Below are 60,948 nucleotides of genomic sequence, written 5' to 3' on the forward strand. Positions count from 1 at the left end.
AGTATTAAATATTTTTTCCTTGCAGAAACTGAGAATGTATACCCTTCATTCAACATCCAAACAAAGACATGTATTCATTCAGAACAAGAACAGCCACATTAGGAAAGTTTGTGAAGATCTGTTAAATCCCTCTTAACCAGTGGTGTAATAGTAGCTGATGAGTTGGGTGTACTGCTTTGTAGATGGGTCGGTTACCAAGGAGGAGTGGGTATACTCTCCCACATGTCACAATGCTTTAAGTCACTAATAATGAGGAAAAAAATAGGGAGTGCTGCACTGGGTTAAGACACTGTAGTTAGTTATTAAAAAAATCAGCTGCTCTTCAAGGATGGGGCAAATAGTCATATAAAGATAAAAAAAAAAAAAAGGATGCAATGACTGGCCAGTTCACTTGGTGTACTGTAGAAGTCCATGGTACAGGCAGGCAGTCCAAAACTGCATCCAAGGCACTCTGACTGTGTTAAAAATCCTTTATTAATAAATGGATGAACAACATGTTTTGACTAGAGAGTGTGATTTTACACCCTGATGAAAACTCTCAAGTCTAGAGAGTCAAAAAGCGTTGGTACCCTGAACTTTTCACTGAGTGAGCTGGCTATCTTTATATCCCAATGCTTTTTGGCTGATGGGTGGATTATATACTGTAAACAGACCAAAAAAGAGGTGTGTATACCCCTATATACCCACATATACACTCCACTACACCACATCCCTTAACATGATCAGAGATTTATGCTGAATCCACATGATTTATTCCAGCACTTTACCTTCAGATGTTGCCTACAAGTTCAATTACATTCACAACTTGTTCTCGTGAATCCACAGTCCCAGTGACCTTGTCCACATTTGTTGACCGTGTTAATTAATGGGCGCAGAGAAACAGCAACTTGGACAGATGGCATTTATCTGCACTCTACTTACTATGCAAGTGCTACATTTGAGAATACAAGTGATTTAAAGTGGACGCCAAACATTGCAAATCCAGGCGTGCAATGTCCCAGTAAAGCCACTAGATGGCAACATTGCACCAAATTCAGGGACTGGAATTTCTTCTGGACAGGTCTTCCAGTCACCTGAAGTGAAATGGGAGAAGTCATCATTGTGAGGTGCCACAGATGTGTTGCACAGATAGGGAAAATTAAACACAGTATTACAATTTGTTTTTTATTACAAGTATAAACTAGTGCTTATTGTTAACCCCTGATTCTTCATTTTATCTGCCTTTTTCTTTCAGTGTAGTAGCGATCAAATATTCTCTTGCATGTTTCAGAAACTATTTAACACTAATTTCATGTATGTATCAAGCAAATTGCACTCTGCTGGTGTCTGGTCTACATATCGAAATGGTTAACATCTATATTTGTCTTCTTTTATGTCGACTAGAGAGCATATTGTTAGACATAAGGCCCATTCTCATAAGCATATGCCTGATTTTTACAACTAGTCATTTTTATGAGTCTTCAATTCAATCAGGCCATTATTATCATCAGCCCAACCTTTTGATTTACGAGAACATCTGGTGGTTGTATGGAGGCGGATGGTAGTGCCTACAACTCCTTTCTGATCACTTACTTCAAAATGTCTATTAGAGTTATAACGCATGGATTTTTTAATAGCCCTCCCATATGTGGACACTTGAATTTGAGTCGCATGCACACACATACACACACACACACACACACACACACACACACCACACGCCTTTACATCGTTTACATGGCGTGCGCATTCCCGCCTGTGCGTAATGGCCGGAGATATTTTGCAAACCTTTTTGTCTGGGTGCCACGGAGTTAGTAAATCACAGTATTAACATGGCTGGATCATCGGGCCCCCATCTGACATCTCTGTTTTTGGATACTGAGACGTTGATATTTGGGCTAACAGTGTGTGTTGGTGCTCGGGGATATAAATATATGCCACCCCAGGGGCCTCGAGAGTGTTCGCGCTGGCCCGCATGCCGACCAAGGCAGACAGGATCATGGCGAGTGAGCCGGCCACAATCAAACAAATGTGCTGAAGGATTGCTCTGAACGCGTGTGTGTTTGTGTGTGCGTGTGTGTGTGTGTGTGTGTGTGTGTGTGTGTGTGTGTGTGTGTGTGTGTGTGTGTGTGTGTGTGTGTGTGTGTGTAAAAGTGAGTCAGTGTGAGAGACATTTTATCTCACGTTGCTTTTATTTATCACTATTTATTATATCGTGTACTCACGTGGTGTGGCGCTCATATTTCTCCACCCACAGCAGGAGACATAAATAAACATCTATAGACAATGATGAGATGATTGCGGGGATGTGGTGTCCAACCTTGACCGTTTATGGCATTTATCAGACTCTGCTGAGACTCTTATGTCTGAGTCTGCTGGCTGCACAGGGGATGCGGATATATGCAACTCAAAAAAATGTGCATTGCCAAAAATTTAAGTAGACTCGTTTTAGATTATTGGAATTACAAAATTCTAATTCTGTTATACAAAAGTGTACACATTTTGCTATTATAGGCCCATTATATGACTTTTTTCCGAGGCTCTTAATTGTGCAGTTTAACTAAACTGTAACACCCTAAACGTGTCAAACTGATTCAACAATTCCTGATAAAATCTTAATTTTCAAAGATGCCCCCTCCGATAAAACAGAAAAAAACCGACTCTCTCATTCTTTCCATTTCATTATAATGAACCAAACAGTACTTATTGAACAGATGGCCCCCAGACAATTCAATTTGATAATTTAGAAATGACTCTCTAATGATGAGGGGAAACCAGAACTGATGGGGCGCATGAAAAGAGCTGCAACATCCTCACCCTCTGCAAGCTGGACATGGCTGCACAGTTCTTCATGCATGTGAGCCCTCCGTGCAGTTTCACGGTTCTGTGAGCAAGCATGCAAATATTTTTATTTCATACAGTTTTGTTTTTGAGCGGTTGTTTTTTGAGTGATTGCAATTTTTTGGACAGCGGGACACAGCGCAGTTTAGCTGTAATCCTCATATTTATGTTGGATTCAGCACTTAGTCCCGCAAGATTTATGTAATGCATCTAATCAAAGCTAATTTCAAACCATCGGGCTGTAACAGAAAAATGTGGGCAGCGGCTGCCAGGCTGTTTGTGAGCTGAAACTTTCTTAAGCTCATAATCTGCCAGAGTTGATACTCTGAATGAGCGCTTGGACTGCTCAACACGGTTGATTCAGTTCTTGTGAGGAAAATACAACATTTAAATTACATTTTAAATGTTCACATAAAGTGATTTTGGTATTTTTTCCTCAGAGAAACACTCATGCGCAATGTGGAAAATTCAAATACTGTCGTTCATTAGTTGATGTTGAATTAATTTGACACAAGTAAGCACAATTAAATCTGCACACAAGTGAGTGGTGCAACTGTCCTCAGATTGTTTCCTCTCATTGTGCTGTTGATGTTTTTATCGCATAATAATGAGACAAAAATCTGCTTTTATCTGATGCTGGTGTAAACATTTGATCGGATTCTGTTTCGTCTTGTTTTGCAGACACGCGGGCACATTTTCATAGCTGCAGCTCAAGTGACAACGCAGCAAATAGACGATGGATGTTACAGCCTCACTCTGCCCTTTAGTCTCAGTGGGCAAACAGCATGGATTAAACTAATGTCCTCCCCTGAGTTGATGTTTGATAGTCGTGAATACGTTAATTGTCAACTCTAAACGCAGCACACACACACAGTGGCACACACACGTACACACACATCGTGCACAGCTTCTGGCTAAGTGGCTGGGGCGGGACGCTGCGTGGGACGAGGCGGGGACAGCAGGCAGGCGGGCGGGCAGCGTGCTGGTCGGGTTGGTGGACAGCTGATTGTCCGTGTTATTAACTGTGTTTGGGGGCGTTCCTGCTCGCTTTGTAGACCACGCCTCCCTCACCTACTAGTTCTCTCCTGTTTGGCATCCCAGAGATGGTCCAAAGTGATTCCTCAGGGAAGAATAGAGCGCAAATCACCCGAGCAGGAGCTGACGAGGAGCGGAGCCGCCGTTGCCCAGGACTGCCTCTTAATTGCGCGTAATCTTCCGTTTCATTCATCTAAACAGAGGAGAAGACTTTGTAAATAAAGAGACGGAGCGAAGGAGGGTGAAACGCTGTTTCATCTCCTTGGTTTGCTTTCTCACTGTGGACTGTTTGTTGCAAAAAAAGTGACATTTTGCTTGTGTTTTTGTCAGCTGCACCTTGATCCGGGGGACTGTCGCCAACTCAGTGCAGCCTCTCATCCTGCGCTTCCCCTTTCATCGCTCTCAACGTTGTTCATCTTCACAGCTGCTGCTTCCCCCTCTTTTTCTTGTGGAGTCGCTGACATGAGGTGCAGCTAACCCTGGATGCTGACAGCTCCCCTTTTCCTTCCACATGTCGCATCTTTTGTTTACTTTGAGAAACACGCGCGCAACTAAACGCCAAGTGAAATAGACCACGCCACTTTGCTCCTCTGACAGCGCGATCAAACAGACGCAAGAGGAGGAGAGGCAGAGGGAAAAAAAGGAGGGAGCCAAGGAGAGGAGGATAGAGAGAGAGAGGAGAGAGAGTGAGAGAGAGATAGCGACAGTGTGAAGGTGCGTTTTGATGTTTGGCATCCACGAGAGCATCCAGAGGAGTGGGAGTAGTATGAAAGAAGAGCCCATGGTGGCCGGGATGAACGCGGTTCGGACATGGATGCAGGGCGCCGGAGTGCTGGACTCCAACACAGCCGCCCAGAGGTGAGCCTGAGGCGGCCTTGGCGCTGCGCTGACACCGGGGCGTGGAGACCGGGGGGAGAGCACGTTATGATCTGCGGTGTTAAAGAGACGGAGCGGCTGTATCACTTGGGGCAGCACGCGTTCCCAGAGGACGTATAGTTGGATAACCACTGTTCCTGCTGGCTTTATAAGTTTTTAGCTCCAAGTCCAACATGATATAATACTGTATGGCTCAGAGTGCTTTAGCATATCTCTGGATGGAAAGCACAGTTAGCTCCAAGCACTTTCAGGCTTGCAGGGTTTTAATGTAGCCTTAGATTAACTTTGCTGTGTGGAAAGTGTGCTGTGAAAGTGTGTTTAAGATTTTCTGCTCACTTTGGCGGTTGGTTGTCTTTTTTTGGCTGTGATAAAGTAGAGTAGGTTACTTTTTGCATATATTTTCCAGCTTGAATTCAGTAGCTGTTTTTAATAAAATAAAATAATTTATTATGAATCAAGTTGATCAAGTTTAAAATAAAAAGCAGCCGTGTTATAATTAGAGCAATTAATCTGTCCAAATTCTGCTTGTAATATAAATGAGTATAATTAACCCTTTAGGCCTGCAGCTTAATATTTTAACTTATTTGTTTCATTTTCGTTGATTAGGCTGAATCGGAAAGGGTGTTTGTGCGCATTAGGGAGAGATTTTGATTCAATTATATGTACTCAGGGATTTTAGAGTGGACAGTGACTGAAACATAAGCGTCTGTAGACTGGATTTTTAAAGCAGATCTCTCTTCTGTTGCATTTTTTATTGACTGAATTTATTTTAATTGCCTTCGTGGTGGATGGTGCTGGTTTGTGCTTGTGTCCGCAGCGGAGTGGGTCTTGCTCGGGCACACTTCGAGAAGCAGCCGCCCTCCAACCTTCGCAAGTCCAACTTCTTCCACTTCGTCCTGGCTTTATACGACAGACAGGGTCAGCCGGTGGAAATAGAGAGAACCACCTTCGTTGACTTTGTAGAGAAGGAAAAGGTGAGTTGGCTCAATTCACAAAATATGTATACATTTCCAGCACATGACAGTTTGTAATAAAATCTTAAAACGTGCTTATAATGCGCACATTTTATTCGACTGATGCCTGACACAGTGCACCGGCCTGTTAAGTCAAAGTGATAAATTACCAGACGTGTGTTAACAAAGTGACCAGACGCACACAGCAGGGATCATGCTCCTGAAGGCTTCCCTCGTGATTTTTAGATGTGGTTTCCTGAAAGATTTACAGACTTCTGGTTATTTTAGCTTTTCTTTATAATTGCAAAACCCTCGGAATCAATTTTAAACCAATTTACTCGAAGGTGTAAATCAAGCGCATGAACACTTTTGCACCAATTTACCACTAATAATATTGAATGATATTTTTCTGACAGCACAGCACAGCGTGTTGCCTTATTCCTGTAGGTGTTGGGAGAGGCGAAATTTAATTTTCTTAAAAAAAAACGTCGATATTAACGTTTAATACATCGATCAGGTGTTTTATTGATCTGTTTGCAAGTGGCGTTAAAAGTGAGTGTTTTACTTTAAATGCTTGTTTTATTCAGCAGCATTTAGTATCGACTTGTTTATTATTTATTAGATCCGAATGTCTTCTGCTGTTGGTCGGTATTATTTACATAATTTAATATTACATTACATACACAATGTTAATTGTTGAATATATAATTAATATATGTCAAATTATTCTTTTTATTAAATTGGTTAAAAGCCTGGAGTAACACTGTAAACAATTTCCGTTTCCAGTATAGGCAAATAAAGCTGTAAACAGGCCTATTTGTAAATACATTGTTTGTTAAATAACGTAAAGAAAAGTTGTACAAGTTACACACACAGCCTTGTTTGCTTTCTTTTGTCTGTGTGGATGACATAACGAAGTGCTTTAAATGTGATCACAGTTAGAGAGAAGTAACATGTTAATACTCTAAAAATACCAAGTTGTGGACGCGCAGTAAAAGTCCCAGGAGGAGATGGTTTGCCTGCTCTGACCGGCTCTGTTTGGTTTAATTTTCATAGGAAACGACGGGGGAAAAGACCAACAATGGGATCCATTATAGACTTCAGCTGCTCTACAGTAACGGTGAGTTTAGCTCCCATAATTTTTATGGAGCAATAACAAACGCAGTGAGTGAATGATACGCCAAACCAGCGCGAGGAAACTCAGGAAACAAATGTTTTAGGAGGTCACATCGTGTTTTGTTTTATGTATTCATTTTTTATGCACTGTGAGAGATTAGTGCTTTATTTATTAGTGCAAGTCAAATGCATTAAATGTTGTTATTTACACATTACTTTTATTATTACTAAATAATTATATTTTTTACATCATTCTTCTTCTTATTATTATTATTATCATTATTATTATTATTATTGTTATTATGTGCTTGCTGCTTCCAACAGTAAATATATCTTCTCTGGTCAGCAGTAAACAACCCAAGGCAGCTTAATAAAATGTTTCCCATCTTCCCTTTTAACGTTTGTTTCTTCAGCCTGAATAATTAAATTATATTAATTATAACTCAGAAAAAAATGTGTGTGGTTCTCCCTGCTGTGCCCATTTCACAATTCAGTTGTAAATAAATGTTTTAAGAGATAAAATCAACAGGATTAAAGAAAGTAAATTATTTTTTATGTCCCAAGCAAACTGACAGCATGCAACAAATACTGAAAGTCATTAGTAACAGTTTGGACTCATTCAGTTTCCATAAAGTGCCTCAGAGGGGAAGTCACAATGAATAAAACTTGTGATCTGAAATATTCCCCAGAATGGGGAAAGCTTCGCCTCAGATGTGATATGAAGCCTGCTGGTTACATTTTAACAATTTCTCTGTCTCTCACTTTCCTTCTCTGTGTGTCTCTGCAGGGATCAGGACAGAGCAGGACTTGTATGTTCGTCTCATCGACTCTATGACTAAACAGGTAAGAGGTTTGCATCAGGCTCAGAGAATTAAACTGTGCATCAGTTTGGTGGTTGTGTTGGTCTGAATGTTGCCCCTACCTCCAATCACCCCCCCCCCCTCGCCCCCACTGCATGCCTGTGTCTGAGACCCTCAACTTCAGCACAGCACAGTCGGCTTGATAAACGACCTGTCTTACCTGTGGAATACATTTACAGAGGCCCAGAAAAGTAGAGGACATGTGTCCTCATACTCTACCTCTGCACAGCAGCCAGTAAGTGGGGATGGTGTGTGTGTGTGTGTGTGACTGTGTGTGTGTGACTGTGTGATTGTGCGCATATAGTGTGTGAATATCTCGGTGAGGTGCAGGAGCGGTTGTGTGTTAGTGTTTGAGAGAGACAGTGATGCATGCCAGCTCACTCTTTGAGGACCTTGACCCTCATTTCCTCAATGTGAAACAGAACAAACTATCCCAGAGTGTGTTATGGCCAATTCAATCACACAAAGAAATACAGAGCAGCACATGTGGGCTGGCGCACACTGAGGGAATTCTCCGGTAGGACGACTTAGATACGAAGAAAATAAGCCTCTTCAACGCTGTTTTGATATCAGGTCTTTTGTTTTGCCAATTCTGCCTCTAGTGCCATTAGGCTTGAAGAGAGTTTGCCTTAGAATGAAAGGAGTAGGAGGGGATGTTGTTTGTGTGAGTGCGTGTGTGTTTGTGTGCGTGTGTTGGCATGTTTATCGGTGTGTGTGTGTGTGTGTGTGTGTGTGTGTGTGTGTGTGTGTGTGTGCGCAGGGTGATCACAGCCCTGGAGAGCATGTTGAGTGGGGTTGGAGGGGTAACCAGACTAGATTTTTGGACGCTGTGCTGTATGGACCAGATGGTGCACTATACTCCAGTCTGGCAGTCCAACTGCTCACTGTACACAGCGTATAAACATACGTGCACGCACAAACACATATGCACACACAGGAGTACACACACGCACAGGCGCACACATACACACACACACAAATGCTTTCTCTCTTACTGTCTCTGTCAGAACAGAGCGTTCCTGTTCAGGAGGACTGGATTCCAACGTTACACACATTTGCCAGATAGACAACACTACTCCCAGATGAAACACACACACTTTTCTGTTTTTTATTTGCCCCTGTATCACGGCTCGCTTTTTTTTATTTCTTTCAGAATGCCACATAAAAAAATATAAATCAAGGTTATGTGATTTTTCTGTGATTTCTTTTTTTTCTCCATCCTTCAGGCGATTGTCTATGAGGGCCAGGATAAAAACCCAGAGATGTGTCGGGTCCTGTTGACCCACGAGATCATGTGCAGGTAAGACAAAACACACCCCAGCTACAGCTGTCATTTGTTGGTCCAGCCGATGCTTTGTAGTTTGGATCAAGATGAATGTTTTTCTCACATTGGAGGTGTCTGTGTTGGTGTAAAGAGGGGGCAAAGACACGAGGAGCACTGCTAAATTACAATAGAAATCTTATCATTTTCCTCAAAGTGGGTTGGGGAGATGGGCCCTGGCCTATTTCCGTTGGTAGGGATGTGTGTGTGTATGTGTCTGTGTATATGTGTGTGTGTGCATCCCTCTCATGTTCAGCTAATTAGGACAAGGAAAAGCTCATTACTCAAACCCATCCTCCTTAGTCGGTGTAATACATGCAGTTTGCTGTGTCCTGACAGTGAGCTATGTGCAGAGGGGGACAGACTCGGATTACACATAAAATACAGACACTCACACATTCACACACACACAGTCAAATATACTAAGGCAAGCACACATCTCACAGGGCGTCATTTACAATCAATAAGAGCATCACGCAGCATGTGATTGTCCCTCACAAACCAGCCATTTAGAAATACACGTAGAGCTACATGTGGAGAAATGGCCAGTGGCAAAGTGTAGCCACTTCCTGGTTATCACACAAGGCAATTTAGACCACTTGTTTTCATATGCTGCAGGAAACAGTCGAGATCAGAAATCTGATCTGGCTTTCCAAGCCTCCTGTCCTGGGGGACTCAAGAAAGTAGGGGGGAGGGTCAATCTGTCTCCCCCCTTTCTCTCGCTCTCTTTTGTGTCTTTCTCCATCTCCTCCCACACACACACATACAGTAGACATGCACATGCAGTCAGACGCAGGTACACACAGACGTGCATACTGTACGCACAGACAGAGAAGAAAAGCTAGACGGGATGATACTTTTTGGGGGAAACAGGGGGGCTGACGGCAGACAACAACACTGTTACATTGTGCTGCAGTCAAATGATTCAGAAAGGACTCGTCACATCAGTATGCAACCCCCTTCTACCCAGCATGCACTACTCCCCAGGTCCAGTGGGACCACTCTGTGACCCACTTCTGAGAGAGAGGGAGAGAGAGGCGGGATAGAGGGAGGGGACGAGCACTGAGGAAAAATAGAGAACATAAGATGTCTGGTTGTGTGATGTCTGACAGAAATGGAGCTAACCTGAGCCCTGGAGGCTAATTCAAGTTTGTATCCAGCCCCATTCAAGCTCAGTGCTTTTGCTCTCCTCCTCCAAACTTCTCCTAAAATCGCCCCGCTGATCTCACCTACTGTAGCGCAAGAGCCCCGGTCTTACCTTGGGAAGCCCGGCAGAAATCCAATTCATGTTGTTTCTTCAACTCTGCCAAAGTCTCACGCCCTTTTACTCCTCTTTCTCTTTCCTGCATGCTCATCTGACTTCCTCTCCCTCTCTGTGATGTACCTTATCTTTATTTCTCTGTTGTTCACATCTCTGTGACTAACTCTGCTTTGTCTCTGCCCCCCCTCTTCTCTCACCTCCCTGCAGTCGATGCTGTGATAAGAAGAGTTGTGGCAACAGGAACGAGACCCCATCAGACCCTGTCATCATCGACAGGTAAGCAAACTTTGCCCTTTGACCTCGGCCGACGTGATGCCGCGCTGTCATCGCAAACACAAACACAGCACGTATGGCTGCCTATGAGTGTGAACAGGAACCGTGTGCAGAATACACAGGCAGCAAATGTTGCAAAAACATACTGTAGATATAAAAATCATGACAAAATTTTCAGATAAATTTGCAGTGAAGTAAGAAGCGATTTTTTTCAACACGAGATTTGGCTGAGAAAACATAACCTGCAGGCCTAATAAAGCAGGCCGCAGCTTGTTTAAAATTTCAGCAAGTATAATCGACTGTGTGCACAAAATGTGTGAAACAGCAGTAAATAATATTCCAGTGGTATGTGTGTGAAGTGGAGGAGCAATCACAGAGCAGCTGAGCTCTGCTTCAAGTGTGGTCAAACAGTGTTTGTGTGGTTGGGCTGATGACTTAGCTGATGAGCAGTTAGGGTTACAGCTACAGCCTGGCGTGTGTGTTTCTGTTTATAAATCTCACTCTGGCCCGAGTGTGGTATACTGAAGCTTGTCTGCCGCTTTTAACACTGGCAGACACACTCCTGCTCACACACACTTTTCTTTGAGTGCACACCTTTCTCCTGCCTGTCATAAACTACCTCTGACCGATGCAGCAGCTCGCCTGATTTACAGTCAGTCAGGGAAAAAAAGAAAAGCCCTGTAGATTTACAGTCCGGCCTGGGCTGTGTGCATGCGTGTGGCACACGTGTGGACGCACAGCGTAAGGGAAATTATTTGTTTATACTTGAGCAATTGTTGGAGCGTGCAGATTTAAGGCTGCTGCAGGACAGAATGAGAGTAAAAAGGTACACTTTTCGTAAAGTATCACCTTTTCAGACTGAGTTTAACCTGTCCCAACAAATGCATTATCATGTAGTGCATCGTAGGTTATTTAGGTTTTATATCTGATTTGAATTTGTCACATTTGAGTGTGTTTGTGTGAGTGTTAATGAGGCAGTGACCTGTGCTATCTGATGAACACAGCTGTCCTGTGCTCGCTGCTGCTCTGTCAAAAGCTACTCTTTACCTGTGTGTGTGTGTGTGTGTGTGTGTGTGTGTGTGTGTGTGTGTGTGTGTGTGTGTTTGTGTTTGTGTGTGTATTTATGTGNATGTGTGTGAGTTTGTGTGTGTGTGCGCCACCCTCGTTCCGCTCCGGTGAAGCGGAAGGCCTCACCTCAGCGCTCCCTGAGACAGCTGCACCCCACCACGTGGCCTCAGACAACACGCCTGCCCATCACTCTGTGCCACATTTCGGATTTTTGTTTTCATGTGTGCATACTTGTTGAATTTCTCATCTGTGCACTCTGTCGCTCTGTTTCTGCGGGCCGCCGTCCTGGCTCGCTTACGGTTCAACTTTTCCCTCCAGTTTGCCGCAGTAATAGTTTGAGCAGAGCCACCTTGGTGAAACAGGCTGATATCGGCTGTGAACAGCTTTCCCACACTGAGCATGTGTTGTGGTCGCTCACTGGCGGTATTCCCCCGGCGCCCAATGGCTCAGGTGTGAGGGCAGCATTAACGAACAACAAATTAGAACAGGGGGAGGGAAAACAACAGCAATATCTCTGTTTTCCTCTCCAGCGAGCACTCTTTCTGGACAGGAAAATAGGTCAGGTGAGAGGAGAGCGATTGGGGGGGTTGGCTTGCTTTAAAGGGGGGACTGAAGGGGAATAAGGAGAGGAGGGTTTATACGTTTGCTCATTTAGTACCAATATATTCTTGGCAGTTGTAATAATCAGGGATTCATAAACAAACAAACAACTGTGAGGGTGAAACTGACTCAATTACCACGAGTTCCCCTCCTTCAAATTCATAAAGAAATACCATCAGCAGCCCCTCTCCACCCTTGAAGTTATTTAGTTCGTTAAATAAGGGCTCGTTAGCCCTCTGCTGTTTCGCAGAGATGATTAGATTTTACAGCCCTAATTAGCTGGGCTAGCTCTAACTCTTCTGGAAGAGTAATGGGTCTGATTGCCTAATTAGCTCTCTCTCGTTAAGATGGGAGAAACAGGCCACTGCAGCAAAACCGCAGGAATGAGGAAAAATAAAGTCAGCTAATGAGAAACTTATTTGATTGTTAGGAGAACAAATCTGGTACAGTGTGGATCGGCAGCGCTCTGGGTACTGTACTCGCTCACCGGGAGAATCTCTCTTACCCATCTCTTTATCTCACCTCCTGTTGAAAAGAGAATTTGTTTGGGCTTTAAAGCGTCTACAAGGAGCAATACGATGCAGATTTTAATTATGAAGCATATTTGTTAAGGCTATGATAGCAAAAAGCACTTTAACATTCTTAGATTTTAACTGAAGTTGAAAGAAACATCCCCCACAATCTGTCCTGTTTTCATGCTGTTTTGGTTTAGGGCTATTATGGTTGCAGCGACATCCAGTTTCATAAGTAGCGTTGTCGTCTCTGACTGTCTCAGATTTTCATAGTCCATCTGATCTGAATCAGTCAGTCTTGCAGATGAGGACAACTCATGCCATATTTTATGCATTTAACCTCTGAGGTGGAGAGTTCTTGGAAATTCAGAGAGACCTTGGCATGACATGTCATGTCTCTATGCTTGACACTGGGCAGGGGAAGCAGCTGAAAGGGGAGAAGCCCGTGTGCGCCTCTCTATATCTTCCCCGGGGAAACATGTGTGGTCCACTTTAGGCTCTTACAGAGGCAGGATAATATGAGGGGAGCCCTTAACCCCCCACCTCCACTTCCACCTCTCTCTATCACTCCTGGTTAGCGTGGGGTTAATCATATGCAGCCACTGCTAGTCAGTCTATCATGTGCCTGGATGGGCCTCAAATCACAAACACATTTCCCTCTCACCCGTGTACACCTTTGCCATTTCTCTGCATAGATTTTCTTAAAAGTGTCTCCCCACAGAAATGTTTTTGTTAATTTACTTGCTGCACATCCATATAATTGTGGACTAATCTCTCAACCTGACTCGCTTTGGGGGTATTACTGTCCCTCCGGCCCCATGTGTCCTCTGTTGCCTCCTACCACCTGTGTCCCGTGGCCCTTTCCTGCACAGCCAGCTCCCCCAGGCCTGCCGCAGGGTGTCTCCCAGGCAGGGAGAGCCTCTCTGGAGGGGGGAGAGAAACTCTCTGTGACCAGAGATAAGGATCCACTGGATAGCCTTGCATTTCCCATGATCCCCCTTTCCAGTGAAGGGTGGAGGGGTGTCAAGTTTACATGCGCCGATGATGTTGTTTCAGGTTTATAGCTGTTTTTGAGTGTGTGCTTGTGTGTGTTTGTGTTTGCACACACTCCTGCAGCCCGCCGTTGATGTGGCCCATTTCCTTGCATGCGTGTCTGTGCTTGTGTATCCGCATCAATGTTGGTTGTTTCCCCAGGAGTGTGTGTGTGTGTTGATAGAGGCCATTTCCTGGCGAGTGTGTGTGTGTGTGTGTGTGTGTGTGTCTTGAGTGAAGAATGTCGGGCAGGAAGTGCTCCTCCCGGGGAGGATGATGTCATCATGGCCGACAGTTTCCTGTTCTGTGGGCCAGTGGAACAGGCTGATTCTCAGCTTCACGGTGGGTAGTTAGCACTTGTGGACTAGGTTTTGGTTCATCTCCGCCGTGCCGTAGGTCCACACCTGCTTTGGTTTTACACCACATCGCTTGACACATCTGGAAGGAACAAGTAAACTTTGCAATGTCTTGAGGACTGCATTTTCCAAGCTAATGCATTTTTGCTGCAAAGCTTGTTTGTCACTCTCCCCCTCTTTGTCTTGCTCTGTAGTGGGGAACCCCCTCATTGTTTTGGTTGTTATGTTTGGATGCACTTCCTGGGGTGAGAGGTCATGTGTTGCCTTGGCTGGGCTAACGTGCGCTAGTGAATAATGTATGTCATTGACTTTATGTCAGCCCTGCCAGCCCCCCAAGCCGAGCCCACCCATGTTTAATTCATCCATCTCATTTGTGTGTGTGTGTGTGTGTGTGTGTGTGTGTGTGTGTGTGCCTGCGAATGTGCCTGCGAATATGTGTGTGTGTGTGTGTGTGTGTGTGTGTGCGTGTGTGTCATTTAGAGGCCCAGTCTGCACCTGTCCAGCCATTAGCCCCCTTCTCATTTGCATTTGATGCTAATGTGGTTTACTGGCAGCGCCTTCCGTCCCCTCAGCTTAGTTTCACTTTCATATCCATGACTGTGTTAGTGAGAAGGCGAAAACACACTTACAGTGCAGCTATCCTACATTCTTCTGACTGTATCTGCTGATGTGTCTGACGCCTGAATGTTGAGGTCTTCATTAATTCTTTTTTCTTTCCCACGTCCTGGGTCTGTTTTATCATCTGCATTATTGTCACTCTTTTCTCCCCTGTACGCCACTTGTTTCTCACAGCTGGTTTTCTATTGTGTCTCTGACCACCTATCAGTAGCTCTACATTTTCCTCCAAGACAAAGAGAAGCTAGAAACAGAGTCATGAGACCCCGAGGCCGACAGCATCTCTCTTTTGGTGATTTCTCCTTGGGGGAGGAGAGATCTTTTCGACACGGCCCTTCTCTCTTTAGGAGATTTTTGTTTTTTTTCCTCGATGATGTGCTGTTTCTTTTGTGCAGTCTTGTGGTGGGGGGTGGGGTGGGGGGGTGGCAGGGGGTTTTGCAGCTGCATTAGATGTTACAGGAGGCTTTGAAAAGGACTGGCCCTGAGCTGGTTGTGGTGTTTGTGCAGGGCTCAGGGGCAAAGAGGCAGAGTTGCTGGCTCATCGATATGCAGGCAGAACTCCCCTCCCTCAGGTGTTGGCCGCCTCACAAATCTGCCTCACACACACATAGACACAGACACAGCTCTCACCCTCAGATAAACTCATAGTACACAAATTCATATGCAGACGCACGCATGCGCACTTATAAGAATCCACAGGCGGGCAAAAAATATAACACACATACATACACACACATTGACCTGCAGCTCTCTGCATCTGTTTGGTTGTGTTCTTTTTTTCCCTGCGGTGGTTCCCCCCCCCCAAGGGTTGGAGGAAAGCGCAGCCCCGAGGGACAGACGGCTGCGCTGATTGACAGCAGGGAGTTTGGAGGTCGAGGTGCCTCTAAAACAGCACTGCCTCTTTCTCTCTCATCCAGACCTTCAACACTCTCACCCCCCAACAACTGGCCCGCTTTCATTTGCCAACACCCCATGAAGAAATTAACACATCATTCTCAGAGTAAACACGGGTTCGTTTCCATGATATGAAATATCAAATTAACAGCTGTTTTCGTTTTGTGGTGAGGAAACAATGAGGGAACACTGGAATTAAGTATGTTTAATGCTGAAGTTTGTGTGTGTTTTAATTCTTTCCCCAATAAACTAAACAGAGCTGCTATCACACTTTATAGGTAGTTAAGCTAATGCTCCCCAGCTGAATGCAGGTAACAAACAGTTTATTAGGGCATATAAAATGTAATTTACAAATGTCAAAACAGTGAAAAGTTCTGGGTTTCATGACATGGGGAGGCTTTTTTTGGCGAGAGCTACTGTAAATAGCGCTGTTGTAACTCTATTTTCTCTGCAAACTGCTTTGTCATTACTGCTTGACATTCCCTGCTTGACCTGGCCGCTCTCCTTGGCCGTTCCCACTGCCTTTGTGTCAGTGTTTGTTCTGTCCCAGAATGAAGGGGTTTAGCCGGCCAGAGCTGACCCAAATGAGTAGCGTCCTACTTCTCTGAGAGCTATTTAAGACATTTTTTGGTGTTGGAAATTGCAGGACGGAGAGATAGAGATAGAAGGGGAGGTTAAATAGAATGAAGATATATTTACCATATGAAAGGTCTCATGTATGACGTGTGAACGCGCGCAGTGCTGCGAGTGAGGAAAGAGTAACGTTTTCCAGGATTTAGTCCGTGACTCGCCCTGGAAGATGCGCTCAATTTGCTTTTCAAATGAGGCGTGAAGAGCGCAAGTGTGTGCCTCTCGGTGTGATGCTATACATTTAGACGTGCATGGTTATGTGTGTGTGGCAGGGGCAATGCTTTGTTTTCTCAATGCTCTGATGTGTGTGGACAGTCAAGCACACGGGCACACTAAGTGCTCTCTCACAGCCAATGTGTTACATGGCTGCCTGTGTTGCTGCTCGTAATTGAATAGACACAGCAGCTCCTCTCGGTGAAGGATACTCAGGCCTCCTCTCCCAGCAGGCTGAGCCAGAGTGCCATCGAGCAGTATAGCTTCCAGCCGCCCTGATTTCAGCCCTTCCTGACGATTCATTGTTTACTGATTATTTCTGCTAAGTGAGAATGCAGACTTTACTCCTCATGCCAGCTCTGTATACCCCCCAACCTGGCGTCTCACTTCCTATCAGCCAGTTTCCAGTCCAGACCCCCTTTTGGCGCTTCACCTCAGCTCTGTAGCCCAGGATGTGAGTCCAGGTGTCCAGGATGAGTGCTGGTGACCCGCTGTGCCCGAGCAAGATGTATAGTCTGTTGATTGTTTTCCATCAATCTGTCCAGGAAGAATGGATCGCTGGCCAGGCGCTGTGAGCGGCGCTCTCAGTTTCACACGCCACAATGGAAGGAAAACCTGCACGGCATGGGGGAGACAGGGAGGGAGAGATATGGAGTGTGATAGTGGTGGTGGGACTCTGCAACACCGGAATGATCCCTTTAATATAGTCTTATTGTTTTATGTGATATTTCTGCAGGATGATTTTTAACTTTCTTTTAAAACGCACTGGCAGCTATATAGGCTATTTAGCAACCATATCATTATTTCCAAGTTCAACCATTTCATATTTGCTTATGAGTTTTGTGACATTGAGCTTGACTAATTTGAGCTGTAATGTTAAGAGACGAAAGGAAATCTTCAAGGGAGTATCTCTGCCGTAATTAAACGTAAAGCAGCGACGTCAACATGCAGACAATTATGGTCAACAGCATGGTTCGATCAAAGGGATGATATATTCTTACATTTCTAATATATTCTTTTTACTTTGCATTAATCATCAACAAATGAGACCCAAGCACATGTCACTGTTCCACTTCAAAAAGCTGAGCTGAATTTAAAGGCCTTTGTTTGTGTTTATGTAACTGATGAGGGGAGACAAAGTAAGGCGTAGGCAATCGACTGAGACACTTTGTTGTTTTACACCGACTCACCCCCTTTGTGTGTGCGCTGCTAACGTTGTTTCTTTGTTTACCGAGTGGCTTGACCTCGCTGGGAGGAATGTTCACTCGTTTCCTTTTCTTCTGCATCTCCTAATGTGTTTGTCTCTCTGATTTTTCTCCATCCACGTGTCTCTCTTCTTCATCTCCCTTTCTCTCCCTATCTGCCCCTCTGTCTATGTGTCTTTTTTTTCTTTGGTCCTCCCACTCGAAACTCCAGATTTAACTCTGAAGGTTTTTTGGTTAATCACACTTGGAATCTTCCCCCTGCGTTTGAACGCTCTTCCTCAGCAGCGCGCTCTTCCTCGATCTCTGCGTGCGGCGCAGGAGAGAGTCACGCTAATTATCCCAGTTATTGGCTTCTCCAACGCCGAGGCTGTGATTTACATGAGGTGACATTCAGTTCAAACGTGCAGACCTTCGCAACCTTTTTCTGGAAAACAATTAACAGCGCCGCTTTCTCGTCTGCCTCCCTCCCGTACCCTCTTTTCTCTCGCTACACCACTCCCTCTCTCTCTTCCTCTGGCTATTGTCTTCACACAAACAGAGAAGATTTACTGCCAAAAGAGTGAGGGCTGTGCAAGGAGGTGAAACTGTTAGTGTATTTTCTGTAACAAGTGATCACTTGCTTGTTAATTGACAGCTATTCTTTGCTGTAGATATTCAGAGAGGAGTAAAGCCGCCATGGCGAAGGTATTAACTTCACTTTTGCAGGGTTGTAGCTGATGGAAGTCCTTAAATTGTGTCACATTTGCACAATAAAAGAACCCAGCTTATACGCCTCCTCTACATTTCTGCTGCTGACCCTAGGAAATTCAAAAAACACCATTACACACTTGTACGGACAGACATGTAGCCCACACAACCACGTTCAAACACAAAGACAAACTTACAAGCATGCCGTTAATGAAGCGCGTCTCTCTTCTGTCATGACGCCCGTGTTAGCATGACAAGATGTTTACACACACAATCACGGCCGCGCCTCTGATGTGGGCCAGGATGAAAGAGAGATGAGAGGAAAGGGAAAAAGAGGAGGCAGAGACGTGACGGCGAGCGTCGTGGTATGGACTGCTTTTCTCTGTTTGACAGGAGGACAGTTGTAACAGTACCCCACTGAGAGCCGAGAGAGAAGGTAGAGAGAGACACAGAGAGAGAGATAGACAGCAGAGAGGGAGGAAGATGTACCTGGAGGGAAATGTTCTGAAAAGGAAAGATGTTTTTGTTTTTTTGGGGGGTTTTTTCACAACCACATTCTCAAATCAGGAGTAAAACAATTAGATCCACCCGCTTCCCCTTGTCCCGCAGTGTAGATTACAAATGAGCAAACCTGGCATTTATCACATCACTACAAACATTTATTAAAGCCGGTTCCCCTCTAAAGCTGCAGAGATAACAGTGGGTAATTGCAGAGACTGGCTCTATTAGTTAAGTATGCCTAATGTCACTGCCTCAGAGCATTAATGGACGCCGTAGTATTATGTTCCTGCGCTCATTACCACCCCACTCCCCTTCAAACAGATACACACACACACATATCCACACACCCTCTCCCCCTCCATTGACCCTGCAGCAGGAGTCTGTGCCACTCTAATGAGAAATGGAAAACACTACTCCGCAAGCTCCAAGACACACACACACACATACGGACACACACACACACACTCGGCGGGAGCCATTACAAGGGGACAGAGGGGTACAACAGTATAATCACACACGCCCAGGGAAACAATTGTGCCGTTATCAGAGTGATCACATTATAAAAGTTTAATAAACACCAAACGGCCTAATGGTGAATTAGCCTGCATCTGCCCTGTGTTGTGCCAGGCTATAATTAGTGATTTAACAGAGACAAACAAATGTTTTTAGCCAGAGCTTTTCACAGTCAACAGATTTTTAGTTGGACGTAAATTATTCGGCTTGTCCAGAATTAAAAGAAAATGCGCGGCTGGTGGTGATTTGTGAGAGGTTTTTTTGTTGTTGTTGTTTTTTTTTTTGTTTTTTTTTGTTTTTTGTTTTAATCCCACAATCTTGACTCCAAGACACCAAAAGTCACACAAACACAGAACCACTGAGAGCAGAGTTTGGCTCAAGCCCCAGTCTGGTTTTCTAAGTGGCACTTGAGATGTGTATGGAGAGAGGCGGATGGGTGCTTGAGATTGTTGAGGAGGAGGAGAGAGTGAAGGAGGGAGGGTGAAGGGGGATGGAAAGAAGAAAAGAAACAGGAAGAGATGGCGTTGAATGACGTGGAATAAGTTAGTCAAGAGGAGGGAGAAAAGAAATGCCACTCCTCGTTCTCTTTTGGGCAAAATGAGCAGCTGTGTGTCTATTTTGATATGTGTGTGTGTGGGTGTGTGTGTGCGCATTTGTATGCATACGTATGTGGGAATTGACGTCAAATCGATGACAATCTATAATTTACAATCACAAGGACCTATCACTTTTTATAGGGCCTCCATCCGTGCTCATCAATATTACATCAGGACCCAGACTTTCAGTGTGAGGGAGCAGGAGGGTGAGAAAACGGCTGAGGAGAGAGAATATGGCTTTGGTCCAGTGTGTGTGTGTGTGTGTGTGTGTGGTTGTGTGTGTGTGTGTGTGTGTCTGTGTGTAAGAGGAGGTGAGNTGTCATTAGACCCAGTATGGACCAGCAGGCACACGTGGAGGTCAGGGCACGGAGTTTGTGCATGTGTCTGATTGAGAGTGTGTGTGTGTGTGTGTGTGTGTGTGTGTGTGTGTGTGTGTGTGTGTGTGTGTAGGCGTGGGGGGACCAAGTGTTCAGTAGTGACAGGCTCAAGCCTCTGAAAGAAAATCAATCATGTCATAAGAGGAAGGTTTCCTCCAGCCTCCTTCTCCCTCTCTCTCCCCTCCTCCTCTCATCCTTTCTCCTCTTTTCTCCCCTTTTCTCCTTTTTTCCTTTTCATTCTTTTCAGCTGGGAGATCATCTACAGACCCTCCATTTATACTTCCCCTTCTTCTCTGTCTTTCTCTGTGTTTTTGAGTGTCTCTGCCTCTCTGCCAAAAACACACGCTTGCACAGGAGATGGCTCTCCTGGGTCAGGATGGGGGTTGCATGTGTGATGTGTGGATCAATCCGAGGGGTTATCCTGGCAAAAAGGAGCCATTAGTGACAGAACTGATCCTGGATCAGCCCTCATTAACTAAAAGGGCACAGGTGCTGTTTGTCCAGATAAAAGAAATGACCCCAAAGCAGGGCCAATTAACTCAGAGGGCAGAAACTAGTTGAATTGATGGCATGCGTTGTTTTGTTTAATAGAAGTTTGATGCGAAAGGAAGCTGATTAGACTTTGTTTTATTGTGAATTTAAGCTTGTCCCTCAGTTATTTATTATTAAGGATGAGCGCACACACACACTCACACATACACACAGGGCAAGCCTCCACCTGTTCTCCTCTCTCCTCTCTCGCCTGAGGGGACTAGTATGGTAGATAACAGTTTGAGTGGGCCTGCTGCAAAACACTAATCAGACCTAACACTGCCTAATTAGCACAGAGTCCGCTGATTGGCTTACAGCAATAATTAACACAGGTGAGAATAATTAGCTCCCCATAGACCTGTTTGTGCGTGTGTGTGTATGTGTGTGTGTGTGGAGGATGTTATTATGCAGCCTTGGTCCCCAGTGAGACTGAGGAGGCAGAGAGAAGAATCAAACTCATTACTGAAACCAGGCCAACCTGTGTTAGGTGCTCTGCTTTCCCACACCCAGAGAATTAGCCACAGAGAGATCCACCTCCCATCTCTCCCTCTTTCCCTCTGTGTGTGTGTGTGTGTGTGTCTCCATCCCTTTCCCTTCAGCCCCCCCTCTGCTGATGACTGAAGGTGCGTTTGAGGAATCTCACCGCTAGGTGAACCTGCTAAGATAAGATGAAACACAGACACGGGGCATCTTTGTATCATATTCTGTCACTCTGGTGGTCTGCTTCTCTCTTTTATCCTCCGCCCAGCCCTCTTTCAATCTCTCTTCAGAATAGTAAGAACAAAATAGGGGGGGATGTTGGCGAGCCCTGTCTTCCTCTCCATATAAAAAGCTTGAGCTTATAGCCTCTCCCTCTCCATAAAATTGTATACTGTACACTTCATGAACTACTACTTACCGCCTGGCTGTATATAGAAGATACTGAATCATGCTCAGCCAACGCCTCATGTTGCCTCTCCAAGAGAGAGAAGGAAGGAGATAATGAGAGAGACTGGGAAGGAAAGACAAAGAAAGGAAAAAGGGGGACTGTTTTTGCGAAGAGACTGGCCGTCGTTCATCAGTCTGCAAGCAGCATGGTGTCCTCCATCTCACTCTCCCTGGTTATTTTTGCCAAAGTGCTGCTTCTTTGATCAAGCCAACATCACAGAGAAGAAGACGGGCACGCAGACATTGAGAGGGGGTTAATATTGGAACACAATTGACGGCTTGTCACTTTTAGCTCCCAGGCACCAACATTGCCGAGTAGTTAGTTAGGTGCTGGAGAGGGAGATAGAGGGGGGTAACACACACACACACACACACACACACACACACACAGGTTTTTTTGCTAAATAAATAACAAGTGACGATGTAAATTGGTGTTTTCCTGGAGCGTGTGGCTGCTTCTGGGATGTATTTTTCATGTCAAGACATTTTAGAGTGGTTTAGGAGTGCAGGATGTACGGGTAATGAATTTAACCTGTGCACAAACACAGCTTTGCTCTCATACACACACACGGGGAGGGGAGTCGAATATTCACCTGACCACAGGTGCATCACAGCGTCAATGTGAGGCACACTCATGCTGACTCCTGCCCCCACCTCCCTCTTTAGACTATTGTTCTCCACTCACCAGGGCCCGGGGAGGTGCCAGGGGTGACATCAGCCTATAACCATACACTAGTAGAGACACTGTGGGAGAGGAAGGCTCATTGTTGGCTGACTGATCTCCAGTCTCGCGCTGACAAGCCCCCCCATGTTTACTAGATTTGTTTTTTGTTGTGTTCGCTCCCGGTAAACACTTGCCTCTCAAAACAGGCAGCAACTACCTCTGTCACACCGAGGCTGTCAACACAACGCTCACCCGCACTGTACTCCACATCACAGTGAGCTGTACACATACTGTAGAGATGTATGTACGAGCTAAATGGATGTACTCAAAGGCAGCTTAAATGCATATAAGAGCTGTTAAAGCGGTGTTTATGGGAGGCATTTGCATAGTGTTCACAGCACTTTCTGCCTCCTGTCTCCTTTCCCCATACACACACATGCATAAGCTACACTTTTCCCTCTCGAATACTCTCGACATGCCTTCCTGACTAAAGAAACAAAATGAAAGAAGGTTGATTGAGGCAAAACAAGGAAGGTTGTTTTTTTTTCATATTTCCTGTTTCAATAATTAATATGCATGAGTTTTATGGCCGCTTAAGATGCGATCAATTATTCATTAACAGCATGTTAATTGCATCCACAGTCGTGAATATTTAACCAAACACTAAATCAATGGGGTCGAATGAGCAGCAATATGGACATTTTATAAGCTTTGCCAAAATTAGGTTAGGCTTTAATGAAAACAGCACAGAGCAGATTGGAAAGGGACAAATGTGAAGAAGGAACCAACTTCATGGAAAAGGATGGAAGCTGATGTTTGGAAAGCAGACCATATGAATAAATGCAAGGTTGTTGACTCGTAATAGTATAGTCAGTGACTCTTAGCCTTTTCTTCTGCTTTGTCTCTTTATTCTCATCTCCTCCTTTTTTAAATGGAGAGGATGTAATCTCTTCATCTCTGCCCACTGTAGCCAGCCTTTTTCGCTCTCAAAGACTCCAGACTCCTTTGTCCTGGATCTTTGTGTGCTTGTGTGTCTGTGCAGCTCTTGTTTGTGGGTGTGTGTGTGTGTGTGTGTGTGTGTCACAGCGGTGTCTGGACGTTGACATTTCTCTGCTTGGATAACCATCGCGCCCTCTGTCCCTCTGTCCCTCCAGCCATGACGCAGGGTAATGTCACCTGTCAGTCTCAAACTCCTACTTACAACCGCTGTCCCCCTTTACTCCCCCCACCCCACCCACATGGAACACCACCACCGCCACCACGAGTCCGCCACCCTCTCACCCCGACCCTAACCGCTCCTCCTCTGGACCTCACCTGGGAGACAAAGCCCTCACCATCTCCCCCTTCCCACTGCTTTTGTCTTCCTCTCCAGTACCTCATATGACTCCATATCCTCCTGCTCTTTCGTTATCCAAATGGCAACTCACCCCTTCCTCCCCCTTCCATTTGCCCCCAGGACTCCAGAATATGGAATGGGAAGACAGCACATAGTAAATGGGAAAGTCAGGGGTGGGAAGTTGACTTTTTGTCTGGACCTCGGTACTTTCTGCGCCTGTTTTCAATTACTCTCCCAGCACAGGCGGGGTGGAGGTTTATGCGTTATATGGGAATGTAATTGACTATAACTGCCCTCTTAACATTAACCAGGTGTACTAGCTGAGTGTGTGAGATTAGGCCCCGGGTCTTGGCCGTTATGTGTGGACTGTCTATGTGTGTGTTGTTGTTGATGTATTTATACCCTGCTCCTGTGAGGTGGTGCCCATTAGCACCGCATTTAAATCTGACATTTTTCCTGTGTGTTTCTGCACACATGAGTGTCTATGTGCGTTCACAGTCCTAGTACTTGTCCCTTTGTGTAAGTTTCATCATCCATCTGCCTCTGTGCATATAAGAGTGAGAGGGAAAGTAAAAAAAGGCAGGATACAGATCCAGCCTGCTTCAAGGGGGGGCCTGACTTTACAAGGACAAAGTCAAAATGGGCCCATTCACAAGGCTGACGCACTGTGATTTGTATGTATAGTGTTATGCAGCCTGCGGGGCACTAGCCCAGGGGCTATCACAGACACCCAGACCAGTTCACGAGCATGGGGAGGTGTGTGTGTTTGTGTGCGTGTTGAAGGAGAGGGTATTGTGTGTGCGGTGGAAAGAGAAGCATCAACAGGCTGTCAATCACGGCCTGGCCACAGCCTGTCACTCCTCGATAGAGCTCGTCCAGGGGAGAATGGGAGTCCCTGGGACCCTGAGAGGAGAAAGAGAGGGAGGTGGTGCAGGAGGGGAAGTGGAGGAAGCAGGGAGGAGGTGACTGTCTGTCTGTCTCGGTGACTCGGGCTTGATTTGATATTTGATACCGAGCATGTGGCATTTGAATGCAAATCTATTTTGATTGTCCCACCGTCGGATAGGGTTAAAAGGAATCTATAGGGGATATGCATGTATGCATGTGTATCAGAGAGCTAGTCTGGAGACACACACACATACAAAATGATGCGAAGAATTATTCAAATGGATTATATTACTCACCAATTCACTTGCATCAGGCGTTTTGTTTTTTTCCTCTAAAAGCAATATAAAGATATTTAATCAGAATAAGATAATGGGTCAGAGGTTACAAAAATGTGTAGTGATTCTTTTCCCCTTGCAGTAACGTAGTTCCCTTTATGTGGAAAAAGTTGGCGGTGTATGCATGTATACATCCTGTGCATTACTGTGTGTATGTTTGAAAATGTGAGCGTGTGCCGGATAATTATTTTCCCCCACGTGCATGTGGAGGATTGTGTTTAAAAGCAAGCATGCCAAGTAGGCAGACAGACAGACAGGCAGACAGATAGACGGGCGGATAAAGCCGGTATTACTGCAGTATGGAAATGCGAGGCTCAGTTCCCTCCCAATTAGAGCAGTGACTTCTGAAATGCCATAATACCCATTAATTAGCAGGCTGCTATTTTCTCAGTGATATGGCTAATTAGTCTGCGAGGCTCTACACTATCTGGACCATTATTATTGGGTTGAAGCCATGCAAACACACTCACGTACACACACTCCTGTTCGAGTTGACACGCAAACACTAGTGTACTCACGTTCGTATACATACGGTACAAGGGGAGGAGATACACATGCAGCGCACATTGCAACAATTTCCCACAGTTGAATGACCCTAATTTAAGTGACGCCATTATACGCTTCAGTGGCAGCATAGCACAACATGAGAGTGATAATGGTGAAGAAGGGGATGTTGATGAACAGGCCGCACTCTTCTTCAACTATATGCTCCTCATAACGTGTTATTATACCCTGATAAAACCCAGCAAACAGCAGCACTGCTGGTCCCCCCAGTGAGAAACAACAGGGAAACATTTCAACCCCCTGTAATGACTTGGCATGTGTGTGTGCGGCGCTCTCTCTGCCTCGACAGTCCATCAGTGTCTCCCACCGGACAGACAGGCCACTGACACAGCACCACGAGGCCGGGAAACCTTTTCAATCACTGCCTCACTTTTCCCTCTCTGTCAGGTGGCAGAAAGGCGTGATTGATCTGTTGTTTCTCCACGGTGGTAAAGGAGTGGAAAGAAGTTGTGTTGGGTAAAAAAAAAGAGGTCTGGCATGTGTGACAACCACTTTCATAAGTTTATTAATCATCTTCATCAATAATGCAGCCCTGGACCTGCTGTTGGTTGTCATGCAGCTTGTGAGTGTGTGTGTGTGTGTGTGTGTTTGCATGCATGCGTGCGAGTGTGTGTTCACACCCCTCACAGCCCGATGAACTTCATAAGTGTCCCATCACCACTTTAATCAAATTACTTATGAACCAAAATTGACAGTTTTCATTAATTATAAAGGATTATTCTAATTGCGATTCAAATTTATTCATTTAGAACAGACGGCATTCAGTAATGTTTCAGGAAATTTGCATATTAAATGGAGAGGGTAGGCCATTAGCTATGCTAATATATGCATGATTCCTTATTTTGTGATTGGTGGGCCATATGTAGCAGGCTGGGGGTGTGCAGGTGAGGAATCTAGAAGGAGCTGTAATATGTTTGATAAACACAGAGGGATGCAAGGCCAAAACACACATGTGCACATGTCCACACACACACACACACACACACACACACACACACACACACACATACACACACACACATGCTCGCACACACCCGCCAAGCCATACGTCTCTGCTCAGTATCAATCTCCCTCCGTCACACACACACACACACACACACACACACACTCTCTCTGTCCTCACATTTTCTCTCCCATTCTCTGCTTCCATATTCCTCCCTCAAGACCCATTGGAGGGAACAACTTTTCACCCGAGAACAAACACGGCACACTAATTAAGTTTCTGATTTCTGATCCTGCTGCATTTAGAAACATAACCTTGAGCCTGTGTACAGTCACAGTCATAGTTATGATTTAATACGGTGCTTAAATGGAACAAAAAGAAAGAACTTTTGCAAGCGGCACATTCATCCCCACAATGTATGGGGCTGGTCCCAGGTTGACACAATGCTCTTTATCAAGCTATATATAGTCGATGCATTATGCATTAAGTTTAACATGTGCTTAAATCAACACTATTCAATATGAATACATCAGTCTTCAACTAAGGTAGAGAGGAGAACAGTTAGGGTAAATGACTGCGCGGGGAGGCATGCGGGTGAGCATAAGCATGCGGTCACACACACACACACACACACACACACACACACACACACACCTAAATGCGGTCACACACACCCTTCGGCTGTGCGGCGGCGTCTACCCAGGCTGATGACAGGGCCATTATTCACTGGTCAGTCCCACGAGGGCAGGGCTTGGGCTGGACAGGGTAGCAGAGTGTCCCAGCATGGCAGGACAGCACTGAGGTGAGAGGGACCAGGACCCTTCATTACTCTCATGGTCCGGGGGCCTGGAGCTTTTCTCCCTCTCTCTCTCTCCCTCCCTCTCTCTTTGTCTCTGTCTCCATCAGATTAATGGGCCAGGCCCCGACAGAGGAAGTGTTTCAATCAGCACCGCCTGCCAAGCTTGTCCATCACCCAGACAGCCTCTTATTCATCATGGCTTTGATACACATACACACATACACACACACATGCAGAGATGTTTATTTGGTTGCATTTTTTCCACGGCGCTCTGGTGTGAATTCAGGCCACAGGTAGCGACGTTATCAGGCTACAAGTTGTTGAACCCAGCACTCCTTTCTCCTACACTCCTGCAAGCAGGAGAGATCTCATTGCCTGTCTTTCAATGCTCCCTGCACGATTTCTCAGTTGAATTTTGAATGATCCTTTTCGGATCAAATGGATGAAACACAATTGGTTAAGTGTCTCTGGGACTTCTGTCCCCAAGCTGGGACTGGAGCTCCGGCTCCAGGGGGAAGCGAGGAGCGATCTCTCCCAAGTGGGGCCTCTCCCTTAGCGGCGAAGGCACAGCGTGGATCCTCCCTGACCCACCGTCTCCCTCCTCCAGGGTCCATTTGTTCTAAGAAATATTTAACAACGGGGCAAATTCAGCTGACATGACATGAGCAGATAGAGACGAGGAGGAGGATGGGACGATGCACAGAGCGAGCTGGAAATGAATTTTTCAGCGCAGTGAGATGTTCTATTTGAATAAATCATGACACTTAAGATAGACATGAGGGCAATATAGAGGTGCTCGCTGCTACTTTGAGGAGTAGCACTCCAAAGGAATGGAGCGCAGTGTGTGCGTGTGATGGTCTCTTTGTCTGTCAACCCCTATGTTTCTGTGTGTTCAGTGTGTGTTTCTGCATATTTTCTTTTATGTTTTGTCTTTTTTAAGTCAAGGTATCTTTGTATCTATCAGTCTGATATTTGTGAGGCATGTTGAACTGGATGTTTCTCTCCCAGTAAACTGGGCCACTGCAGCCTGTTACAGCCTGGTGTCCGAGGCCCAGGGCCAGGCCCAGAGACAGACCTGGTTCTGGATTATTAATGTTCCCCCCTATGGAGCCAGGCCCCCACCCCCACCCAGTGCCCCCCTACACCCGTGGGGTCAGCCTGCATGGCTCCTGGTGCAAGGCCCCCCTCATAAATCTCCCTAAATTAGTGTGTGTATGTGTGCATGTGTGTGTGTGCTTCCACGCTTAAACATATACTGCAGGCAGGGAGACAGGTCACCACGAAAACAAGCCAGTCAGGCTCTTGGTTGAAGTGTCAGTGATGCATAGCGGAAAGAGTGAAAGAAAGAGTTGCAGAGAGAAGAAAGAATACGAGAAGTGAAACACAAGGGGAGGAAAAGAAAATACACAAAACAGGACTTGAGGAAGACATTTGATTCTCTGAGAGCGCCAGACTTCACTTTTAGTTTGCTCGCCTTTTTGTCAGCCCTTTTTTTTGCGCCGTAACTTTATATTTGCTTACAAATATTTACACTTAATTTGAACTTGCCGCTGACTTCATTAGGATCGATTTCCTGAACAAATCTTAATGCTTAATAGCTGAAGTGCAGGATCTCCCATTCCTCTACCTGCCTAGATTAGTTCAACATGTCCCACGGTGGTAACAGGCATGGGGAAGTGCTGTTGTGTCACTTAGTTAACCCCCGAGACAAATGGCTCCCCTCCGGAGCACAGTGAATTACACACCTCATGAAGCATATTAGGAGGCAGACACAGTGCTTTTCTTCTGGAGATGATCTGTGCGGCAGAGATGGATGGAGGGAGACGGAGAGGAGAGGGCTGAGTTATGGCATCACCCTCAGCCATTTTTACAGCGCATCGGCATCCGAGCAAAACAGAGAGAGAGGAGGGGCGGAGAATAAAGAAATGAGGCACAAAGATGTACAGCACAGTGTGAAACAAAAGGCTGAAAAGATGAATAAACTAGAACTACTGAGGAAGATAAAACCACACAGCTCTAAAGTTATCCATGTTAAATTTGACAAGGAAAACAACTCTTTACCTCATTTGTTGCTAATGTAGGAAAATTATTAGAAAATATAACAGAATTGTCCCTCGGAGGCTTCCTTGCTGTTAGCTAATCGCTTAGACAATCTTTATCACCACCGTAATAATATTTAGATGCTACAGGGATTACTTAAAAGTTGTGTTATAATTGCTTTCCTTGTTTTGTTTTTTATGGGCAGAGGGTGATTTTGTGTTTAATTGCTCCAAAGTGACAAATAATGCCCGTTATTATATGATGAAAGTGTGAGATCATTAAATTACTACGGCAACCGGCTGCATGTGTTTATTCGTTCGTTTTCGCCGTTGCAAATTTATGCCATGAGGCTTCAAGAGGCCAAGCAGTTATTTACACAAATTCACTTCCACAGCCATTCCTGGATTTGGGGGTAATTACGTGAGAGCAAAATGGTTTTATTTCATTTAATCCAGCCGGCGCAGCAATTTGCAGTGGTAATATTTGTAGCTGTGGAGTCTGCACAGTAAAACAGCTTGAAACCAGCAAGAGTCTCAAATACAAACAAGGTAGAGGGGGCAATAATCAAAGCAAGAATGTATGCAGAAGACAGTATTTTCTAGAGAAAACTGAAAATGTTTAGAGTTAAGATACAAGTCAAGTTTTGCAACATCATTTGTTTGAGTCTGAAACCTTCAGAATGCATGTCCCCACATGTAAATATTTCAGATTTCTATTTTTTTTTTTCACATTTTATTTATTCATTCAACTGTTTATCAATATCCTGTATGTTTCATCTCACTATATACTGATATAAATGCAGTTTCAAAGCTTTTTTTCCACTTTTCCACATTGCTTAAAAAAGTCATATTTAAAAAGTCATATTTAAAGATGTACTCTTAAAAATCAACACGCGTAATTTTTGTGTGTTAAAATCCCCAAATTTCTCAAGATAGGGATTAATAAAATATTACCATACTTTGTCAAAGCTAATTTCTGATTTCATTCACTACTTTCTGCTTTAAAAGCTGGATTGAACTAAATCTTTGTGCCATTGTGTAAAGCAGTTGTCAGGGGGTACATAAAAAGATTGTAAAGCAGCAAAAATATGTAAATAAAAATAGTAATATATTAATATTTTTGTGTTTAAGAGGAAAATAAGCATCCAAATGGGATTATAAATGGGTGTGATGCAGATGTTTAGTGATTTTATTATCACAATAACCAGTAAGCTACCAGCTACAGTAAGCTGACTGCCCGGTGCACACCTCCAGATAATAAACAATTCAAATAGTTAGCTAAAAGTGATGGATGATGCAAACTTGACCAAACTTAACTAAAGATAGACTTTTTAGTTGTAAAATACTGAAAAAAATGATTGCACCATGTTTTTTTTTGTTTTGTTCAAGGTGTATTTATCTACAGAGACCCCGTTCTCTGCCTGTATTTTCTTATTTTCTTCTTATTTTGCTATGTTAGGGACGTTCATGGGCACAGTGTGCAGGTGAGGCTGGGACTTTACTAAATGGTAGCAAACTGGTGCCAGACCGTAAGCAGCACGCATCCAAACGGAAGCTATGAAAACTGCGGATATGGCGCCGAAAAAACACAAATATAACGAGGCGAAACACCAAGTGGACCAAGCTCGTTTGAATGGGAGTGTGAATCCGGGGTTGGCTTTCATTTTCACTTGTGTTGGCAATACTGTTTACCAACAGTTATCCACAAATCCTTCATAGTATACCTACAACACATTTGGAAAATGACGGGTGTGGTCATTAATAAAGGGGTACTTGAGCTCATGGGGTGGAGATGTGAGGGTAAAAGGTTGTCCAAGTCAACATGAGAGACAGAGCAACAATTGTGAAACAATAAAAGATCTTTTTCAATGATTAGAAAGCGAGGAAAACATGATAATAGACAGCTGATCTGAGTAAATGAGAGAATTATAGGCTATCATCAGTTATCTGTCCATATTTACTGGTCAGCTGTCAATCAGATTATCCATAAATCCTTATGGTAATCTCTTTGCTATTGCATATCATCACGCACTGCTCTTTATCCACCCCCCCACCCCCCCCCACCCCCCCTCGCCACACACCCACACTCTGTTGATCCATGTAAATGTGTGCAGCGGTGATTCCAGTCCCCCGGCTCCCAGGGAGATGAGATAGAGCACCGAGGAATCAACATGCTGCAGTTTTGTAATGTTTCCGTGCGGCTGACTCCAGACACCTTAAGTCATGTAAATAATGAATCAGATGATCCACGCGTGCAGGAGATCGAGGGGACACGCTGACATATGGCTGAGCGAATGAGGCATGCTGACTTTCTCTTACAGTCTCTTCTTCACACTCCATATCTCAGCGCAGTCTCACTTTTCCTCCACCTTCACCTCCTCCTCCCTCCAGTCCAAACTCTAATATTTAACCCCCTGATTTGGTCACCTCTGACTCTGGTGACCCTTACTTTCCTCTACCCACTTATCCATCATCCGTCAACTATGAATACCTCAGAGGAGGAGGAGGAAGAGGAGGAGAAGGACAGTTGGGGAAAAGAGCGGAGTCAATGAATTAAACAGGAGGTGCAGTGGGGAAGGTGGAGTATGTTGGACAAGTGGATGTGGTCCACAGCTGTCTGCGAGGCTGCTCTCTGACCTCGAGGAGATAAGAAAGTTGGGAGACCCTCAGCCTGTGGGGTCCAACAGCCCCTGTAAAAAAAAAAAACCTCCATCTCTCTGCTTCATGAATTATTGAGATATTGGCCTACAGCTTCTAAAATATACAGGAGGGTGGTCTGCCTCTCCTTTCCGATTTCACAAACTCTCCACCTCGTCCGTCTGTCTATCTTTCTATCATTTTCTCCTCTCACTTTCTACATCCCTCCCTCCCTCTCTCTCCTTTTTCCTCTCCCCCTTCTCATTCAGATTTCGCCTCTTGCGCCAGCGAGATCGTAAATCAGAACACAAACAAAGCAGACGAAAAAAAAAGAGAGCGGCAGAGAAAGACAGTTTGTTATTCAGATCATAAGAAGCTTTTTCTTCCTCACTTGAAGAAGAGCGTCTACCACTAACCAGCTGTCATGCATTTAAAAGTTGTCAGGGATAAATTCACGAGTTCTTGTGTTACATCAGATGCTTGTAATGCGCACAGCAGTAAGCTGGCCCTTGAAATGAGACAGAACTCTGGTCTGTCCATTAATCTTCTTTGCGCTCTTGTTTTTTGCCTTTTTTTTTTCTCTTTCTAGATGAAGCAATTGTCCAAGGCACGCCGCTGCTTACTGTGTGTCTCTTGACATGTGTGTGTGTGTGTGTGTGTGTGTGTGTGTGTGATGCGTTTGCTCGTGCATGATTATATCTAAGGCAGTTGGCTCCAAACGCGCTGCCCAGTGCAGAATCCTAGCCATAACAAATGAACAGAGGGTAGAAAATAAGACATATGAAAGAAAAGCTGAGCAAAGGAGTGATTCTCTCTCTGGCTGGTGGAGATCTGTATTGTAAGCAGTTTCAGCTGTCAGCACTTCTTTGAGCTACCTCAAAGGGAGGAGGAGGAGGGGAGGGGACCGGGAAATGTTGTAGTTTTATTTTCCCCCTTTTGAGGGTTCCTGTTTATTTGTACATGGCGCTGTTTATTTTCGCGGTTCATTTGATATAGGTTTTTTTTTCTCCTTTTCAGAGAGACAGACAATGCAGAAGGGTGAGCAGAGAGATGTGCAGTACTGTAGTTTCAGTTAAAGAAGAAGTTGTCAGGCTTAAAGCCTCGGGGTGGGGCTAGGGAATAAATTGTCAGCCGTCCCCTTTTTGCTTTTCAGGCCTCCGGTGCTCCCCCCTACACACACTCCCCCCTTTACTCCTCCGACCCTCCCTCCTCCCTCCCTCCCTCATTAAGTATTGATGTGGGTAGCCATACTTGCCATCTCAGCCTATTAATAATGCATGGCAGGTGCTGTTGATGTGGTCTCTCACACTGAGATTGAGAGAGGCAGGAATGGCAACACTGTGCTGCATAGTAGCTACAGCACAACCTCCGTCACACGGCTCTGCAGCTGGGAGGTGGGGGGGGGTCTGCCCCGGTGAGTTTATGGCAAGCTGTGACAGCAGCTCGGAGATGGATATACAAGGTAGCATCTTACTCAATATCCCGGAGCTGTTTTTACATAGAAAACTCCCTTTGTCATAAACAACTGATGGATGAGGGTGGGATAGTGTATGAGCCTTGTCTGCCAGTGCTGTTTTATTAGTTTTATTTGTATCTTGTGTTTTATTGAAGTAGCTCATACTGTACTTTCACTGACAGACAGCTGCGGTTTCACTAACTCATATCTCTCTCTGCCTCTCTCTTTCTCTGCACATGCAGGTTCTTCCTCAAGTTCTTCCTGAAGTGTAACCAGAACTGCCTGAAGAATGCAGGGAACCCTCGAGACATGAGGCGTTTTCAGGTGAGATGCAACTGCCTGCACGCGTACAGTGTGTGTTGTATAGAGGACGAGGACCACACTTCCTGGGACTGTCTTTCATAAAATTTTTTGCAAGGCATCAGACATGGCAACAGCATTACCTCCCAGCACTTGAAGAGAAACAAAGCTTTCACAGGGTCTCTCTCACATAAATGCTGAATGAGTGGTTTCCCAGGGATGAATCAAGAGAGAAAGAGAGCACAGTATGCACTAACATTACAGACAAATAAAATGCTCATAATAAGCTGAACATACTTTAAAATTTTCCAGCCAGCAAGCTTTAATATTTTGGTTCACTCTCACTGCTCACAGTCGTTTACAGCTGAAGCAGGCACTTGTTTTCAATTTTAAAAAAAGCTCAATGTACACTACTTGTACAGCACCAAACAGACAAAGTTAGCAGCTAGCAGGTAAACACAGTGGAGCAATTAGCAACAAAAGAGCCAACTATTCCCCTCAGGAGTAAATGGAGACCACAAACAGAACGAACTGGAGAATTAATGTTGAATTTACATTCACCAGATCACAACTCCTGTTCTTTGTCTCCTCGATGTGTAAATAGGCAGCTGTTTGCTAACAAGTTTGATGTATAATGTTAATAATGTGATAAGATAAGTTTTGTGCTCACAGTTTGTCTTTGCTCTAACCAAAAATATTTTATTGTGGGTTTAAAATAACTCAACGTCACATTTATAGTAAAAAAAAAAATCAAACAGAGTTAGTCTAGAACAAATATTTAAGGTTTGCAACACATACCATGGATGTATAAAGAGAACTAGATACAGCATTGGAGGCAGGGCCCCATTAATTCCTATGAAAGTTGCTCAGTGGTGCACAAAGCCAAAAAGGTTCAAGTTCCTGGGTCTAAAATAACCCAGATCCTTCACATAATTTGGCCCACTAGAGGCTTTTGCCAGTCGAGCGGCTTACGTGTTTTAGCACTCCACTAACTTGAATGGGGATAAAATGATTAAATCATGCGGCTCTCCTAGACTTTTAAATGTAATTGGACCAAATGTAACAAATTCTGAAGAAAAAAATGTATCCACTGATTTACAGACATCTCTTTCCTAGTGTAAGAGACAGGAAAAAGTCATTTTGGGCCCTGTTGCATCACATGATGAACCCGAGGGTTGTAGTTACACAGCTTGGCCACTATGTCAAATTGGCCTTAAAGTCTGGCGCACTTCCTGGGGACCAACATGCTGTAAAATTTGTAAAATAAATCAGGTGCTGAACTTCCTGTGCACTAATGCTACATTAAAAAATATTTACTTTCTTAAACTATATAAACAGGTCTTTAGGAAGGTTAGGAAAAATGTGAAATATAATATTGGAAGTGTTACCATGTTCCCTTCAAAATAAAAGTCTGTGAGTCACATTAGATTTTCCAGGAATTCATAATTCCCAGTTTATAATTAGAATAAACACGTGTACTCTACTAGGTGTGTAATTTGCAAGTATCAAAGTGAGACTAATTTTGGTTTCATGGTTACCATCTGTCTCTCCCTTTCTCAGGTGGTAGTGTCGACTACGGTGAGCGTAGAGGGTCATGTCCTGGCCGTCTCCGACAACATGTTTGTGCACAACAACTCAAAACACGGGCGCCGAGCTCGAAGACTGGACCCATCGGAAGGAACACCGTCCTACCTGGAACACGGTATTAAAAGCAGGAACAAAAAACCCAGACTGTCTCGCCGAGCTTTCTTTGTCTTCTTCACTTTCTTTCTCTCTTTTCAACTCTCCTCCCCTCCCCTCCCCTCCCCTTCCCTCCCTCTCTCTCCCTCACCCCCTTCCCCCCTGTCTGGCTCCACACTCAACCCCTCTTCTGTCTGCGCTCTATCCCTCTCAAGCCTGCTCTCTTGCTGTCTTTCTTATCTCTCTCCTGCTTCCTCCTGGATTCTCACTTTCCTCCCTTGTAGGGTTTCTAACTCAAGCTAAGAGAGGAGAGAGTGGTAGCTAGTGAGTCTCTTGTCTCTCCCTTGTGGCTTGCTCCCCTCAGGTCTCTGCCTCTGGGCCTTCTACTCTGCCTTGCATAAGCACTATGTGTCTTATGAGGTCTGTTCTGCTTAAAGCCAACACTGGCTTTATTTCCTCGGAGACCTGCTTTTATCCTCCAGCCCTCCATCACTCCCCATCCCTCAGGTTTTCAAACACACCCATACACACACACAGAAAAAGCCCATGCACACGCATACACACCCCCACATGCACAGTCAGACCCAAACCTTTAATACTTCATAATGACATGTGCACATGATTTAGGAGCCCGCACTGATTCCCAAGTCCCTAATCCAGTTATTTTCTCATTTCGATTTCCCAGACATTGAATAAGAGAAACATATTTTTTTTTCTTTGAGGAAAGTCAACCTCGGGGATGATAATGACAAAAAAACTAAGAAGGGATTTACATGATGGCCTCCAGTAGATTGCATTAAGATTGAATGTTATGGTTAAGTCTTTCTAATGACCATTCTCCAGAGGTAAGGTGGACCACTTGTCCCCGCGACTGGTCTCACAGACAATTAGAAAAGTTCACAAAGACGAGACATATTGGAGACGTCAGCTAGACTTGGATCTCACACTGAAAGGAGAGCACACACAGTACACTAACAGATGTTCTCTGTGTCAGAGAGATTTGTTTGGGAATTTCCTCTTCTCTGATTTTCTACTCTCCTGATGACGGCGGGTGGAAGGAGGAACAACAGGAGAGAAAGAAGGAAAGGGGGGAGATGTAGGGGCGATGAGAGGAAGGGGTAAAAGTGCATGATTGTATAAAAAGAAGATGAAATGATAAGAATGAAGACAGCGGTTTCTTTTTGTTTCTGGTGTGTGTGTGTGTGTGTGTGTGTGTGTGTGTGTGTGTGCTGAGTTTGTGTGCAGGATACACAACTTTGGGGGCCCATTTCAGGCGGTAATAGATGAGCAGTGCATAGAGTTGAACAGATGGCACCGAGGAACACCCCAAAGTATAATCCTATCACATGGATTCACGTTCCACCATCTGGTTAATCCAAACACACACATACACACAAACACACACATGCACATGGAGCGCACATAATATCAGCGGCTGTGAAAAGGGAGGCATCTTAGGCCATGATTACGGCCACAGATTGCTGCTTGGTGAACGTTGATCTCTGCAGGCGTATCGGGGGGCTAAATATCATTCCAGCTTGTTGGGGAGGATCAACAGAACAGGGAGTCAGGCAAAGAGCAAAGGCTAGGCTGCGGGGGGAAAAAAGTCAGCCTAGTCTAAAGTGGATTATGCCGCTTTACAGAATTACAGCATGTCTGACAAGCTGCATATCTGTTAAGGAGAGGAGATTTAGCTTGTATAAACATGTATTTTCCCAATGCTGTTCTTTTCTTCAATCACATCCAGTAATCTCCGAGTCCATAATACCAACTGATAAGGTCAGAAAGCACACTGAACACCAGTTATTGGAAATGTGGTTTATTATTTCTGTTATTCTGTGTACTTTGTCCGATAAGACATGAAGAATATGTTTTAAGAGAAAATATTGAAAGCTTACAAAACGCATTACAGATATCCAGGCAGGAGCAGAGATGACCCTGTGTGGTCAGACTCTCAGTGGCCAGGCGCTGAGATACAGTAGCTGCACAGATATGTGAAACAGACAGCTGAGCAAGAGCTAAGTATTTGGTTAATGAAGGCGGCGTATTCCGAGGGCAGAGCTACTGTTGGCTCTGCTCTGCTCCCCGGTCGCGTGGCCTTTGATCAGACACTCAGCACACCTGACATTTACACGCCTGCACGCTTTGCCACATGTCATAAAACAAGCGCACCGCCGCTGCCCTCACACACAGGGCAGGGGTGATGTTTAATAACGGGGTGCGTATAATCACTCTGATTAGTATTCCTCGCTCGCCCCCGACCCCAGGGAGAGAGGAGAGAGGTGATGTGATGTGTGTGTGTCTGTGCGTGTGTGTGAAAAGAAGAAGGGACTGTACATTATGCCGATAGCAAAGACCTTTATGGGCTGTCATTAGGTTAGTTAGCATCTAATCTATTTTGTCTGTGACTCTTGCAGCGACCCCCAGCATCAAAGCCATCAGCCCCAGTGAAGGCTGGACCACAGGGGGCGCTACCGTCATCATCATCGGGGACAACTTCTTTGACGGCCTGCAGGTCATCTTTGGAACCATGCTGGTCTGGAGTGAGGTTAGTCACCATCCAGTCATCTGAAAAACAAGCCTGTGTGTGTGTATAGAGGTGCAACAATTAATCCATTAGTCCATACAATTGGACATTTGAGGAGTCATCTTGGGCTTTGAGAAACACTGATTGTCATTTTTCACCGTTTTCTGACATTTTATAGACCAAACCACTAATTGATTTATCCAGAAAATAAAAACAGATCAATCAACAATGAAAATAATCATTAGTTGCAGCCCTGTGTGCGTGCATCCTTACACTGGAAAAAATTAAATAAATAAGCAGCAGCAAACTGCAGCTTGCCACAATAATAAAAATTTTCTGTAGCCAGGAGCTGTGCTCATGTGTTTCAGGCAGGAAGAAATTCTTGTTAACATAGGTCAACATGTCACAGGAGTCACAAGACTCTGTTTACTGACTGGCTGTGGATATTCTCAGGCCGCAATTCGCAGCTTAAACTATCCCCAACTTTTGGTGAGGCAGCAATTTGATATCGAGTCAAATGGCCGCAGCTCACAGCAGGCCGCACTTCACCACTGCGAGTTTTTGGTGTTACCAAGAGACATTAAACAGATGCCTTTCCACTGTAAACCAATAGGTCCCAACCTTTTTGGGTTTGGGTTCATTTAAACGTTGTAACAGGTTTATTCCTTCTCAGTTTGTTTAAGGGGTCTAACACGTATACTGTATATAAAGATGGATGCATGACAGCTCCCCAAAAGTGAAGCCTAAACATTTCGATCTCCCCCTGGTGGCTGGCTGCAGTACAGGTCATGAACCCCCCACCTTTACCATGTTAATGGATGGGATAATGGGCCAAACTAAAAGATCAAACGTACACATCGGACTAATTTTTCCCAAAGATGGTTTCATTATTTTAGGTAGTTATTTTAATAAGTTATTTGATGCTACAAAACGGGGGTCTGACGTCATGTTTGGCAGCTGTGTGAGCCAGTCGGTGTGCTTGCAATCAGTGGCACAGCTCGCAACTGGTCGTACGGCAGGACCTCAACACCGATGAGATCACTCACTTACTACAGTGCAGACTGGCTCCAAATGGCATCACCATGGCAATGATGGCAGCGGCCGTTATCTGGGATATCTTGCCTTTATTTTTGTACAGTGAGAAGAGGTGGAGACATGTTGTCCATATTTATATACAGTCATTTGTCAAAAGAGATGAAAGTATGCAATATTTAGACAAAAAAGATTGGAGAAAAGTCAGAAGAATTTTGTTCAACAGAAATACATTTCTTCTTTATTACTTCGATCATCATGTGACTTCATCACATATATAGCATATTGGGATCCCTAGGGGAGGAGCTGAAACCACAGGTTGGGACCCACTGCTGTAAAATAATGCTGAATTGATTAGTCAGTTAAGAGCTGATCAACACAATATAAGTCATTTTAAGTAACATTAGCTTTAGAATTTAAAAACTTTCCTCTTTTCTGTCTTTCACATCAGTGTAAATTGAATCCAATTGAGGTCAGGTGACTGGAAATAAAGACAGATAAATTGATCACAACAATGATCATAAATTGCAGCCCTACTGTAAACCCATTTTTGAAATATATCAGAATTTCAACAGCCTGCTTTCTCACGTCTCACTGTACCAGTTTTTATTTTTGTCATATCTCTTCTTAGCCCCCTCCTGCCTTTTATTATATTAGTATCTGCCTTCTTGGAATATGTGCACACCACACTGTATGAATCTCTTTGTAAGGAGCATCTGCCACATGACTAAAATGTAAATGTAGTGTATGTGTGAAATTGAAGGTCAGTGAGCGGCGCAGCTAAACAGCTTTCTCTTTAGTAAAGGAATAATTCTATAAAAAGCTCCTATATTATCTCGCTGAGAGGTGAGTGGGGGCCAGACAATGGTGGAATGAAAGCGTAGCTAAGTGAGCAATGAAAGGGACAGTTAGAACAACACACACACATATGCACACACACGATAGCTGCTGGCAGAGGCATTGATAGCTTTTGAGCGCTGCTAGCTTTGAGTGCTAGTTGACTATAGCGCACGGAAAATGAGCACTCAGTGAGGTCTCATCTGTGTTTTGTCTTGTTACCGCTTTCCTTCAAAGACCCTTCAGCATGCACACACAGACATACGTGGCGAGTGGGCTCATCAACCACAATAAGTGAGCCTGTTTAAGACACAGTGGTGCTTTAATGTGGCTAACGGCAGCTAGACAGCCTCAGCTGACAGACACAGAGACAGGGGCAGCAGAGACGAGGGTATTATACGTTTACTTATACTGTGTAATAGATGTATGCAGAGGAAGGTGTGTTTTATTCATAAACAGATAACTGCTTTTGAACCCCTCTTACAGAGTCCATGTCAGCACTGATAACCATCCTAAGCCTCACAGTGACATTGCCTCGGGCTACGAGGCCACCTGAGGGCTTTAGCGCTAACACATCATTTTCAGGCTGATTATACAAAGAAAGAAAGTCAAAAGCTGCGAAGGAAAGGTCTGAGGCGAGCCTAGAATAGTCCCCTGAGCACATGTTTGGATATGAAGTTTCATTGCATTAATCTTTCTGCCCTCCCTGCCTCTCCGTAGCTGATCACCCCCCATGCCATTCGTGTGCAAACTCCACCCAGACACATCCCCGGGGTGGTGGAGGTCACGCTGTCCTACAAATCCAAACAGTTCTGCAAAGGCACACCTGGACGCTTCATCTACACAGGTACTGTGCACTAACACTTACTAATGACACTAATTAACAGAGATAATGCAGCCCCAGTCTATCTGCTGGGTGCTTTTATGCAATTTTAAACAGCTTTCCTTTAAAATAATAGAAAAGACATAATCGTATAACAGAAGTCATGTAGTGACTTTATGTTTTATCACGACTGTATATTTGCAGTATCTGCTAAAAGTAACCTGGTGCAGTTCAGAAGCTGTCATTTTCTCTCACACAGTTTCTAGAGAAAATGTGCATGCTAAACAATTTGAAATTCAATAACACGACTCAATAATTCAGTGCAGAAGCCTCCTGATCAGAGGAGGGAAAGTGTTTGCCCTCTTTTATGAAGCAGGTGAAGGTCAGGAGGAGGTTTAACCTTTTGATTAGAGGGATTATTGAGATTTAACCCTGTCGAAGGCGTGATTCACAAAGGAAGAGCCTGATTTTTGACGGCGAGTGCAGGGGCATGAATAGCTCGAGTGTTACATCAGAGCATATCGGCACAGAGTTATAGCCGTGTGGTGAAAAGAGCGGCAGAGAGAGTGAATGTGAAGCGGTGATTAACCAATGCGAGGCCACAGGTCCCCAGGGAGGTTGTGAATCACATAAATCTGTCTGTAATCTCAACCACTGATAGACTTAGGCTGTAAGCCCTGGCTGGAATTGCCAACATTTGACAAAATCACAATTGAGCGAGAGCGTGTGCGTCACATCGCCGCCATGCATTTCCTGCATCTTGTGTGTGTCCTAATTACTGTGCATGGACAGAATCCATGTCCATGCGTCATAATTATGACTCCCTGTTTGTGTACTTATGGGAAAGGCTGCCATAGGCCGCCTGTGTTTGTTTGCACGTATGTATGTATGTATGTATGTGTGAATGTACTCCAAGCACACACATGCACGTTGACAAGTAACTGCATTACTAAGACAGAGGGCAGATGGGTGGGCAGCCTTTGCCATGCCAGAGCTGTCCAACAGCCCGCTCTCTGCCAAACCCATAGAGCTGTGTGTGTATATAAGTGTGTGTAGGTGTGCATATGTGTGTGTGCAGCCTTTTAACGTGCCAGACATGTGGGAACCGTATGCATAAACGCCCTATCTCTTCCCAGCCCTCCACTCTTTCCCCTTGTCGCATTCACTTATTCAAAACTTGCTTCTTTGGATGAATTTATCCCCTCTCTCCCCTCTCTCTCTGCCTCTTGGCGTCTACGGAGGCACATAGAAGAATCTCAACAGGTGAGGGGTAGCAAGAGGTCATCCAGTGGGAGCTGAACACACACACACTGTGCCGCTGCTTGCCAAGCGCTGGCACCTTCACGGTGACACAGTCAACCGTGTCAAGGCATAGATCCCAGCTCTACTCTTCACACACTTCACTTCAGCCACTGCTCTGTACCCTCTGTGGGTATTTGTACCTCTCCCACAGCTCCTTTATCAGCCCTTTTTTATCATATCACGTTCTCGTAGCGAGGGAGAACCTGCTCACATTTGGTATCTTGAATGAGAGGCAGAGAACAACTAAAGGATGAGCAGAACATTTGGAGCAAAAAAAAAGCAATTGATGAGAGTGGAGAGAGGTGGATGAGAAAGGGAAGAGAGAAGAAGGATGGTAGAGAGGGATGGAGGATTACCATGGGCCATGTTGCCCTCCTGGGTCTGTTTGGCACCAGTTTGAGCCCAGTTGCCAGTGGGTACTAATCATGGAGGATTGGCAGCACTGCGTGGCAGCTGGCAGCTAGCACGCACACACACACATCAACACATCCCCACACTCGCAGACATGCATATACTCCTATATTACATGTGCACGCACGATCACACACACACACACATGCGCACACTGAATTACATTGGGGACAGCTGGCATTGCTAATCAACTTCAGCTGAGGAGAGGAAAGCGAGCAGCTCACAGACCTAATTAAGTCAACACATACCCAATACTGCTGCTACCGCTACTTTGCAAACATAGCCAACACATACGCACACACATAACCCATCTATAGGTTTACCACCCCCTCTCCACCCTCCTCTGCCTGATCATTGATACTCCACAACCGGCCGGCACTGAATGGAAAAAATTCAGCTGTAGTTCATGACGGAGGAGACAAGCAGGAGACTTTTGGTGCAGTGGAGATTCAGAGAGAAGCTATTACAGTAATGTGTCCTCTGTCGTCTCTGAGGACTCCTCTGCCATTAGACTTCAGAAAGCTCCAATTAGACTCATCAAAGGCAATTAAGCTCTCCACTGATAAGAATAAAAGAATGTTATTTTTTTCATTCTCTGCTCTTCCTCTGTCTTTTTATCCCCTTATCCCCCTTCTGTTCCTCTCTCTGCCCTCTGCCTTACCCACCTCTGGGGCTGAGAGCTCTCCCTAATCTCTCTCTCTCTCTCTCTCTCTCTCTCTCTTTCTCTCTCTCTCTCTCTCTCTCTCTCTCTCCCTCTCTCATTATCAGGTCATTGCCCACCACCCTCTCCCCCGTCCCCCCTGTACAAATGCATCCCCATGTTTGGTTGTGCATCACCTTTTACTGGATTGCTGATTGCTGTAACATTCATCAGAGATGCTCTCCCTTTTCTTTTCTCTATGCAATATAGAGTGATAATACTCTCTACCAGTAGGGCCCATGGGTGTGTGTATGCGTGTGTTTGTGTGCTTGTGCGTATGTGTTTGTGTGTGTGACACAAGGAAACTGGCCATAGATTGGGGAAGCTGATGAATCGCCCTTGTCGTTCAAAAGGCAATCCCTCCCTCCTCAGTATGCAGCCTTGTCTGCTTAGTGCTTCCACTACAGCTTCTGCTGATATTAAAAGGCTCTGCTGGCTCACATTAAGGCCGGCACCACACGCGCCGACACGCATCCGCACACGCGCACGCACAAACATTAGGGGTAGTTTTTCAGTGCTGAGTGCAGATTAGGTGTGTAGGAAACATCACTCAGTTGCAGTGAGGAGGAGCAGGAAAAGTGAGGTAAAAGACAAAAGTCAAGAACAGAATTTAAACCAGCCGGGATGCTGCTGAAATCTCTCTCCTTCTCTCTCTGCCTGCCTTTGTGCTCCAAATTAGTTTTAGGAGTGGAGGAAGGACTGCCAGTTGTCTGTCATTCTTTCCACTACAGACACTGGAGTGAAACACAGATGACACTCTGCAAAGTTTGTATTTATTTTAGCCCTAATGAAGCAGCTAAGTGATGAAATCTGCTTATCACACACACAAAGATTACTTTGCTTAGATGGTGCCTGAGTGCTTCGAATTAGTAATATACCTGACGGTGATCGTGTTGATATCTGCTGGTGCAATGTTGATTTGCCAGTGCATCAGTGAGAAAATCTGTTGTTAACGTAGACTCACAGACATATTCTTCATTCATATGCACATGTGATCCACCTACACTCATGCACGAGCACATTCACACATCACAGAAAATGCAGCATGTAGTCATCTGGCAATAAAAGTGGGGTGCAACCACGAGCTGGTCAATTACTCGTCTTGCTCCTATTTGTGAATGCTGTCTTTTATTGAGCTTGGGTGGAGGCCTGCTGTTGATTAAAACGGCTGGTCTCCAGCTGGAGACAGAGCCAGCTGAGATAGCTGCACACATTCACGTTTACTGCGCACAGTCTTAACTGTGAGGAAATTCACACCTCTATTTGAGATTGAGATTAATTTTCTGCACCATGTGGCTTGTCTCCCCTCTTTAGCGCGCTCCGTTCTTATTACAGGAGCATCTGGTCCATGATGATGATGTAAATGAATTTTGAACGAAGATTATTTTATACCCTGCTGAAATGAGCGGCGTTCACCAGGAGGGGGGATGATTTCTTATGTTTTCCTATATCTTAATTCAACAGCGCACTTTTCCTCCAGATTTTCAGAATTTGCATTCTCCCAGCGAGGATCCGTGCTGTCAGGTATTGTTAACTGTCGACATGCACTTTTTGCAACAGATAATTAGAGCTTAGGTTGTAGTAGCATCCACACCTCCATTGATTTGTAGAATCTCTTAGCGCCCCCCCTTCTTCCTCAGCCTCTCCCTTCCTTTAGGAGCAAAAAGCTCTACTCATCTGTTTTCTGTGTATGAATTTCCAGCCATGCATTAGTCTCCCTGACATGTTCAAGCGATGCTTTATTTAGCTTGTCGGATTCTGCAAATAAACGCAATCTCGGGGTTTATGGAAAAATGGATAAAAATTAGATTGTAAGGTATTGATCTGGATTGTGAGTAGTTGGTGGGGGTGTGGTGTATGTGTGTGTGTGTGTGTGTGTGTGTGTGTGTGTGTGTGTGTGTGTGTGTTAGTGTGTGTGTGTTGTTGGTGGTGGTGATGGGGGGGTGCGGCTCTCATCTGTGTGAGGGTGAGGGGGGAGAAATGAAGCCGTAATTCAGGACTATTGAACCCCCTGCCACTGGCGGCATCGATCGCAAGGCAGCGCTTATGAGATCACACCTGAGCACTGGAGACTGCAGAGGGGAGGGAGAGAGGGCGAGGGAGAGAGGGATGTGAGGAGGGAGAGGGGAGGCAAAGGAGTGAAGAGTGAGAAGGAGGGAGAAACAGAAGGTTGTGATATGATCAGCTCCTTTCCTACTGTCTGAGGGCCTGTTAAGGTGTTAACATCAAGCCTCAGAGCCAATTACCTAACCCTGCAAGTACACTACCCACTCACCACCGCCCCCCACACATAGTGTTGTGACACGGGAGGAGAAGGAGACAGGGCTACTGGACACTTACTGTAGCCTCCCCCTCCTCCTCCACCTCTCCCCCTCCTCTCTTGTGTTTCCAGGACGACTCCACCGTGCTGACCTCTCAATTATCCCTCATCCCCCCACCTCCTACTCTTTGCACCCCCTCTTATTCCTCCCCTAAAGCTCATACGTCCAGCACCCCTCCACCCTTGCCTCCTCTCCTCCTTCTCCTACCCCCTCACCCCTTCATACACACTCCCCCTGCGGCTCTGTGGGTTATTATAGTGAAATATGAAGCGGTGTGGATTCTAGGCTTCATGAAATTTCCATGAGCATTGATCTGATCTGATGTGGGTGATTGCTAGGTGAATCCCTCCAGTCCAGGGCTGTTGCTCATCTATTCATTTATTTATGGCAGTTATGTTTTACTGGCTTTGATTTGCTCTTCTGGAGAGCGACAGCTAAGGATTATAAATATACCTGTATAGGAGAGTGTGCTTTGAATCCTGGAGTGTACCGCCACAACACTCCTCTTTCGAGGCAGGAGAGCTTTTTTTTCCTCCAGTACTAATTCCTGTTGTGAAATGTGAGATATTGAGCATAGATATAAGAGCATAAAACGCCAAGATAATCCCCAAAGAGACACAGCCAGGTAGTTAGTGGTGCGCATTGTCCCCCACATACTCCTCTTCTGGTTTATGGTCCTTGAAAATGAGCAGAGACAATATCACTTCCTCTCTCAATTACCAAAATTGTCTCTTTATTTGTAATAGGGGGTATCTCTGTATGTCTTGGGGTTTTTATGCTATTGTTCACTCGAGGCTCATTTGGCACATTGTGGAGAACTGATAAAAAATTCATCATAAAAACAAAAGCCTTTGAGACGAAAGAGAGGATGTTGTCGGAACAATCCCCTCCTCAGACTGCGGGCCTAATCCAGGGCAAATCCTCCTTAAGGCTTTAGAGAGATCAGAGAATGGGGAAGTAATGTCAAATATTTGTCCTCAGAAATAATTCATAGTTTATTTGTTGCATGTGATCATCTCATTGTTTTGGCTTATTTTATCAGTAGACCAGCTGGCCTGTAATGCGTGTCATTCTTCAGAAGTTGAGCCTGCCTCTGGCGCCTCTACTTCAACTTTTTTTTTTCTCTCCCTCCGTACTGTCTTTGCTTCCAGCTATTCACCTTTCCTTTCTCTCACTCTTATGGATTACTGGAACGGTCCGCTGGGAGAGCTGTCCAAATACGTTTGTGTTGCCAAAACAGAGCAACACCGATTTTCTCTCCTTTTGCTCTCTTTTGGTTTGTGTGTCTGAGCGAGCGGCTCAGGAGGAGCCATGGTGAAGTCACTAGAGGTCCAGCAGGACAGCTTGTACTCATAGCCTCTAGGGGCCTTTTTTCTGGGGGCCGCCTAGTCAGCCTGGCTGCTCAGATGTGAGGCGAGCAGGGCATCAGCCCTCAGGAAACGTCCAAGCTGCGACCCACAGGGGAAACAGACGGACGGCACAGACACATACAGGCAATCCTCACGCATAATGGCTCCTTTTCTCTCACTTCTTTTACACACATCTAAATACAAAAACACACATGCTAAAGCTACAAACACAGGCACAGACTCTGTACAGAAGCAGCATCTTATCGGCTGTAGCCCAGAAAAGTAGTCAAGACTGTTAACCATGTATGTGCATCGACTCCCCAGGCAACCCACAAAGAGAAACAGGGAGGAGGAGGGTAAAAGACAGAGAGGAGAGAGAGAGAGTACATTAGGAATGAATTATGTGGAGAGAGCACTTATCCAACAATCCTCCTCTGAAGTGTTTGTACTATAAGCCTCAGATCTTCATTGTATTTATTCTAATGTTTAAATATTCATGGTAAATCTTCTCATATTCAATTACCGTAGCACGACCACAGCATGCCGAGAGAGTGCTTTCTCCCTGCTGCCTGGATGATCTGACTCTGTCTGTGTGCATGTGTGCGTTTGTGTGTGCATGTGAGTGTATGCGACTCTCTCTATGTATGCATGTGTGTGTGTGTGTGTGTGTGTTTAGCTTGTTCCCCGGAGCGATCAAGCCTTTGTTATATTGGAACCAGTCTCTGTAATTGCTTATATTAGTCGCTGATCAACGCAAGACCACAGGACACACACACATGCATGCACACAAACACACACACACACACACTCTGCCTGATTCCTGACAGTCTTTTTATTAACCACCAAAGCAGGCGACAGAAAGAGATTCATTACATCACAGGCAAACAAAGACACACACCAGACTTAATAGAGAACACCCACATTTTCAGCGTGTTTAGTTTAATGTTGAAATACTCGTGTAAAAACTGTGCTTAATTCAGTCATTTCTACAGCAGGAGAGAATCGCTCGTTCCTCCTGCTGCATCTCTCTGTTGCTGCTGAACAGTAGGTGTTTTCATTATTAAGAATCAAGCATTAAACTTTTCCGTCTCTCTCTCTCTCTCTCTTTGTGATCAGCGCTGAACGAGCCAACCATAGACTACGGCTTCCAGAGGTTACAGAAGGTCATCCCCAGACACCCCGGAGACCAAGAGAGATTACCCAAGGTACTGTGCCTCCGCTCCTCTCATGTGTCTGTGCTCATGCTGGTTGCCACATGCAATTATTTTACAGGAATATGTCTTGGTAACATTGGTACAGAGACGTATTGACAACTTCTAGAGTTTCATAGCATGTATGGATACACGTGGCACAAGGGCAGCATGACCTCACATATACAGAGGACTCACTGTGCGCTACAGACAGTAGGCTATACATGACACTATGCAGTATGCACATAAACATTTTATCATATGTTCATGGTCATTTTCTGCTCAAACAAACGCTTTATTTGCGTAGCGAACGCACAAGCGACTCTATTCATCCTTCCACTGAGTATAAGGTCATTTAGATTTGGCAAAGTGGGAGAGGAAAGGGATGGATGGAGGGAGGAGAAGAGGGAGAGAGGGAGGAAAGGAGGTTGAGGGGGAGAGAGAGGAAGAGAGAGGCAGAAGCAGGTTAGGTGATCCATCATAGCTGTCCAGTCTTACCTCCTGCTGGGTCAGTGGATCGAAGTCAACCCCGGGTGGACTTTATTACTTCCAGCACACACACACACACACACATACACAAACCGGTGCACACATAGAAATGCACACACACACTTCTCTGTGGCTTTGCGTGCGCACACACACACACACACACACACACACACACACACTCAGTGGAGGGAAGTCACCATGAGGCAGAGATGGAGAGCCCAGGTAGATGCAGAAGGAAGATAGAGAAATCACTTGTCCTCGCTGTGTGTCATGTCTGGTGGATACAAGACTTGTCCTGGTGAGCTCTGGTCTTTAGCCTATCAACCCCCTGTATCTCTCTAAATATCTTTGTATCTATCCATCTCTTCTCCTCTTGTCCTCCTCTTCCTCCCTCGCTCCGTGGTGTCTCTTTCTCTTCTAAATGAACAGCGGTAGCTGGCAGGCCCGGTTGTTCATTTCAGCTCTATTGATTTGTGCCTTTATTGAGGTAATAACAGTTTGTTGACCGCACTTCTCTCAACTGTTGGCCTCAATCATCAGAGAGAGGGGCAGGAGAGGGGCATACACTGGCAACTTCCTGTGCTACAAACATCCACTCATGGTCACCTTGGCAAAAAGCCTCCTTGTGCTTGTTCTTCAGTCAATTTTTAATCGAGATGAAATTGATTGGGAATATAATGTATTCTGTTCTGGTTGCACCATTTTCGAGCGGATTCTTAATGAACCCACGCACACACACTGAGCCGGGAACAAGCAGGATATCTGCCGATGCCTGTTCTATCTCTGTATGTTGTGGTAATGATCCAGTGTCCAGCTGAAAACAGCCCCCATACTGCGCTGTAGCTAATAGTCAGGCCGACAAGAGTGAGGAGGGAGTGCTGGGTAGCTCAGGCACAGCCAGACTGCTAAGGCTGTGGCGGAGCTGGGGGTCTGGGGCCGGCTAATGAGTGACCGCCCTGCCAGACAAGACCAGGCTCTGCTCTGGATCAGGTTCCCCTTCCTGTTGACGTCTCTGTGGGCCTGACTTTACGGGAAGAGACCCTGCGCCCAGGAAATGGTCTCCCCTTACAGCGGCAGAGCTAGGGAGGCAGCACGGCGCTAACCACATTTATCTGTTTATCAGAATGACTCTGGAGCGCTGCCTAATCGCGTTTAGCTACTGGACAGATCCCTTTGCTAACGAGAGACTGATAGGTACAGACAGGGCACAGGACCACGAGAGAGAGTGATTAATAGGGGGAATGGGGGAGAAGAAGAAGAAGAGAGACAAGAGAAAGTAGTTTCAGGTGAAGAGAAAGTGCAGGAGGAGGTGGAGATGCACAGACAGACAGGAGGTCCTAAGGAGAAAGAGCTGAACGTCTGTGAGACTCATAGCCGGTGCAGAGGGAGCAAAAAAAAAATGTTTTAAATGAAGTGACTGAGGTTTCACGTGTCCTCCCTGAACACCGTTACACTCCAGCTGCGGATCTGTTTGTGTCCTAATGCCTCACACTTCCCTCATTTCCCCTCCTCCTCCCTCTCCCCCTCCTTTCCTTCATCCATCCATCTACCTATCTAGCAATCCCTGGGAGGCATGGGGCGTCGAGGAAAAGCAGAGAGAAGGAAGCGAGGAGCGGTGCATACATACTAAAGAACCACTTACCTTCCTAGGGCCTCTACATCTCTCAATCACACCGAGCAGGCCTCCTCTCTGGTCTCCCCTCTTTCCGTCTCTCCCCTCCTCCCTCCCCCTGCCTCCCTCTCTGCCTCCCCCAGATAGTGCTAGTAATGGGAGGTTAACACAGAGGCAGCGCTCCCATTATTGAGTGAATTTAGCACCTCGGACAGCGCTCTACAATCTTTATTGCTTTGCTGACCCTCTCGTCATGTCCTGGGCGTGCTCGACAGCCTCCACATGTGCGTGGCTGAGTGTGCGGCTGCGCCCGTGTGTGTGTGTGCGTGCGTGTGTGATATGAGGTCTGATTGAAAGGCGGTGTGTCACGGAACAGAGAGCACACATGCTCCAGGGCTTGTTCACAGCGAGGGATACACTCAGGAGGGTATAGCGCTCAGCGTGTGTGTGCGCGAGTGGAGGAGAGGGAGGGAGAGAAAGAAACGAGAGGGAAGGTTGGAGGGGAGGGGGCTGCAATTTTCTGGTTGTCGCGCCTCCAGCATATATCCTGGCCCCGGCACATTAACTTTTAAAAAGGGTTTCGTAGGGCTGTAGGTGTCTACATCACACACACATATAACGACTGCCTGGAGTCACACACTCATACACTCAGGGAGGGGAAAGAATAGAGACAGGGAGAGGAGAGAAAGGAGGGTAAGCGGTAGAAAATGAGCGCAGAGGAACGGCAAACACTACAGAAGGATAAATGTTTGATGTGGGAAATTCCACTCTGCGGTTTTCACCTGAGCAATGATGTTCTACATTTATCACACAAAGTGGATGCAGGGCTATTCACTTGGATCATTACCAGGGTTAATACAGGGCAGGAGACGGGTGTGTCCCCGCTGACGAGGGGAGTTGTATAGCCGTCAACCTGATGATATGTTGTGTTAAATGAGATTGATGTGTGATCACGTGCAGTAGATTCATGATCCGGCGGTGACAGTAGGGAGGAGAAGATGGCTGACTGATAGAGAGATATAGGCTCATGTTTTATTCACAGATAACAGTATCTTACCTCTGCTCTTCCAAACTGCCCCGGCTAGTAACAAAGTGCCGGGACAGGCCCATTTCTCTTCCTCTCCCTTCCTCTGTCTGCCTCCTTCCTCTCTCACACTCTCTGTTCTGCATTCACAGCATAATGTAAGACGTGAAATGTAATAAAAGTGACTGAACTCTTTGAGCCGTCACACTCGTGATCAATCCCTTCCCTCTTTCTGCGCTTGATTGTTAGGAGGTGATCTTAAAGAGAGCAGCAGACCTGGTGGAGGCCTTGTACGGGATGCCGCACAACAACCAGGTAAACACGAGCACGAGCATGTACGCAAACATCAATACGTGTTTGTGGTTCGGACCACACGGAGCATCAAAGGCGGTGTCTCCGCCAGCCCGGCAACACCCTGCTGTGTTCATCCAGGATGTGGGACCCACAAACACACACATGGGAATAAGTTGGTGCTTTTACCAGCTCATGTTGAGGAGGAAAGGAGGAGATGTGCAATGAAAACTGAATGTAGAGAGAATGTTGGAGAGGAGAATAGGAAGAGAGCAGAAGGAGGAGGAGGAGAAGTGGGATTAAGACTGGGAGGAAGAGAGGAAGAGGAAGGCTAAAGATTTGATGAGTCTGTTAATGAGGCTTTCCTCCATTTACTGGAACCAATCCCACCACTCCCAGTGACCACTGATAAAAACCACTCAGCCTACTAGGTTTACATGTGCAATATCTCAAGTGGAGATCTAGCATTCTTGTGAAACCATAAAGCCTGCATCAAGGGCATATTTCCTCCTCTCCTCTCCTCTCCTCTCCTCTCCTCTCCTCTCCTCTCCTCTCCTCTCGTGCCCCCATGTTGCTGACCACCGCTCTTTTCTTTTCTTCCTCATTGTCAGGAGATGATCCTGAAACGAGCAGCAGATATCGCAGAGGCCCTCTACACAACAGTGCCACGGGGGCACAACCAGCTAGCTGGCCTTGGCAGCGGCCCCGTCCATGCTGGCATGATGGCCGTAAACTCCTTCACCGGGTCAGAGGTGGCGCAAACAGCCAATCAGGGTGAGCAAAGTCAACAGGAAACAATTAAAGGCTATTATCATGGGAAATGTGGCGGTGGTTTATTTTTTTTTTTTCGTTTTGTTGAGAGAGGGATGGATAGTAAAGATGAGGAGGGTGATAGGGTGATTTTTTTATGTTTCATGTGGGAAATTCAGAGAGGGTGATTTAAGAGCTTGGAGAAAATAAAGAATATTCTGAAAAAGGAGGACAGGAGGAGGAGGCAGCAGTAAGAGAGAAACGGGGAAAACTTGAGACGAGGAAAGAACGAAGGTGAGAGAGTGAAGAATGGAGAAAAAGAGAGCCGTGGATGGAGTACGATGGAGAAATATGAGTGGGTCCTAGGGGTGTGTATATTAGACTGGGGTCGGCCCCTGTCTGACAGAGAGAGATGTGGGTGCAGTCAGTGGTGATTCATCACATGTATCAGGGGAAGGAGAGGAGAGTGGATGGACCAGCCTCTGGATATGTCTCAATACTTCCAATGAGCTTCCTCTGTCCTTCATCTTCATCTGGAAACATGCTCAGATGTGAGGAAAACAACAGATATCAGCTGTGTGACTTCCAGCCCACAGTTTCCAACTCATAACAGATGAGGACAGGGAATTGGTGGAACCTAATTATCAAGAACTACGGTAGAGAAGTGCAGCTCTCGTTGGACTAGAGAGTAGAAATTCCTGATGTTCAGTTCCAGCTGTTTTTCCTCTAGTGTCAGCACGTTGAACCTGAAATGTATATTTATAGTCTCGTTTCCATCTTTTCCTCTTTGTGGTTGCTGCCCCTGTAAAGCATAAAGAAGAGAAAGGTCCTGTCAGAAATACTGGCTTCATTCTTTATAAATTACAGGAGAGCTGCAGAGGCCTTTTAGTGTTAATTGCCTTATCAATAGATCTAATTTTGGAGATGAGCCAGTGAGGTTAAAGGCCTCTTGTTTCAGTAGTTGGATTGCAGCTAGTTCCATCTCATATCACTCTTCCTCTGCTCTCTTCATTGCTTCCTCGCTCTGCCATATGCTGTCTAAGAGTTTCGAGAAATTCTTTTGGCTTATGTTGCTCTGTCCATTAGCCGTGCAGGGGAAAGAGTATTTGGCAGCATTGCATGTTGTCGTTTTGTTTTGTCTGCCATCTGCTATACCCCTAACACCTCTTCTCTTTCTGTCTCTCTCTCTCTTTCCTCGTCCATAGGTTTCAGTAGGAGTACAAGCAGTGTGTCCCCTCACGGTTATGTCCCCAGCTCCACTCCCCAGCAGAGTAGCTACAGCTCTGTCTCCACTAGCATGAACGGCTACGCTAACTCTGGCATGGCAACCTTGGGCACCTCGCCCAACTTCCTCAATGGATCTGCAGGCAACTCACCCTATGCTAGTGAGTAAATACACCACATCCTAGACATGAAACCAAGGGGGGGAGGGGGCAAAATGAAAGCTCGGAAAACGAAAAGATTGAGTTTGAGCTTTTCGGACATAAAAGAAAAAGTATTTGACATGACTTAAGAAAGGGAGGTGAGAGGTGGAAATAAAGAGTGACACACAAGGGGAAAGTCGCAGTTCAGCTGGCTCATCTGTTTCTTTAAGAACAGAGTCAAACGCAAATCCCCACTTTATTGGCCAGGGGAGCAGATCACCTAGCAGCCCCCACCACACACACCCCAGCACCTCTCCTCACACACACACACACACATTCACCCTCTACATTAAAGACCCTTGATTAAATCAATAAACTAATTGCTAGAGAAGCAATTCCATTTCAGCTCTTTGATTCCTGGGTGTTAACAAGTATTTTAACAGGCTCATCGGCCCCACACAGACACTTTCAATCAATGGCCCCTCGGCCTGCCTTTGTAGGTCCAATTTTCATTAATTGATTAGTTAGGCCCCTTCATAAATGGATTATGACTTTATTGCGAGGATTTGTCAGGAAGAGCCATAAAAGCTAAGTGTTGGATAATAACAACAATAAAGGCAGGAGCAGATATCAGAGAGCAGGTGAAATACGACTTGGTTGATTGTAAAATCGCTGAGGGGGAAAATGCTCTTAGTGTATTAGCAGACAAAAGACAAACCCAGGAGGATGGATGGGATGATGTCAGAGGGAGACAGGATTTGGGTTGTGAAGATAACCTTCTGGTCATATTTGTCAGGGGATGAGTCGAAACCAAAATCTGGCTCACAGCTATCTTGTGTAAAGCCTAAATGTCATAAAAATTCTCTTTGGAGCTTTTTTTTTTTTTTCAAAATGTTGCGCTGTCTTATGCGTGTAATCTTCACAAAATTTATTCCAGAGCTCTAAAGATGATGTCATTCATACTTCCTTTACGTACAAAGGTAGATCCGTTCATTTCAAACGTCGTTACCGTCACTGCCTACATACTTCCATGCATCTGTCATGTTGCCACAGATATATCCACTAAGTGGCACTAGAGGGCGTAGTCGAAAGTTTTTGACAACAACAAATGTGGTGACGGTGGAGGAGGTCATAATAACGTAGCTTTTAACAGAGATAGCCCTGTAGAAGGCAGTGGTCTTCATCATCCTAAGGTTGTGTCTTGCTTGAACTACGCTACACTGTCCTGAGGGTTTCTGGTTCTGCTCCATTTGGTCTGTATCAGTAAGCTATTAGAAAACATGCACAGATACAAATGAAATTAACGAGCACACACAGAATGCTCCGTCCATGTCCGTTTACATATTTGACGTTGGGCATAAATCAGCCTTAAGAAAGAGAATTGCCAAAAATGCCAAAAAACAATGGCATACCATGGCAATAACAATCATTTTCCATCCATGTTATGTGGCAGAGCACCTGGACCTCATTGTCCCCCCAATTTGCAAATATTTCCAGTTGCTGTTCATCCCCTTTGAGTTAGCTGCTAACTGCTATTGGCTGCTTTTTAAATCTACTGGTGGTGGGCTGCACACATAACACATCGTCAAAATGCCACACCTTTCCCGTCCTGCCGATTCATACGTTTTACACAGATGTTGCCCCCCAGTTCCATGTTGGTACCTTTTATACAGAACGGTGAGACGGAATAATGGAGCAATATTCCCGCCTTGAACAAGTAGTGTAAAAGGCACTAGTGATTATTGTCAAGCAGATGTTATCAGCCCACATGTTGGATTTTGCTCTGGCTGTTCAATGAAACCTCTTGCATGATTTTCTATAAGGAAGGTGATCTGGGGGAGTCTTGTTTGCCCTGAAAACAAATTACGGGTACAGCACCCCAACTTAGCGAGATGTTTATCAAGTTGTTGCATCCCTTGAGCAACAAGATGAGTCATCAAAACAGACTGATCAGAGGGGAAAAAAAGCTTTGGGCTGTTTTCGGTGCAAGTTTCCAACTAAACACATTTTTGTCTTAGCTATGGAATATCTCATTGCCAGGTGGTTGCTTAACAACAAAAAAAAGATTGCAAAAGAAAAAGTCTGAGCCAGTTGATCTGAGTCCAAAATATCATCCCTCCTGTCATCATCCATTGACCAGTCCCTTTCTGTTCGTCCCGTCTGCCCGTCCTCTGCCCTCGGCCCTCTCTCTAACCTTGTCTCTCCCCTCTCCATCTTCATCTGTCCTCCCTGTCCTTCTTCCCTGACATGCTCCCTTTGACCCCCCTTAACCCCCCTTTCCTACCCGTCTCTCTTCTCTCAGTCGTCCCGTCAAGCCCCACCATGGCCTCGTCGACCAGCCTGCCCTCCAACTGCAGCAGCTCCTCCGGCATCTTCTCCTTCTCTCCAGCCAACATGGTGTCTGCTGCCGTCAAGCAGAAGAGCGCCTTTGCCCCCGTCGTGCGACCCCAGAACTCCCCTCCACCCACATGCACCAGCGCTAATGCTAACAGCCTGCAAGGTAAGCTGCTAAACAGGTAGCATTCATATACGAGTTCAGAGCTACTGTTTCTGTGTGTTCATATAGAAAAATTGTAATTTCTTCATCAAGCTTAGTCCTGCTCTTCTTCACCTCCTTATGATAACAACTTTTACTCCCACTTCCTCCTCCGTTTTCCCCTTTCTTCCTCCTCTTCACTCCCTGTTTTGCCTTTCTTTGCCCTCCTTGAACCCCTCCACTCTCCTTCCTCACTGTAGATCAGTCTTTTGTGGACTCTAGCAAGTACTCATCAAACAACTCTCTGCAGGGCCTGGCCTTCTCCTGAAGTACGTTAAGTTTCTTCCTTCTCTGTTCTTTTCCTCGCCAGACTATCCCACAATGCTCATTTGCACCACCAGCTCATCCTGCCCTACCCTTCCTTCTCTTTTCTGTTTTTATTTGTCACTCTTGACTTGTCAGAGAGACGGCACGCCACGCCACATGTGTTCCATTTCCTGTTTTCACTTCCTGCTTCCTGCCTGCCTGGTTGTCTCTGAAGGGGGGGGGGGGGGTTGCGCCACCACGGGTCATTCTGTTCGCCCATTTCCATCGAATGCAGCGCGGGGTCTGTTCGTCTAGGCAGGATGTTGTATGGTGTTGAGATCCTGAGAGAGAGAAATGATGGATGGGAATCTTTATCAGAGCCCCAAGCTAAGCACTTCCTCACTTCCTCTGTCGGCGTTGATGAGCGCTGACCACAGTGACCCAAAGGGCCATTGGCCACTGTGCGCTGATCACACTGACACACACATGCACGAACACACACACACCATTCTGTTAATCCCAACAAGCTGGAGACACTTAGGAAATAACCAGGGAATTAGTGGATTGAAGGGAGAGGGGAATCAATAGGGAGCCAATATGTTATATGAAAAATTCCTCCCTGTGATGGCTTCTGTGTAAAAAAAAAAAAATGGGGGGGAAGGGAAAGGGTTGGGAGCGAGGAGGTGAAGATGTCGGAGCTAGTGGAGGGCAGAGCGTGATATAAGAAGGTAAAAATGTGTATAAAGCTCATGGCTTCCATTTCCATGTTCAAGTGTTGAGCATAATTTCATCACCTCTGTCATCTCACGTCACTCCCTCTCTCATGTTTGAATTATGCTCCACGATGCACAATGAGCCTACACAATGTAACTGCTAACAATTAACAGCAGCAGCTCTTGCATGAAGCTATTCAGAGAGCCCTGCGAAAAGTTGAATGATGTTGTCGGCGCGCGCCAAGTTAGCGGCGCAGCGGAGAAAAATGTTTTGATTTCGGGGGCCTCGGAATGAAGAGATAATGAGGGAGAGTCGTCTTTGTTCGCCAGATGCTGGAGCACATTTCTGTTATGTGACTGTTGTGATGACAGATGAAACCCAGCAATCACATGACTGACCTCTCTTTCTTTTTTTCTTTCTTTCTTTACCCCCCCCTACACCATCTTCCTCCCCCTCTTTTCCCACAATGCAGCGATTCCCGGGATGATCGTTCCACCCATGTAGAGGATCTGGGATAGCTGGAGATTTGGGAATGTTGAGAGGAAAAGACACAGTAGCAGAGTCTGGCGAGTCTCTGTTGTGCTCCGGAGCTGAACTGAAGGAAGTCAAGATAAGACGCAGGACTCTGTTAAACTCAGGCCTTTCCATTGGGATTTCATCTGAAGGGTTAGGGGAGGAGAGAAAAAAAGGAACAATACGAACCTTTGTGATGTTATTTCCCTCTTGGTTGAATTAGTGTAGCTTCTCTGACACCGCGTTGGATGGAGTGTATAGAGACTGATAGTTTACCCACAGTGTGACACTGACCTCATGAAAAGAGCATTTATTTATCTTTATGTTTATGCCTGTAAGGTTTGGGTTTGATTACTGGAGGCCCCCACGCCGTCTCGCAATCCGTAATTCGCACAAACAACAGTGAAGTGTTGGTTTGGCCATGACGTTTACGTAACCTCTGTCACAACAGAGGACGCTTTCCTTAGCTCAGCCTGCTCACTTAAACCACATAACAACACACCGGCCAAATGGGACTAAGGTCAAATCAAGGAAATACAGAAAAGAACAAAATCAACCCTCAACTTTGCTGCTAATTATCCTACAAATCTAAAAAACGGCATTACAAAATCGCCCTATGTTAATTCAACATCAGAAAACATGCCTTTCTTCCCCCCCATTTTTTTTTTTTTTGAATTTTAATAAAACTGTGAGGATTGAGCTGTTTGCAATATGCTTTTCTGCTTGTCATGTGAAGAAAAGGTGATGATTTAGCCAAAATTGACTTTTCGTCTGAGATTTTAGTGAAGACTTGAAAAGCCCGAGGATGTGTGCGTCCAGCCAGCACTGTACTGAAGGAGTCTAGCAAATATCAAATTAGAATAAATGCGTGATATATGTGATATATTTTTGTATATAAAAAAAAAAAGAAGACGTTGAATTTTTTTTTTCATTTGACATTTCTTTTCTTTTTTGCGATAGCTATAGTTTGAAATGTAAACATTAAATGTCTTAAGGCAGCTTCTCAGTACAGAAGATAGATTTACTGTGTGTTGTCAATATCTCATCTGCTAAACATGACAAACATGGATTTGGATACAAAAAGGGGATTCCTGTAAAATATCCTATAAATAATGTATTTATCCCTTGTATTTGTACATTGCCTCTCACCCTCGTTTAGTTGTGTTGTGTAAGTTTAATACAGTAAGTGAACATATTTCACAGTGTTTTGTTTCATTATTTACTGTTGTCTCTCACTATTTAAATGTGACTCTTTTTTTTTTATCTTTTTGTTTCGTTTTGTATGTTGATTGTTTTGCATTGGTATACTATGCTTTCATTTGTTGATTCAAAAACATGCCATTGTCTATTTTTGTATTATTTGTAAGTTAATAAAAAAAAAAATCAGTTTTTTTTTCCTTATGAAAATGTTTATTGTATGGCAAAAAAGTAGCATCTTATTCAGAGTATTTGGTTGAAGTAGATTTTTTAAGAATATATACACACATTAATATATACTGTAAATCTATATCTTTTTGTTTGAACTCTTTGAGGCTTTCAGATTGATACTGTTCTTGAGCTGATAATATGCATGGGTTCTTCTCTTGAGTGACACTTTCTTTTTTTTCGTGTGTGGAAACCAAGAGAACTAAGAAATTGCTCTGTGTTTTTCTTTCTTTGAGTTCCTCTTTTTCCCCCCTCTGTTCTTTCTTTTCCTATGTTATTTATGCCTGCTTACACACTGTATCTATATACTCTTTCTTTTCTCTGCCACTGTAATCTTTACCAGCAGTCTAGATGCCTTAACAATGCAAACCCATTCTTCATTCAATCACGTGTACAGTTTTCTACCCTCACCACAATTGTCTATTGCCACAGAGGAATTCATGGGAACTTGGGGACAAAGCACAAACCCACTCTGTTTGGTGGTGAAGCCAGACTAGAATACAAAGAGCCATAATTCAACAATCACACACACCCCGATGTACTATAATACTACAGCAATGGCACGCTTTGAAGGACAGTCGACGCTGAGAGGCCTGTCTCAGCTGTGCTCATTGCACTTTAGTGTTCCCAGAAACACTTTCTTTTGTAGCCATTATGTAGCTTTTTTTCCGATTAATGAAATAATTTCAACCGCATGTTGGTAATATTTCTCATTAACCGCAGGATCACAACAGAATGACAACGCGGAGCTGTTTTAATTGTAGTACAAAGGGGCGCACAGTGAAGACAAGCACTGTCACAGCACAATTTTAATCTCACACATGGAGTCGTAGGTCTGACTCCAGTATCTGACAGCCGATCCCCCAGTCCCTCTCTCCATGTTTTAGCCTTTGGACAATACAGCTTCATTACAAGCTAAACAGAACAAGAACAAGAAGTGAGGAAGCATGAAAGGGAGCTCCTTGGCCCCTCGGACATTTCTGTAGTCTTTTCTTTGTGTCTGCCGTGTGTCTTCAAGCTGTTGCTGGACAGAGAATAGGGCTTTTCTCTCTGCTTTTCTTTTCTAGAGCCTGGTTTTGTTAAGTGGGTAGAAAGGACCGTTTTAACAGAGGCGCCTGCTGACAGACGAGTGTTTTTCAGGCACTTGTGTGCCTGTGCTGGTCGGGGCCGGGACGGGAGGGGCCGCACCGTATCTGTTTCAAATGAACTACAGAGGTCTGTTGTCATACAATGGCTTCTTTGTAAGCAAAGTTCCATCCTGATTATGAATATTGGTAATGGGTGACAAAGTTTTGTATTTAGGTAACAAACAAACAAAAAAAAGAAGATGCAAACCAAATAGCTGGTGTCTATTTTTCCCTCTGTTTTGTCTTTGACTGCAAATACACTGAACAGCTCTATGATATAAGGGAAGAAAAAAAATTCTACTGTATAGATTGTTATTGTTTTTGATGAAAATTGAGCTGTAAGATAACTTTTGGACTCTCACAATGTTGAATTAAAGTTACCTCTTGTCTGTGACCTTGTCAGTTGTCATTCTGTTTTTTTAATGTGCCACATTACGGATTTCTGTGACCACATCACCAAACATAAAGTTTGTTTCACTCAACTACGGTTTCCGGGTTAAACATGTTTCTTTGAGACAGCGTGCAGTGGGCTTTGAGGCACATTTTCTGGTGTTACCCAATCAGCAGCAACATATGTTCAGCAGATCTTTAGTAACTGTACTTAATATTTTTGGTTTATATTTAACACTTGCTTTGGCAGTATGTCTCCCGTGCTAATGAAGCCCTTTGAGTTGAATCAAACCCTACTGTACTAAAGGCAGTTCGCTTCTGTAACACAACAGGGTGTTAAACGCACAACTGTTTTTATTTAAATAAACGTTTTGCTACTTTTTGTCAGGCCTGAGTGCAGACCACGAAAAGGGTTTTTGAGACTTTCCTGTCTTTTGTTGACTGCAAACATCATCTCCAAATAGCTGACGGGAGGTTGACTAAGAATAGAGGAGAACTGGCTAACACTAATTCCACAGGTCAGAAACAGGCCGGCATCCCCTCCCCCACCAAGGCTCCTTTC

At 45.0% G+C, this 60,948-nt stretch overlaps 1 protein-coding gene across 2 annotated transcripts; it reads left to right on the forward strand.

Annotated features, from left to right (window-relative positions):
• Positions 1 to 3,894: 3,894 nt before the first annotated feature.
• Positions 3,895 to 60,477, forward strand: ebf1a (EBF transcription factor 1a). Of its 2 annotated transcripts, XM_050042406.1 has the most exons (17): positions 3,895 to 4,713; positions 5,549 to 5,705; positions 6,741 to 6,804; positions 7,588 to 7,643; positions 8,887 to 8,960; positions 10,450 to 10,518; positions 33,676 to 33,757; positions 35,294 to 35,435; positions 37,831 to 37,961; positions 40,530 to 40,656; positions 47,832 to 47,920; positions 51,280 to 51,345; positions 51,933 to 52,095; positions 53,277 to 53,456; positions 55,738 to 55,935; positions 56,172 to 56,240; positions 57,404 to 60,477. In XM_050042406.1, exons 1-16 carry the CDS (start codon positions 4,580 to 4,582, stop codon positions 56,237 to 56,239), a joined length of 1,800 nt encoding a protein of 599 aa, XP_049898363.1. In that variant the 5' UTR covers positions 3,895 to 4,579; the 3' UTR covers position 56,240; positions 57,404 to 60,477. The 2 variants fall into 2 exon arrangements, with proteins under 2 accessions (XP_049898363.1, XP_049898364.1); XM_050042407.1 differs by lacking the exon at positions 56,172 to 56,240.
• The last annotated feature ends 471 nt before the right edge of the window (positions 60,478 to 60,948 follow it).

Source organism: Epinephelus moara, chromosome 4 (genome assembly GCF_006386435.1).
Source record: "Epinephelus moara isolate mb chromosome 4, YSFRI_EMoa_1.0, whole genome shotgun sequence".
NCBI classification, from domain to species: domain Eukaryota; kingdom Metazoa; phylum Chordata; class Actinopteri; order Perciformes; family Serranidae; genus Epinephelus; species Epinephelus moara.

What these genes read in the sequence shown, in the direction of transcription:
- ebf1a (XM_050042406.1), top strand. Translation starts at nt 4,580, where the DNA reads ATGTTTGGCATCCACGAGAGCATCCAGAGGAGTGGGAGTAGTATGAAA. An exon ending in CCATGCTGGTCTGGAGTGAG is followed by an intron (nt 37,962 to 40,529) that starts GTTAGTCACCAT and finishes GCCTCTCCGTAG; the next exon opens with CTGATCACCCCCCATGCCAT. An exon ending in GGCGCAAACAGCCAATCAGG is followed by an intron (nt 52,096 to 53,276) that starts GTGAGCAAAGTC and finishes CCTCGTCCATAG; the next exon opens with GTTTCAGTAGGAGTACAAGC.